The sequence below is a fragment of the Lolium perenne genome, chromosome 3 (genome assembly GCF_019359855.2).
Source record: "Lolium perenne isolate Kyuss_39 chromosome 3, Kyuss_2.0, whole genome shotgun sequence".
NCBI lineage: Eukaryota > Viridiplantae > Streptophyta > Magnoliopsida > Poales > Poaceae > Lolium > Lolium perenne.
This window is the reverse complement of record NC_067246.2, coordinates 306028212-306099927: the sequence shown is the minus strand read 5'-3', so window position 1 is coordinate 306099927 and position 71716 is coordinate 306028212. Positions and strand designations below refer to the sequence as shown.

At 43.1% G+C, this 71716-nt stretch overlaps 4 protein-coding genes across 5 annotated transcripts; 3 read left to right on the top strand and 1 right to left on the bottom strand.

The window, feature by feature from the left end:
- Window positions 1-338: 338 nt before the first annotated feature.
- Window positions 339-4059, bottom strand: LOC127345336 (selenium-binding protein 1). The gene is made up of 8 exons (XM_051371801.2): window positions 3964-4059; window positions 3692-3876; window positions 2648-2843; window positions 2322-2549; window positions 1792-2023; window positions 1600-1707; window positions 1076-1348; window positions 339-766 (listed from the first exon to the last, which is right to left on the bottom strand). Exons 2-8 carry the CDS (start codon window positions 3855-3857, stop codon window positions 482-484), a joined length of 1488 nt encoding a protein of 495 aa, XP_051227761.1. The 5' UTR covers window positions 3858-3876; window positions 3964-4059; the 3' UTR covers window positions 339-481.
- Window positions 4060-12420: 8361 nt separating this feature from the next.
- On the top strand, window positions 12421-18309 carry LOC127345335 (uncharacterized). Its single transcript, XM_051371800.1, has 14 exons — window positions 12421-12566; window positions 13131-13732; window positions 13813-13847; window positions 13930-14008; window positions 14120-14198; window positions 14509-14589; window positions 14688-14806; window positions 15195-15248; window positions 15549-15708; window positions 16209-16467; window positions 16673-16783; window positions 16930-17055; window positions 17235-17286; window positions 17658-18309. Exons 2-14 carry the CDS (start codon window positions 13199-13201, stop codon window positions 17805-17807), a joined length of 1839 nt encoding a protein of 612 aa, XP_051227760.1. The 5' UTR covers window positions 12421-12566; window positions 13131-13198; the 3' UTR covers window positions 17808-18309.
- A 9995-nt stretch (window positions 18310-28304) lies between these two features.
- Window positions 28305-36935, top strand: LOC127345334 (AP-4 complex subunit epsilon). Its single transcript, XM_051371799.2, has 11 exons — window positions 28305-29080; window positions 29200-29385; window positions 29489-29704; window positions 29803-29913; window positions 30364-30561; window positions 30666-30797; window positions 31264-31320; window positions 31402-31518; window positions 32394-32471; window positions 33756-33899; window positions 35372-36935. The coding sequence occupies exons 1-11, from the start codon at window positions 28478-28480 to the stop codon at window positions 36404-36406; spliced, it is 2877 nt and encodes a 958-aa protein (XP_051227759.1). The 5' UTR covers window positions 28305-28477; the 3' UTR covers window positions 36407-36935.
- A 7636-nt stretch (window positions 36936-44571) lies between these two features.
- LOC127345333 (uncharacterized) lies at window positions 44572-45788 on the top strand. 2 transcript variants are annotated; one of them, XM_051371796.2, is made up of 2 exons: window positions 44572-44672; window positions 44942-45788. In XM_051371796.2, the coding sequence occupies exon 2, from the start codon at window positions 44963-44965 to the stop codon at window positions 45545-45547; it is 585 nt and encodes a 194-aa protein (XP_051227756.1). In that variant the 5' UTR covers window positions 44572-44672; window positions 44942-44962; the 3' UTR covers window positions 45548-45788. The 2 variants fall into 2 exon arrangements, with proteins under 2 accessions (XP_051227756.1, XP_051227757.1); XM_051371797.1 differs by having other exon boundaries at window positions 44582-44672; window positions 44945-45788.
- Window positions 45789-71716: the final 25928 nt, after the last annotated feature.

Genomic DNA, 71716 nt, shown 5'->3' with positions numbered 1-71716 from the left:
AAAATACAAAGTTTTTCACATTGAAATTGTGCATGCTTTTAGTATACAACATTGACTATTTCCAGATAATTTTTCAATTTAATGTGATTCTCAAATTTTTGACATTAAAAAAAAAAGACTCAACGGAGCTTGGCCTGCATTTGCAATTTCGGAAAGTGCAAGTGTATGTTAATTTGGTTCCAGCTCGATCATATGTTGGGCCAAATTGCAGGATCCATAAGCATACTCTGTTCGATGAAATTCTTTCAAGCAGAGGATGTTAAAGGTCTTCAACAGTGTCAGAAAATTCAGGATCGGAGACATCTCTTATTAGGGTTCAATCTCTAATGAAGCCAATGTTAAGATGTTCTATCTGAACTTATTCCAACTGATATCACATCACAGACAACACAGCAGGGAAGAAACCATCTTAATTAATTACAGGGAACTAAACACCATGGATCTCCAGCTACATGTTTGGCTGTATGCCAAGCCCTTCATCTTAGATCCATATATCAGAAGTGCAGTCTCCGCCAGGATATCTCATCTCATGTGCCAAAGAGGGACCTTCAGGCTCAGTGCCGAAATCCACAAAGAAGTTGGGGTTGATAGCCAGCCCCCCTTTCTCTGTGTCGACATCAATCTGCAACATGTGAGAGCCCTTCCTGAGAAGATCAACACCGTAGAACTGCTCATCCCATCGGCTGAAGAGAGAATTGGTAACATAAACCCTCTTGCCATCCAAGCTCAGCTGAATCATCTGTGGCCCACCTCTAAGTCGGTTCCCCTGATTATAAGAAACAGTTGAGCGACGGGAAATAAAAAAAACGTGTTATACTTGAGCAGATATTGCAGTTTAATTGGATCAATCTTTAGTTCAGAAAAAAAGTTCATGGTTCCAATCTGGATGAAATGTGTTCAGATATGATGATGAGGTACATAATTTGCCACTTACATATCAGTTGAACTGTATGTAAACACTACAGAATTGTAACTCACAGAGGCGGTTATTTTGTGCAAGATAAACAAGGTGTTCTCGGGGTGTTAAATTAACTACTGAGCTATGAAGATTTAAGAGGAATAATACAGAACTTACCTTGACTTGGGGGACATCATACTGCTCTTCTTTATCATCATCGGTCACGAAGACGGCATCGCTGCCCTTCTGAAGAAGCCCACCTACCCATACTTGTCCAGCCAGCACAGGCTTTGCAGGGTCCTCAATATTGTATTGCCTGATATCCCCATGAAGCCAGTTCACCAAATAGAGATAGCGGTCATCAAGAGACAGAACAAAATCAGTTATCAATCCTGGCATTTCAGGCAACATCCAGTTGCGCACCTTCAATGGTTTTATGGATATAGCAACCTACAAAGTCAAGCACACTTAATTTGCATAAGATGGAAAAACTTAACTACTCCCTCCGTTTGGAAATGTAAGATGTTTTAGGTGTTTATAAAGTTGACTAGATACAACCTAAAGTGAGTGAACCTACATACTAAAAATAGACTAGATACAAACTGAAGTGGATGAACCAAATAAAGTGCTTCAACATCTTACATTTCCAAACGGAGGGAGTACATATGAAAGTAGGCATTAGCATGCAGCTGTGAACATACCTCATGACTCCATGATCCATCTGCAGTTTTGAAGAATCTCACCATGTTGCTTGTTAACGCACAGCCAACATAGCCAGTGTCCTTTGATGGGTCATGTAAAAACCTTACCTGAAAGAAGGCAAACAAAGAACTATGGTTATGTGATTTTACGGCAGTATTATTACACTCCTAATCTTAGTAATTGATACACACCTCCAATGGAAGAAGGCCTGTACTGCCTAGATCCAGTGTCTGCTTGAGCTCACCACCAGGCCAATCATACACATGCAGGTGCCTTCCATAGAGACCATCCTGGACATGCTGAAGATCAAAACCTGTCCTGAAAGCTGCCGGGGCTCCCCATGACGAACTAATCATCGTCTTGTGACGAGGCTGGTACCAGAAATCATAGCCAAACAAGGGGCTATGACCTGGCTTCTCCCAACTAAAAGTAACAAACAGTTGATTACTTAATACAACTGGGATGGCAAAAAAGAACTGTCTGTTTCTCAAAACTAAATCATCAACTATAATTTTTTTCGAAACTGAAAATAAAGTAAATCAGCATGCGCGGTGGTTTGAAACTCTTTCTGATATGTATTAGCATGAGATGGTTTTGTGGTAAATTGATAATGGATTACAGTATGTAAATTTGATCTTAGATTACAGTATGCAAATCCGATAATAGATTACAGTATGTTTAGAATGTTAATATTGCCCAGATTGTGTTGAAATAAACTTACCGTCCTTTGACGTTAAATTCTGAATCCAACAGCAGAAAGCCATTTCCAGCAGCATTTCCCTCCTTGTCTCCCAGGCAAGAAATCATAATGTCGCCAGTTGCAAGGCAATGGGATGTGTGAGGGAACCCAAGCCCAGTCTTCTCAGCGATGTCCTCTGCCTGGACAACCTTATGCAATGCAGGCGCCCTCGGATCCGTCGCCGTGTCAACTACGTACACGCGGCCTGACCTGTGAACAACCACCGGAGCAGCATTACAAACTCGATCAGGTGTGTGCTTGACACCAACTCAAATTCCACCATCTGATCACCAGCACATCACACTCACAGCAACGAAGGAAGGATCAAGAAGCGCCGGCTCGTGGACGGATCGCCATGGCACGAGCTGCAGGCGTTCCAGCCAGAGTGATGCAACTCGTCGCCGATGTGGGTGGCCGGGAGCCTGTGGATCACCTGGGAGTAGGTCGCGGAACTGGGGTTGACATCCACCGTGGCCAGGTAATCTGGCTTGTTGATTCCAGTACCTGCATTAAGTTCATACACAGTCACAAGCAATTCTTGACACGTGCAACACAGAACACCCCCACCTCATCGACACATGGTTTGTTCTGGGTACAGAAGCTCTCATGAAGAGCAGAAGAGCCGAAGAGGGCATGTGAGCCTCAGCTACAGACAGAGACTGACTAGATCAGTAGATCGTTCTGAAGCAAACTTATCCAGTTTGGACTCTTGTGTAACCGATATTGTCAGTTTCTTTCATGGAGGACACACGCATGCCCCTGCATGTTCATCAGAGGTAGTAAAAGCCGATGTGGTTATCTGCAAAGCTCCCAGGCTAACTAACTTGACACTCAAATGTTTTGGCAGAACTAGAAAACATGCACATACATAGCCCACAAGAAAAGGCTGTATTTCTCTAAAAAGAAAAGTCGTATTTAGTTGAGTTGCAAAAGCTTTGGAGATCTGAACAAAGGCTTGCTACAGGAGTTGAACTGGTAGTACTACTAGTAGTATATTCTTAATGTTTTCTTGTCCCCTGATCCAGGCTAAAACCATGAATGGTCGGTCTTTTTCCTCGTATTGAAAATAGCTTTCCTGAACTAAATTTAACTCTCCATCCATGTCCATCCAGTCCAAGACAACGCAAGGTATATTACTCTATTCCAAGCCTGGAAGCAAAACATTTAATATAATCCAGTACAATACCTCCTAATTGCTCGACCGAGACGAGATCTACTATGTCAGGTGTGCGTTCAGTGTGTATGATTTTCACTCCCCCGTGTTGGGTAGCGGGAGTGAAATTTGACATGGAATTCCTGGGGATTTCATTTTACGCAGCTACTACCAGCTAGCAATTAGCAAGAAAGCGTACCATTGTAGACGCAGGTGACGTAGAGGAGCCCCTCGCGCGGGCCCTTCTCCATGGCCTCCCTGGGCGTGGCGTACCCGGGCCCCTTGGCCGCGCAGCACCCCGCCCCGCCGCCGTTGGCCTTCGCCGGCGCTGGCGTCGCCGCCACGTCGACCGCTGCTCCGGCCATCTGTGATCCCAGGTCGCTCCTGCAGGAAGACCGCAGCTACAGGATGAGCCGGTGGGGAGTGCGGCAGGATGCGGGGAGGAAACGCCGAGCTCAGCGGGCGACTCACCGGAGCTGAGAGAAGAAGAAGAGCAGGTTGGTTTTCTTTGTGTGTCAGGCAGGGACAGTGGGAGCTGCGGGAAGGGTGGTTAATTATAGAGGGGGCGGCCACGTGTGCGGAGCGGACGCCGCGAGCCGCGCTTTGCGATTCGTGGCGGGTGAGCCTGGGCCCCGCGCGTGGGCAGGGTGTCGTCGTATCTGGACGATAATGCGGCGAGGGTGGGATCAGTCCTTCATGGAACTGGACGAAGCTTGGACCGCTAGCGATGGATGGCGACGCCCGGAACGCGACGACAGATACGGTTCGGTTGGTACGCATCGGCGTCGGCCTCGCGGTCGCCACCGTCGACTCGCCGGAGCCCGCCTACGCACGGGCTCACGTAGAACGCGCCGTTCACACACGTGCCACAGCAATGCGATATGGATACCTGGATTGACACGTACGGAGTACTTGTGTGTGATATGCACACAAGAATAAATTGCACAAAGGCATGTATTGGAGATGGTAGGGTGTGCGTGCGTGCGTGTGTTTATAGAGGATGAATGTGTGCGTGTATGTGCGATCGTCTTTGATTGTACTGTGTTTTGCAAAAAAAAATTGAAAACGGCTTTGCTAATTCTCATCTATTCTTAGTTGCAACTTTAGGTACGTCTTAAAAAAATCACGATCGCATCACTTGTTGCAACTTATTGCTAGCATGAATCACAACGGAACCTCACTTAACCTGACGAATAAATGGAAAATATTGAACTCGCTGAGCAACCAATCATAAAGTGATCATCACAATAGGTGATAATCTCTAGATCTAGGGTATCTTTATAAGCCAGGGCTCTGTAGTTGATGTTTTGTTGAAGGTCACGAGGTTTTGTCACGGAGTACTTCGAACTTGATAGGTACTCTATGCAAACGTTATAGTGTCTAGTTTCATCTCAATTTGACACTTCACGGTGCACCAAGCAAAAATGACTCGTTGCAGTACTACTTGAAAATAAGATCTGCTCCTTGTTTTTCAGAGAGTCCAGAACAAAGCTGCTGACATTTTGGTGTGTATAGCCCTAATCACGCATCTTTGGTGACACTTTATCACTACCTCTCTGACTCAGCAGTGCATGACCCTTCCTTCCTTTCCAGCCAACCCGATAAGGATCGATGACACATATACACGTCAGCCCGAGACCCCGAGAAAATCTTGGAGTCCCCCAAAGCAATCGGCAACGGGAGAAGCAATACAATGCACTTGGCACGCACTTGGTTTGAGCTGTCACACGACGGACCCATCATGTTTCTTCTGCCAAGTGCCCATGATTTTCCCAAGACTGCGAGCGTCATTGTGTGCGTGCATGCTGATCTCCACGGCCGCCCGGCCGATCAGCATCAAAGACAAATACTTCCTCCGTCTACAAAGTTTGTCTAAAGTTTGTCAAATTTTAAATGTATTTAGCACTAAACAGTATCTAGTTACGTCTGAATTTTAATAATTCTCAAACAACTTTTATGGGACAGATGGAGTATGTATAACAGTCCCACCCGCTCAAATTAGTTGTCATGGATTCTGTTAAAAAAGGTTGCCTAAATTTATCTATGGAGCAGATTAATTCAACTGTGGTACAGTAACTAACTTAGGCTGGTGCCAACGCGGGCGGTAGTGGAGGCGATACCGCCCGCGACGGGGCGAGACGAGAGCGCGGGGCGGTGGCGCGGGCGCCCGGCGGTATCGCCCGCTACCGCCAAACCGCCCGCGCCGAAGGGGCGAGAGGGAGGCGAGAGGCGGCGAGAGTGGCGGCAGCGTTGGGCGAAGCGAGAGCGCCGAAGCGAGAGGGTGGCGAGAGGCGGGCGAGAGAGAGGTGACTAGCGGGCGAGATGCGGGCGAGAGGCGGGCGAGAGCGGGCGAGAGGCGGGCGAGAGGGTGTAACGGCTAGCTGACGTGGCGCGATCTGATTCGTCCACGTCAGCTAGCCGTTGGGGTAGCCGTTGCTGGTTCAAAAAAACCCTAAAATTTCATCCCCACCCCCTATAAATACCCCCCATATGGTTTCACTCACTCCACACCCATTTCATCTCATTCATCTCCTTCACTCTCTCAAATCTTCTCCACCATGTCCGGTTGGACTCCACCAGATTTGACCACGTTCACGGATCTCTTGGGTGCCGATGGGTCACCAATACAGCTAGATGATGTCTCTCCGACACATCGTCGCACCAATGTCGGTTCTTCGCCGCTTCCTCGAGTTTTATACTCCTCCGGCACACCAGCTCCGGGGCCATATGGGCCATACGCTCCACCTCCGGCGCCATATGGTTCATACCCTCATCAAGCAGTACAGCTCTGGCGACGCGACTACGGAGGAGGAGCGTCCAACGGGCCGCGATAGGGCCAAGGCCGCGACACGTAAGGGTAGGAGGAAGGGGAAGGAAACCTCATCAAGCAGTGAGGTAGGAAGTAAATCCTTCGCGATGAGGAACATGATGAAGGGTTTAGTGAAGGCTAAGCTATTCAAGCAATGGAACAAAATGAAAGACCGATCAACCGACGACATGAACGAAGCAGAAAAGCGCAAACATGCGAAGGCCATCAAGATGGTGGAAAAAGAGCTTGATCTGGAAGATGATGAGGACGAGGAGGAGCAGCAGGAAGAAGAGGAAGAGGAAGAGGAGTAGAATTTTTATTTATTATGTAATTTTTAAAATTTATTATACAATTTTATTAATTATTATGTAATCGGTAACATTTTTAGTTGAATAAAATAATTTTCTTGCATTATTTTGAATGTCTACAAAAAATCGAGTGAAATAACTTAATCTAAAAAAGAAATGGTGATGTGGAGGAGAGAGAAGTGAGAGCTGGCACTATGGCCTGTGCACTGGCACCGTGGGGTGAGAGTGGGGTGAGAGTGAGAAAAAAAACTGACGTGGCAGGCTATAGTAGTGTGGTGCATTGGCACCAGCCTTATATCAGAGGTAGTGTAAATTGCAAGGCTCCAACGAGCATAATGTATTGGATCATCTTTCTACCTTGATTACCGACCTCTCGATCTTCGGATATGCATGGATCTAGTTTTACTATCGCCATGCGTTGAGATTATCGACGCATTATCTTCACAGACACGATAACATTGACTCGAAAAAAAAAGGATTCTCTGCAGCTGCCCAGATTATTGGAATGGAATCTGGGAAGCTGGCCAGATTTGTGAAGAGATTGAGGCAGCCAGCGAGGACAGCAGCTCTAACGAAAAACATAGAGCTTAGAGCACGTACCAAGATTCAGAATTAGGTGATGGACGAACCAACATTGACTTGGAGTTAACTGAAGATTCAAGAAGAACTGCAGTTCCAGGGTAAAGAAGAATAGCTGCGCAGATGTTCATGTTGAGACAAATATCCAAGACCCTTGAAAGATTGACAGCTGACCGCAGAAGATTCTTTACCCGTACGTGGTTGCAGATTAAAAATGTGCGTCTCGTAGTAAGTCGCATTGCAGAATTTTCACATCTCAATTTGTGAACATGACTACGATTCTTTCTGCACAAACTAGCTTCGGCTAATTCGGCGTTCGTCCTGAAAGCTAGCACGCATCTGTAAGACCTCAAATGAGAGGAGTAATGTACTGTACGAAAGTTCTTTGCCGTCGAGCGCCGCTGCAGAGAGAGCGAACAGCAGAAGTCGACGATGTTTTGCCCAAAAGAAGGATAAGCTCTCACAGGTTAGACAACTAATTAACAGGAGCAGTAGATTAGTCAGGACACATCAGCGCCACCGAAAAAGGTCTACCGCAAAATCTTCCTTATCCTGACAGCAAACAAGTCTTAGTAGCACAGGTGCACAAGCAAGGGAAACGCTAACTCCGATGAGATTATCCTAGTGCTCGTGCAAATGAGATGAGCGTGTGTGCACTTTGCAGTATGTCCTCCAGCTGTGTAGTGTCCAGTGTAATCTTTCTTTTTTTTGAAACGGAGTGTAATCTTTCAGTTAACCATGTCGGGAGTGCACGACAAAAATACATTAGCAGGGTTAGCGAGACAACGATGATACCATGCGCATGAGCTGCTGTAGAATCTCGTGAATAGCAACGCTGTCAAGAATCTTGCAGCATCGGTGGATTACATATTTACACACATGCGTAAATAAAATGAAAATGAAGCAGTTCATCGTTGGCTGCATCACATGGAGAAATATCCGGGTGGTAATAACCAATGTAAAGTGGAAATTGGAAACCAGTAAAAACTACAGAAATATCATCTGCAAAAGTTTCCTTAAAAATTATTGGGGAGGTGAAGCTCTGCATAGATCACAACATTCCAAGTTCAAACTCATTCAGATTCAGGAGCTATAAAAGAAAACCAAATCAAGCGATGAACTGTACTATTTGTGTTTTTGTTTATTACATAGTAGTTGTGAAATGAACATGATACATAGTTTTTATAAACTTTTGGGAACTTCTAAACATGGTCTCCACCAAAAAATTGTGTACGTTTTTTTTTAAAAAATGAATAAGTGGAACACCCCATTCCTTGATCCCCGCATCACCTAACCGCAGGCGGCATGGGAGGCGATCATCACGGCGTCGCAGGGCAGCCCTTACTCTCCCCCGCTCCCTCTCCCCGACGTCACCAGGGTCACCACCAAGTAAAGCCCGGGGGTGAAGGTGGTGGCGGGGCCCTCCCCTTCGTGTGATCGTGGGGGGTTTCTTAGTGGCGGCGACACATGAGCTTCGGCATGGTTGCGGAGACGAGGTGTTGTGGCTTCCCAACGGCAAGCGCGTCTAGGCGACGATGGAGGGTGTGCTCCTCTCCACACAACAGGGGCATTACTAATCTATAATATCTATAAAGTTGAACCCCACTATATGTATTTAATGTTTGCAAGCTGCCACCACAATGAGCCACATCATCTAAAATAGTCCAAACCATTTGATCAAATTTAGACGGACTAGATATTCTACTAGATCACATTTAACAATCCTGCAAAACATTGATTAGCCTGCACGACGTACGCAACGTTGTTGTGATCCCACCGAGAAACCAAAAGACAGACCCGCGTGTTCCTCTCTCCTGCAGTCCTACTTCATCATTTCCAGTTCTCCAGCAGTCCTCTCCTCCAGCATGCATGTGTGCGAAGAAATTAACTGGGCCACCCATTTTGTGGAGGCAGCCGAACGGACATATTGGTGCTGATAAAGACCTTGCTCCCCTTTAGGGCATCTCCAACCGGGCTACCCAAACGGACAAACGGACATCAGATTGGTCCGTTTGGGTAAAACCAGCTCCCAACGCGTGGACCTAAACTAATAACGGACAGCTGCCGCGTCCGGAACGACCCATAGCCGGACCAAATTTGCGTGGCTTTTGGGGCGAGCCGGACAAGCGCGTGCGTCCTTTTTTCATCCGCGCATGTCTGTTCATGGCCCATTTGTCAGTGACAAAAAAGTCCCCATATCATCTCTCTCCTCTATCTCTCTCTGTTTACTTTTTCTGCCATGGATACCTCCATTCTCCCCGTCGGACTGGAGCTCGCCTAGCTAACCTTCGTCGTCGCCCTCGCCTGGAGACTCCCGGCTCTGCCGCCTCCTCTTTTTTTCATTCCAAGTAGAAGTCGCCGGAGCCGCAATGGTGGTGGTGCCGCTGGAGCGGGCGCAGAGGTCGCCGGGGCAACCCGGGCGTCGGCAGCAGGGGGTGTAGCGGGCCGGAGCTGTCTGTGCGGTGGCGGAGCCGGCCGCGCGAGGCACAAAGCGGGGCGCCGCGGCCGCGTCGGCCACACGCGAGCACGGCGAGCCCCGGGCACGGCGGCCACGGGAGAGCCCCTTCAAGCCCGGCGGCGGCGGCCACGGGCGAGCCTCGGCGCACGGCGGCGGTCACGGCGAGCCTCCGCGCACGCTGCCCCACGCCGGCCGCTCGCTCCGTTGTCGGAGCCGTCCGCCCGCGCCGCAGCTCCGCACTGGGCCGCGCGGAAGCTACGCCCACGACGCGCGCCGCAGCTTCGTCCGGCCGCGCGGCACCTCCGCACACTCCGCCAGAGGGACGCGGGCGTCCCCGGCGTCGGCCTCCGTCGAGGCGCATCGCGCGGCGCGGCCTCGTAGCACGCCCTGCCCGTAGCAGTCCGAGGCGCGGCGCGGAGCTTCCTCGCGGCGGCGCGGGTGCGGCTTCCTCGCGGCGGCGCGGGTGCGGCTTACTCGCGGCGGCGCGGGCGGAGCTTCCTCGCTGCGGCGCGACCTGCTCTGCCGCGGTCCGAGACACGGCGTGGGCGGAGCTTCCTCGCAGCAGCGCGGGCGCGGCTTCCTCGCGGCGATGGCGCTTCCAGGCTCGCACGGCCTCCGGCGAGGCAGGCACATCACGGCATCCCTAGCCTCGGCCTCCGGCGTGGCGCAGCGCGAGCGCGGCGTGGCCCAGGCTAGCAACTAGTACTACTAGGAAGAAAGAGGAGAAAAAATTATTTGAGTCTGACACAGCGTTGGGCATACTGTACGATCCAAACGGACACCCGGACGCGAAACGCTGTCCGCCTGTCCGCGCGGCGACCCAAACGACTCGAAAGGGACGTCCGTTTGGGTCAGTGCGTTGGAGATGCCCTTAGTACCCATCATATGCATCATCCGGCCTACACGATTGGGCTTCCACGCGACCAGCGTTCATCAGGCTGCAACCCCGTTGCTGTGGAGCTCCTTGAGAGACATCGCCTCCCTCTTGCAGATTAATTTTCTCTAGCCTTTCTAGATGTCTCCAGCTCCACTGGCGTGGAGAGTGGTAATACTTCTTTTGTTCTGACTAGCAAGTAGCTTGATTTGGTGGATGGAGCCTAAATGTTTGATTGTTTCCGATGGATAATGTTGTAGTTTTACGTTTTTTCTTTGCAGATGGGAGTTCTATCAGCTCAGTTGTGGAGCCTGGCGGAGCCTATCTCTTGGATCCCACAATTGTATGCTGCTAGGCGAAGAACAAGTTGATCATATTCTCATCTTATGATTTGAACTTTATATGTGATGCTCTTTACTGTAAAATTTAATCAAATGTGTTACCGTCAATCTGAAGAAACCAAAAGCCCTATTCCTGATGCAGATCCTCTATTATGCGCAGTTGAAGACCGAGAAAAATTCGACATAAAGGATTAACAGATATTAATCATTTGTTGCCATGTTGTCTATTTATTTTTTCCTACTACCAAGGTAGGATTACCAGGCGTTTGTTCATTCTCTTTTATACGACCGAGAAAGAATGAATCAAGAACTTCAATGTTCCTAGGTAACACATTTTTGAGTTACTTATTTGGTCGGACACAAAATCGATGATATTCTAATATGCTTCCATTCAGATGTTTTTTTTGCATTAATTATTCTGCGTGTTATTTCCACAGAAAAGTATTTGTTCTATGATGCATGTTAGGGCGAAAAAGACCACAGATGATCTCTTTCTAATTTGTACAAGCAAAAGGAAGAACAATCTGACCCAGGATGTTCACAGCCTTTTATTTTAATCTTGGACAACCAAGCCTTTATGTAATGGGTATACGGTCTGAAGCTTTTTGTGGAGCATGTCCGAAAGTTTGGTTGTATCGAACACAGTTAAGTATCTCCAATTTGGGTATCAATATCTATCTATGCATGGATGAAAAATTAGATACTACAAGGCTGAAGCTTTTTTGTGGAGCTGTCCGGATGTTTGGTTGTATCGAACACACTTAAGTATCCCCAATTTAGGTATCAAAAGTCTATCTATTAGCTTTGCATGGATGAAAAAATCTACCTATAACTTAACCAAGCTATGAGGCTTCCAGCCTGCACAAACTGAACATTCGGATTTCTTGGGTAAGAAATTTTCACATGCGTCTTAAATGTTACTAATATAGAACTATATATATTAAGGTCTGGACAACCATATAGTTTGCCACAAAATTTCTCTTCTGACTGCTTTATCTTCACTTAGAAAGATCAAATAGTTAATGTCCTTTAGCGGCTATTTTGTTTAACTTTCGTAGATAATTTTCTTTGTAATGTATAAGTACCTGGGTCTAATAGAACATGGTGGTACTACTAAAATAATACTGGTGTATGGTCCTTAGGCTAAGATCATCATTAGATAATTCAAGCTCAATCAACTAACTTTTCAACACCATATATGGACCTTAATCAGTTCATGTTTACAGCCCGATGGAAGATGAGGTATATGACCGTGGAGTCTCCTTTTTGACTTTCTCGGTACAACACATTTCTTACACATTGCCCATTAATAAGAATAATTAAGTTTATTGTTTCGTTGGCGATTTTAGAGGGTCATTTGTGGAGCAAACAACTGTTATTAACATGATTTTCCGCCGCAACGCGCGGGGCGTCACCTAGTTTCCTACACGAAGGCGTTCATGTTTTTGGGTTTTAACTCTGTATGTGCGTGAACTGGCTCTGAAAGCGTATTCAAAACGGGCGTTTCACAACTTGCAACTGCCAATCAATCTTGGCCGTGAAAGGATTGGCGGCCGAGATCTGACGGCAGAGAAGACCGTACCTAGGGAACCGCCAATTAGCTCGCGGCTCGACCAACACAGACTCGTCCCCTTCCATCCCACCGCCGGCCGCCGCCTGCTCGTCGCCGGAGGCCCACGGCCGACTCGCAGTTCGCCGGAGAAAGGTACCTTCCTGCTTCCCGATTTTTCGCCCGCTGGATCCCTGTGTTTACTTGAACCTCTCCAAGATTTTGACCCGTAAGAATCGAATAGGTATGCCCTAGCTATGAGCTCGCACCACGCAAGACGCGGAACCGCCCAATAGATGCCACTTTGGGCTCTAATTGATGATTATTGCGTTTGGCATCTTCATATGGCTAGGTGTTGACACAACCCTAATAGCCCTGTTGATGCAGCGTTTTGTCTACATCGTCGCAATCTGGGTGTTAGGGTTTATGTTCGGCATGCTGCGGCGCAAATTAATAACTTAGAGGTAGTGATACTGGACGCAGTTGTTGTTTCTGTTCATAGATTCCAGTGCGCGCTGAGAAAAAAGCAAACATGTTAGGAAATTACAAAGTGAGGCAAAGCTTGAATAGACCTGACAGTGGCTAAGACATCCTAATTATATGTTCCTCATTTATACAGCATATTTAATGGATTCATGAAGACAACTGAGTTTGATTTGAAGACCAAAGAGCAATAACTGTGAAGCTGATGTTGCTACACTTGATTGCCTTATGTTGCAGATCCGTTTGCTGAGCTTAAGCTGGTGGAGATTTGGGAGTAACGTGTTGTATTTAGCTGTTGATTAATAATGGACGGCTCTCTGAATCAGCCACTGCCTCCTGGTGTTGGAGCATGGCGGCCACCACCTTCGAATCAACCCCCTGGCGTTGGAGCATGGCAGCCATCTTCAAATCAACCTCCTGGCGTTGGACCATGGCGTCCGCCACCTTCGAATCAACCTTCACAATTTCAGCCTGGTCCACGTCCACATGCTTATCCGACACCGTATGACACTAGACCCAATGGCGATAACAATCAAAATCCAGCAAACACCTTCTATGCAACCCAGCCTTTTCATCCAAATCCACATCCGCATGCTTATCCAACACCATACAACACTAGACCCAATAATGGCAACAATCTAAATACAGCAGGCCCCTTCTACGCTACGCAGCCCAACATGACTTCCACTCCCCCTCAAAGTACTCCTGGTGTTACTACGGCTGCTGGGAACGTGCATTCGGATCTCGGTGGCCATCCGACTGCTCACGAGGTTGCCAACCATAATGGTTCTGCAGCAAATATCGAATCTGCTGTCCAAGAGGCTATTCTTCACGAACAGGTAAATAACATCCTCCAGAGGATCTAGATTATACTTGCATTATTTTTCTGTTTGTTGATCAGTGGCAATGTGATAACTAGGACATTGAGACACAGCAAGTAATTCAGAATCAAAGGTTTGTTTCCCTCCCATTTCCTTCTGTGCTGCTTGTCCGCAGTTGCTTGATGCTGCTGTTTTATGTGCACCTTTTCATCCAGACATGCAGAAGCAACAAATGATCCTGCAGAATATGGGGAAGACATACTTTCGAGCCGGCGCGACCCTAATGCACTGAAGGTGAATAATCTATAATTCCTTTTCTTTTATGTCATTTTATCCTTCGCTTGTTTCTCCGTGAAATTGGAGGTTCATTAGTTAATTCAGAGTTTTTATCTTGCTTTTTTCTAGGAACACTTGTTAAAGATGACGGTTGACCATCGCGCGGAGATGGCAAATAAAAGGGGAAAGTCACTTCATCCAGATAATGGTCATTGTGTTTCCACAATATAATCTATTTTTCTTTCTTTCATTCTCCTTCTATTTTCAGTTGCACACTTCTTACGTGTGTAAGCACCTCAATTTTGGTGATTATTATTTTAAATTCTATGGTGATAGTAAGTCTCAGGAGAATTATGAAAGCAGTATTGTATGTGAAAGGAATTGTATTACACAACTTATGTTTATTTGCAGTTAACATTTTAGCTATCATTTTCTTGCATCACACACCCATTAGATGTGTTGTTGGTTCCATCTTTGAGATGCTCCTAGCTAAACCTGATGATTAAGCATGCTCACAGGCAATGTTGAAATTGGCAATGGCTATGGCGTACCAGGAGGTGGTGCTTATTATGCTGGAAATTTTTCAAGTGCTCAAATGAGTAAGCCGTCTCTTTCTAAGCTACTTCCTGCTTTGTGGTATTACATGCCACCTCTCTCTATATTACTTGCTGCTTTCTAACTAATAATTTTCCTGTAGATAAACCAAAAGATGATGCTGATGATCTACCTGAGTTCTTGAAGCAGAGGTTAAAAGCAAGGGGAATTCTTAAAGACAAGGCAGCAAATCCAATTACTAATAGCACGGATAAACAAAATGTAACTTGTACTCTTTAACTAGTGCTTTATCTTGCACTTATTCTCCCTCCTCTTTCTGTTGGAATGGATGATGGAAGTTGGAAACTGAATGCTGGTAGGTGGGAAAATCTTGAACTAGTGCTAGCACCATCTTACTATACATCTTTAGACACGAAAACAATTAATATCATGTAGGATCATGTGTGTATGGGACTTAGATGAAGAGAAGATGTTGTGACATAACTACATAAGTTAAAAAAAATCTGAGTGGTGTACTGAAAAACGTAAAAGATCACCTTCTGTGATGGTATTACTAAGTACTAGCATAGTAACATCTCTTCTGTGAACCTAAGTGCACAATTGATTTTATCTCATGCATTCACGTTGTTCTCGTGCCACTGAATTCCAGGCAGATTCTCAAGAAGGCCATAACAAATCTGCCCTAGAGTTGGCTCCTGGCTGGGTAAGTATATGCTAACATTTTCTTAGGCATGCCTGTTCTGCGAGGTTGCTAACAAATTGTCTAGCTGATGCGCATAGCTACCTTTTCCTGATTTTCTTGGTCAATTTACAAGTGCATTTTTTCTGTAAGAAACTTTTATCTGGAGTAATCTGTTTATTACTTTTAATTTGGCATCCTGGACACACTATTATATGTGGCAACTTTCAACAGCTATTATATACCATATATTTTCTGCATCTATTGATTGTGAGCTGATAGTAGCGAGAGTCCATTCCCCTGCCTTAACTTATTCTATTTTAGGTTGAGGCAAAGGATCCAACTACTGGTGCTTCTTATTTCTACAACCAAAGCACTGGAGTGACCCAATGGGATCGCCCTGGTGGTGCTGTGAATATTGTGCAACATCAAGCTGCTCCATCGTTGCCAGAGAATTGGGAGGAGGCACTTGACAAGTCAACAGGTGTTGTATTTTTTGTACTAACTCCATATTTGTAAGAGAGAAGTGCCACCATTTTGTTTCTGAACTTTTCGAACATTCAAAAACAATTTTGTGCTATTCGAATGATGGGAACAAATCAGATATTAATTTTAAGTCATACCTTAATTTTATAAATGCCATTAGTGTAGTAAAATACACAGATTAAGTGAAATTTAGTTCTCAGGAAGGACAAACAGCGTACTTTTCATCCTTATGAAAAATCTATGCATACATTTTTTTAAAACGGGAAAAATCTATGAATAACTTTCGTTTTTTCATATGAATACCTATCTTTCATGGGACGGAGGAGTATGATATTACAAATTGTTATGTTGGATAGAATTTCGTCACAAATCTACTGACACCCTTTTGAGTTTTTGACATGAACAATTTGTTTTTGTACATGCATTAGTAATTAAAGTTAGAGAAGTTTGTCTACACACTTTCTAAAATATTGATATGTTTTTTTTGCATTATTTTAGGCCAGAAATATTACTATAATACAAAGACACAGGCAACACAGTGGGAGCCACCTATTTCTGTGAACCCGGGTGATGTGCCACAAGCATCCACCAATGTTGTGAATCCGGGTGTTCTGCCACAAGGATCCACCGATGTTGCAGTTCAGCCGACCGCTCAAAATGCCGATATCTGGAACCCTCACATGCAAAGATGTTCAGGCTGCGGTGGATTTGGAGTTGGTCTTGTCCAGCCGTGGGGATATTGCAATCACTGCACAAGGTACTCGATTGATAACCTAATCTTGTAAAGTAGAGTACATGTTATGTAGTTTTTTAGGGGCTTGTCTGAAAGTATACCTACTTATGGATCAATCTATATTTTTAAACAAATGTTTATATCATTGCAGACCTCTTTATATATTATTTATAACCAAATAAACAGTTTAGGAATGTAGCTAAGGTTTGCTTGTGATTCTCCTTTGCAGGGTTCAGAATCTTCCTTTTCAACAGTATCCATCTTACTCGAACAATATTGTGCACTCAGGTGGCACCAGTGCTCCCAAAAGTCAAGGAAATAATATTGCAGCTAAGGACAGGTAAATGGGATCTGCATTTGGCATATCAACTGGTAGCCTAATCTGTTATGCTTCTCATAGTTTATGCTGCTAACATATTTACACCCATCATATGCTTGAGTATGAAAACATCATATTAGTTATTGAGTGTTGTCATATACATGCAGATCAAGCTCAAAACCCCCTTCTGGAAAAGCAAACAAAAAGGATAACCGGAAAAGAAAAGGCGCTGAGGATGATGATCTTGACCCAATGGATCCAAGCTCTTACTCAGATGCTCCACGTGGTGGCTGGTACATGATCCCCCTCTTCCTGGAGACTAATTACGACTCGGTTCAAATTGATATTCTAACTGGAAATTGTAGCTACTAGTCAGGATGTGCTTCAGTCTAGCTTGGCCAATCGAGGAAGAGTGCAGGTATATCGAGTTAATTATCCTAGAACTAACAAGTTAGTCCTCTGTTTTTTTCAGGGTTGTTGGCTTGAAGGGTGTACAGCCACGGGCAGCGGATACAACTGCATCTGTATGTTATCTGATTGGCAACTTTCCTTTATCTGGTCTTGGAATATATATTTTCCTTTTCTTTGGCTTCAGTTTAAATGATAAGTATACATCCTGGTGCCTAAACACCCGCTAGTGTGTAACATACTGTTTTTCTGGGAGCAAACCTTACTTCCTGTTCCACCTCCACATATCTTGGTTGCCTGAGCCTTGGGGAGGGCCTTTAATTACCATCAACTTGTACTTCCGGTCCCATTTTCTTGATCTCTACAAGGAACTTAGAATTATATAGAAAAAATACAGTACTTGTGATTTCAAATAATGTATAGACTAAAACCTAACAGTATACCCTACCGAGAATAATGATTCCTCTTTTTACGATTTAATTAACAGGGACCTTTGTTCCAACAAAGACCATATCCCTCACCTGGGGCCGTCTTAAGGAAAAATGCGGAGGCGGCATCCGGTGGCAAGAAACGTGGTGGTATGGCTGCGATCAGTAAAAGAGGGGACGGCAGTGATGGCCTTGGGGAGGCAGATTAAGCTTCTTGGTGAACTTCCTTTGCAACAAGTAAACAATGGTGTTTGTGGTTTTGGACGTTGGTAGCTGAAACATCGGCGCTCTGGTGGCTAGAAAGAAGCAAATTATCAGCTGCCAGGAGCAAGTCCAGTGCAGGAGAGGCTAGTGCATTGTGAGCTCGCTGATGTTTATTTTGCCTTGTGAGCTGATTATTTTTTATCAGGAGGGAGTTCAGTGCTGGAGAGGTTGCTGCACTGTAACCTGACTTAGGTTTTCTGCCTACAGAAAGTGTCTCCTGTCCATGGTATGACATGCTTGTAATATATGAGTGTTACTGGAAAGGGGTGGTACTCGGCAAACTTTTTTTTTTTTTGGTTAAGCAATGTGCATGTAAAATTTGATCTTGTAGACTGACAAGGTTGAGCGAGGCACGAACAGGATAGTGATGTATGCTAATTCGTGTCTGTACACAATTCTTTACTGAAATTATCTTGTTGATGAAATTAGGTGTTTGTTCTTGGATAATACAGTGCCCAGATCTGTCTGCTGCAACTTGCTGGCTTGCGTGAGCTTCTCTCGACAATCCTTTGTTTTTCTGGCACGCTCCCTTTATTCCAAACTAGCTAAATACATGTGTGTTGCTACGGAATATAATGATAGGTGCACGTCTTTCTGACGATAGTGTCTTCCTGCTACCGCTTTTTTGCCAGCAAACACCATGCGACCCTGTGCGCTCCGGTCTGTCTTCTCAAGCATTGCTCTTACGACGCGGGAAGTGATATTTGGATGCAGTTGACCATATAAAAGTAGTTTCATATATGATTTTGAATCTGCTGGGTCTCCATCCTAGCCCTTCTTCCCTTCCTCCGTATCGCGTCTTGGCTACAAGGGTGCAAGCCAAAAGATAAAGCACCATCCATCTTTCTCCTCTCAAAGCGTGTGAATAGAAGTGTCAAGGTGAATCTTCATAACAATGATTGGACACCCGAACAGAAATTGCCAACGGGGTCATGACCAACCATTTGCAAGATTCTTCAACCTCTGGGCTATGCTCCAAGATGTTATCTTTCATGAAGACGTCGCCGAAGACACCCAATGAAAGTTCACTTCCAATAGATCCTACTCAACCTCCTCCGCGTAGAAGATGCAATTTGGGCTCCATCTCCACGAAATGCAAATCGACGATTGGAAGATATTTGCAACAGTATAACATTGGTGGACTTCATTGGTTTCAGCCTCTAACACAATAAAAATGTCTTCATCCCGGTACTCATGATTGTGTCATGGGAGCTTTGGAACGAAAGAAACACAAGAGTTTTCCTAAAAGAAAAGCTCTATGTCGTCAACCCACATGGCAAAGATCAAAGAAAAAGCAAAACATTGAACCCTTGCATGGGCAAAATATTTTATAGATTTAATGCCGGGAGAGTAATCCCCCCCTTTTTTTGTAATAGTATCGAGTCCCTTTTAGCCCTCGAATTTTTTAAACCTTGCCAACACTCCTTCTTAATTAATGATATACGAGGCAAAACTTTTGCCTTTCAAAACCAAAGAATATGTAGTCTACTAACATAATTATGGTTTCATATACTTGTTGATTATCGCTTGAACAACTAAACAAATGGTCGGACATGGTAGTTCTTCTATGCATGGAATATATTACATTCTTATTTTTACTCTATCATCCAATCCTTAAAAAGCAATCCACTATATGCTATCGATTAGTGCCATGTGCCACTTAAATGTAGTTATCTAATTTATTTAGTTCATATATAATATTTTATTGCTAAAGCTATCAGATATTCGTATCCTCGTCGATTGAGTAAACATCCGGTCTACACATGGATATTTGGAATTAATTTGACAACATCCGTATTTGCATCACGTCCCATTATGGGATTTACTGTTCATAGGTATAAATATATTGGTTTCTTATTCTGTGTAAATACATGTATTTCATTTCTCATCCTTGAAATTATATTCACGTTTTAACTTTTATTGTTTATGAAAATGGCAAAGCTTGACCAAAATCACAGAAGGGGCCAAAGAAGATTAAATGAGAGCTAACTAAACTTTGATATGGGCGCCATTGCCCTCTTTGGCCCTAACTCACCTTCCCTAGCGAAGGTATAGACTACAATAATGTACTTTGCGCGGGGAGGGAGCATTTCCCCTTGGCCCCGAATTTTCAAGCCACACAACTTACATGGTTCTACATATTCATGAGAATGATATAGCCATGCTCGTCCAACTTGCTTCCCCAGGAGTTCTTGGCAATCCAGTAGACTTCACCCTCTTCCAGTAGAAAGTTATGGTCCAGAGCCATACCATAGGGACCTTCGAAGACATTGCCATTGTACTACTCAAATATGTTTGAGTTGGTGCCAGCGTAGACAATCACCGAATGAGAAGCTCCAACAAGCACAAGTGTCGGCTCGTTGTAGCTCTCCACTAGCTCGTATCCGGTGATAGTGGCTCCGTAATGATGGACCTTATCAACAGTGGCGGAGCTTGGGCCGTTTCCATGGAGGGAAAATGGGCTTATAGAACAAAATTTCAACGTTTTGGGCCAAAGTTAGGGGAGGCAAATGGGCCAAATTTCCCAGGATCCTTCAAGAAATGTCCATGGGCTGGGGGGCGGTGGCCCCCCTGACTCCTTCATAGCTACGCCGTTGCTTATCAGAGTTTGTAGAATCATGTTTTCATAATTACAATAAATAGGATATGTTCATTAGCGTGAATTTAACTGCAAATTAGTATTAGGTTTAGATGTGATTTTTTCTTGGTGCGCCCTTTCTCTCTTGTGATGCCATCCTCCTCCACGTTTCCTCTACCCCTTCCTCTTCTCTTTTTACCCCGAAAGTGCAAAGGACATATTCACTTCTATTATGTGAACAAGGGTATACAAAGTACAAACATGAGAGGCACAACTTTACCTAGAATTTGGCGCGCACGATGGATAAAAGTGGTACGTAAATGCCTCTTCTAATTTATATTATCATTAAGATTAAATCAATGGTAGTTGATGCGTGTGGTTGGCACGTCCGTTGGGAACCCCAAGAGGAAGGTGTGATGCGCACAGCGGCAAGTTTCCCTCAGTAAGAAACCAAGGTTTAATCGGACCAGTAGGAGTCAAGAAGCACGTTGAAGGTTGATGGCGGCGAGATGTAGTGCGGCGCAACACCAGTGATTCCGGCGCCAACGTGGAACCTGCACAACACAACCAAAGTACTTTGCCCCAACGAAACAGTGAGGTTGTCAATCTCACCGGCTTGCTGTAACAAAGAGTTAACCGTATTGTGTGGAAGATGATTGTTTGCAGAAAACAGTAGAACAAGTATTGCAGTAGATTGTATTTCAGTAAAGAGAATTGGACCGGGGTCCACAGTTCACTAGAGGTGTCTCTCCCATAAGACGAACAGCATGTTGGGTGAACAAATTACAGTTGGGCAATTGACAAATAAAGAGAGCATGACCATGCACATACATATCATGATGAGTATAGTGAGATTTAATTGGGCATTACGACAAAGTACATAGACCGTCATCCAACTGCATCTATGCCTAAAAAGTCCACCTTCAGGTTATCATCCGAACCCCCTCCAGTATTAAGTTGCTAACAACAGACAATTGCATTAAGTATGGTGCGTAATGTAACTAGTGACTACATCCTTGAACATAGCACTAATGTTTTATCCCTAGTGGCAACAGCACAACACAACCTTAGAACTTTCTGTCATCCTTTGTCCCTGTGTCAATGCAGCATGAACCCACTATCGAGCATAAGTACTCCCTCTTGGAGTTACAAGCATCTACTTGGCCAGAGCATCTACTAGTAACGGAGAGCATGCAAGATCATAAACAACACATAGCATAACTTTGATAATCAACATAACAAGTATTCTCTATTCATCGGATCCCAACAAACGCAACATATAGAATTACAGATAGATGATCTTGATCATGTTAGGCAGCTCACAAGATCCGACAATGATAGCACAATGGGGAGAAGACAACCATCTAGCTACTGCTATGGACCCATAGTCCAGGGGTAGACTACTCACACATCACACCGGAGGCGACCATGGCGGCGTAGAGTCCTCCGGGAGATGATTCCCCTCTCGGCAGGGTGCGGAGGCGATCTCCTGGATCCCCCGAGATGGGATCGGCGTTGGCGGCGTCTCTGGAAGGTTTGCCGTCTCGTGGCTCTCGGTAGTGGGGGTTTGGTCAGGGAGACTTTTTATAGGCGGAAGGGCAGGTCAAGAGGCGGCACGGGGCCCCACACCACGGCCGCGCGGCCAAGGGGGCCGCGCCGCCCTAGGGTGTGGCCCCTCCGTGGCCCCTCTTCGTCTCTCCTTCGGACTTCGGAAGCTTCGTGAGAAAATAGGCCCCCTGGGCTTTGATTTCGTCCAATTCCGAGAATATTTCCTTACTAGGATTTCTGAAACCAAAAACAGCAGAAAAAGAATCGGCACTTCGGCATCTTGTTAATAGGTTAGTTCCAGAAAATGCACGAATATGACATAAAGTGTGCATAAAACATGTAGATAACATCAATAATGTGGCATGGAACATAAGAAATTATCGATACGTCGGAGACGTATCAGCATCCCCAAGCTTAGTTCTGCTCGTCCCGAGCAGTAAAAGCGATAACACGAGATAATTTCTGGAGTGACATGCCATCATAATCTTGATCATACTATTTGTAAAGCATATGTAGTGAATGCGGCGATCGAAACAATGTATATGACATGAGTAAACAAGTGAATCATATAGCAAAGACTTTTCATGAATAGCACTTCAAGACAAGCATCAATAAGTCTTGCATAAGAGTTAACTCATAAAGCAATAATTCAAAGTAGAGATATTGAAGCAACACAAAAGAAGATTAAGTTTCAGCGGTTGCTTTCAACTTGTAACATGTATATCTCATGGATATTATCAACATAGAGTAATATAATAGATGCAATAAGCAAGTATGTAGGAATCAATGCACAGTTCACACAAGTGTTTGCTTCTTGAGGTGGAGAGAAATAGGTGAACTGACTCAACATTGAAAGTAAAAGAATGGTCCTCCATAGAGGAAAAGCATCGATTGCTATATTTGTGCTAGAGCTTTGATTTTGAAAACATGAAACAATTTTGTCAACGGTAGTAATAAAGCATATGCATCATGTAAATTATATCTTATAAGTTGCAAGCCTCATGCATAGCGTACTAATAGTGCCCGCACCTTGTCCTAATTAGCTTGGACTACCGGATCATCACAATGCATTGTTTTTACCAAGTGTCACAAAGGGGTACCTCTATGCCGCCTGTACAAAGGTCTAAGGAGAAAGCTCGCATTGGATTTCTCGCTATTGATTATTCTTCAACTTAGACATCCATACCGGGACAACATAGACAACAGATAATGGACTCCTCTTTTATGCATAAGCATGTAACAACAATTAATAATTTTCTCATTTGAGATTTGAGGATTGTTGTCCAAAACTGAAACTTCCACCATGGAGCATGGCTTTAGTTAGCGGCCCGATGTTCTTCTCTAACATATGCATGCTTAACCATATGGTGGTAGATCTCTCTTACTTCAGACAAGACGGACATGCATAGCAACTCACATGAAATTCAACAATGAAAAGTTGATGGCGTCCCCAGTGAACATGGTTATCGCACAACAAGCAACTTAATAAGAGATAAAGTGCATAATTACATATTCAATACCACAATAGTTTTTAAGCTATTTGTCCCATGAGCTATATATTGCAAAGGTGAATGATGGAATTTTAAAGGTAGCACTCAAGCAATATACTTTGGAATGGCAGAAAATACCATGTAGTATAGGTAGGTATGGTGGACACAAATGGCATAGTGGTTGGCTCAAGTATTTGGATGCATGAGAAGTATTCCCTCTCGATACAAGGTTTAGGCTAGCAAGGCTTATTTGAAACAAACACAAGGATGAACCGGTGCAGCAAAACTCACATAAAAGACATATTGAAAACATTATAAGACTCTACACCATCTTCCTTGTTGTTCAAACTCAATACTAGAAATTATCTAGACCTTAGAGAAACCAAATATGCAAACCAAATTTTAGCATGCTCTATGTATTTCTTCATTAATGGGTGCAAAGCATATGATGCAAGAGCTTAATCATGAGCACAACAATTGCCAAGTATCACATTACCCAAGACATTAATAGCAATTACTACATGTATCATTTTCCAATTCCAACCATATAACAATTTAACGAAGGAGAAACTTCGCCATGAATACTATGAGTAGAAACCAAGGACATACTTGTCCATATGCTACAGCGGAGCGTGTCTCTCTCCCATAAAGTGAATGCTAGGATCCATTTTATTCAAACAAAACAAAAACAAAAACAAACCGACGCTCCAAGAAAAAGCACATAAGATGTGATGGAATAAAAATATAGTTTCAGGGGAGGAACCTGATAATGTTGTCGATGAAGAAGGGGATGCCTTGGGCATCCCCAAGCTTAGACGCTTGAGTCTTCTTGATATATGCAGGGGTGAACCACCGGGTGCATCCCCAAGCTTAGAGCTTTCACTCTCCTTGATCATGTTGCATCATACTCCTCTCTTGATCCTTGAAAACTTCCTCCACACCAAACTCGAAACAACTCATTAGAGGGTTAGTGCACAATATAAATTGACATATTCAGAGGTGACACAATTATTCTTAACACTTCTGGACATTGCATAATGCTACTGGACATTAATGGATCAAAGAAATTCATCCAACATAGCGAAAGAGGCAATGCGAAATAAAAGGCAGAATCTGTCAAAACAGAACAGTTCGTATTGACGAATTTTAAAATGGCACCAGACTTGCTCAAATGAAAATGCTCAAATTGAATGAAAGTTGCGTACATATCTGAGGATCATGCACGTAAATTGGCTTAATTTTCTGAGCTACCTACAGGGAGGTGGACTCAGATTCGTGACAGCAAAGAAATCTGGAACTGTGCAGTAATCCAAATCTAGTACTTACTTTTCTATCAACGGCTTAACTTGGCACAACAAAACACAAAACTAAGATAAGGAGAGGTTGCTACAGTAGTAAACAACTTCCAAGACACAAAATAAAAACAAAGTACTGTAGGTAAAAAAAAACATGGGTTGTCTCCCAAGAAGTTCTTTCTTTATAGCCATTAAGATGGGCTCAGCAGTTTTAATGATGCACTCGCAAGAAATATTATTTGAAGCAAAAGAGAGCATCAAGAGGCAAATTCAAAACAAATTTAAGCCTAACATGCTTCCTATGAAAAGGAATCTTGTACACAAATAAATTCATGAAAAGCAAAGTGACAAGATCAGGAAGATAAAACAAGTGTAGCTTCAAAAATTTCAGCATATAGAGTGGCATTTTAGTAACATGAAAATTTCTACAACCATATTTTCCTCTCTCATAATAACTTTCAGTAGTATCATGAGCAAACTCAACAATATAACTATCACATAAAGCATTCTTATCATGAGTCTCATGCATAAAATTATTACTCTCCACATAGGCATAATCAATTTTATTAGTTGTAGTGGGAGCAAATTCAACAAAGTAGCTATCATTATTATTCTCATCATCAAATATAGGAGGCATATTGTAATCATAATCAAATTTATCCTCCATAACAGACGGTACTAAAAGTCCAATATCATTATCATAAATAGGAGGCAAAGTTTCATCAAAGTAAATTTTCTCCTCAATGCTTGGGGGAATAAAAAGATCATGAAAACCAGCTTCCCCAAGCTTAGAATTTTCCATAGCATTAGCAACAATGGTGTTCAAAGCATCCATAGTAATAACATTCCCATTAGCATGCATATAAAGTTCCATGGGTTTTTTAATTCTCTCTTCAAACACATCATGTCCTAATTCAAGATAAAGTTCATAAAGATCTCTCATATTTTTGTTGTTTTCCATTATGCTTAACTAGTGAAATAAAAACATGCATGATATTAAGTAAAGTAAAACAAGTAACTAATTTTTTTGTGTTTTTGATATAGCAAACAAGATAGCAAATAAAGTAAAACTAGCAACTAATTTTTTTGTGTTTTGATTTAGTGCAGCAAACAAAGTAGTAAATAAAACTAAGCAAGACAAAAACAAAGTAAAGAGATTGAGAAGTGGAGACTCCCCTTGCAGCGTGTCTTGATCTCCCCGGCAACGGCGCCAGAAATTTACTTGATGCGTGTGGTTGGCACGTCCGTTGGGAACCCCAAGAGGAAGGTGTGATGCGCACGGCAAGTTTCCTCGATAAGAAACCAAGGTTTAATCGGACCAGTAGGAGTCAAGAAGCACGTTGAAGGTTGATGGCGGCGAGATGTAGTGCGGCGCAACACCGGTGATTCCGGCGCCAACGTGGAACCCGCACAACACAACCAAAGTACTTTGCCCCAACGAAAGCAGTGAGGTTGTCAATCTCACCGGCTTTTGTAACAAAGAGTTAACCGTATTGTGTGGAAGATGATTGTTTGCGAAAACGATAGAACAAGTATTGCGATGGGTGTATTTCAAGAAAGAGAATTGGACCGGGGTCCACAGTTCACTAGAGGTGTCTCTCCCATAAGACGAACAGCATGTTGGGTGAACAAATTACAGTTGGGCAATTGACAAATAAAGAGAGCATGACCATGCACATACATATCATGATGAGTATAGTGAGATTTAATTGGGCATTACGACAAAGTACATAGACCGTCATCCAACTGCATCTATGCCTAAAAAGTCCACCTTCAAAGTTATCATCCGAACCCTCCAGTATTAAGTTGCTAACAACAGACAATTGCATTAAGTATGGTGCGTAATGTAACTAGTGACTACATCCTTGAACATAGCACTAATGTTTTATCCCTAGTGGCAACAAAGACAACACAACCTTAGAACTTTCATCACCGTCCCGGTGTCAATGCAAGGCATGAACCCACTATCGAGCATAAGTACTCCCTCTTGGAGTTACAAGCATCTACTTGGCCAGAGCATCTACTAGTAACGGAGAGCATGCAAGATCATAAACAACACATAGCATAACTTTGATAATCAACATAACAAGTATTCTCTATTCATCGGATCCCAACAAACGCAACATATAGAATTACAGATAGATGATCTTGATCATGTTAGGCAGCTCACAAGATCCGACAATGATAGCACAATGGGGAGAAGACAACCATCTAGCTACTGCTATGGACCCATAGTCCAGGGGTAGACTACTCACACATCACACCGGAGGCGACCATGGCGGCGTAGAGTCCTCCGGGAGATGATCCCCCTCTCCGGCAGGGTGCCGGAGGCGATCTCCTGGATCCCCCGAGATGGGATCGGCGTTGGCGGCGTCTCTGGAAGGTTTTCCGTATCGTGGCTCTCGGTACTGGGGGTTTCGTCACGGAGACTTTTTATAGGCGGAAGGGCAGGTCAAGAGGCGGCACGGGGGCCCCACACCACAGGGCCGCGCGGCCAGGGGGCCGCGCCGCCCTAGGGTGTGGCCCTCCGTGGCCCCTCTTCGTCTCTCCTTCGGACTTCGGGAAGCTTCGTGAGAAAATAGGCCCCCGGGCTTTGATTTCGTCCAATTCCGAGAATATTTCCTTACTAGGATTTACGAAACCAAAAATGCAGACAAGAATCGGCACTTCGGCATCTTGTTAATAGGTTAGTTCCAGAAAATGCACGAATATGACATAAAGTGTGCATAAAACATGTAGATAACATCAATAATGTGGCATGGAACATAAGAAATTATCGATACGTCGGAGACGTATCAGTAGTCTATTGTGATCTACCATATCTATAGACTGAGCCTCTCTTGGGACTACTTAAGGGTTTCGAAAAGCTTTCTCCTCTGCTAGAGCCTTGGGGTTATGTAGGGGTACATCACTGTTATCTCTCAATGGCCAAGATTTAGAATTGTTTTGTAAGTAGGATTCGTCCGCATACTCCTATACAAGTATGTCACCATACATATATACTATTTCTCTTCATTGCCACCCTCCTTGTTCCGTCAACCGCATTGTCATGACCCTTCTACACCCTGACTTGGCCATCCTTCAAGCTCGGCGGAAGCTCATTACTCGTGTGCCCCTTCGCGTGACACCTTTCCCATCACCTTGTCGTTTTTTTTTGAGATCACCTTGCCGGTTGTTGGATTTAAGGCCAGTCCTCCAGTCCTTCCTTCCTCTTCTTCGCCCTCCTCCTCTATCTCGCACATTTTTCTCCTTCAGTCCAACACATGGACACGAGGGGTTGGATCTAAAGTCTTCTTAACGAACGTCGGAAATGAATAACTTTCCTCAAATTACACATCAACATATTTCAAGTTTTGAACTCACTCATTAATGTGCAAAATGAAATCTTATGGATACCAAATTCTCCATCCAAGATTTTTTTTTGCCACAAATGATGCACTAGAAAAAAAAAACTTTGAAGTTTATGTTCATTTTTTTTTGGAGTTTGGACAAAGCAAAACAAGCCAAGTAAAACAAGAAAAAAAAGAGGGAAAACAAGGCTGATCCCCGATCTCCCCCTTCTACCCGACGAAGAAACCCACCTTCCCACTCGCCCGATCCAGATCTCCACCTCCTCACTTCCCCGCCCCTCACCGCCACCACCGTCGCCGTCGCCGGCGGCGACCTACCATCCTCCATCCACCCCGCGCCCCCAGCCCAACGCAATGGAGCAGCTCCGGACGATCGGGCGGGAGCTGGCGATGGGGTCGCAGGGCGGGTGGGGGCAGTCGAAGGAGTTCCTGGACCTGGTCAAGTCCATCGGCGAGGCCCGCTCCAAGGCGGAGGAGGACCGCATCATCGTCCGCGAGCTCGAGTACCTCAAGCGCCGCCTCGCCGACCCCGACGTGCCGCGCCGCAAGATGAAGGAGCTCCTCCTCCGCCTCGTCTACGCCGAGATGCTCGGCCACGACGCCTCCTTCGGCCACATCCACGCCGTCAAGATGACCCACGACGAGTCCCTCCCGCTCAAGCGCACCGGCTACCTCGCCGTCGCGCTCTTCATCGACGAGCGCCACGACCTCGTCATCCTCGTCGTCAACACCATCCAGAAGGACCTCAGGTCCGACAACTACCTCGTCGTCTGCGCCGCGCTCACCGCCGCCAGCAGGCTCATCGGCGAGGAGGCCATCCCCGCCGTGCTGCCCCAGGTCGTCGATCTCCTCGCGCACCCCAAGGAGGCCGTAAGGAAGAAGGCTGTCATGGCGCTCCACCGGTTCTACCAGCGATCCCCCTCATCCGTCTCCCACCTAGTCTCCAACTTCCGCAAGGTCCAAAAACATTAATTTTTGCCTTTCCTTCGCCTCTTTACTCTAATTCGGCTTCTCCCCAACTAGAGTAGAAGTAGCAGAACTCGTCCTTCTCAACAGCGGTGCTTATTGTTCTGCAGAAACTCTGTGATAATGATCCTGGGGTGATGGGTGCAACTCTATGCCCACTCTACGACCTGGTTTTGGAAGATCCAAATGCGTACAAGGATCTAGTTGTTAGCTTTGTTAACATTCTCAAACAAGTTGCAGAGAGGAGGCTTCCAACTTCCTACGACTACCACCAAATGCCAGCACCATTTATTCAGGTCCGTGAGTTATACTTTTAAATTAGTTGGTTCAAGGATGCTATGTTAGGCGTGTAATTGGCATCATCTTATTTCCTTAGATGTTCTCTGTTGCTATTTGCAGATAAAATTATTGAAAATACTTGCTGTACTGGGTAGCGGTGACAAGCAAGCGAGTGGTCATATGTACACTGTCTTGGGTGACATATTCAGGAAGGGTGATAGTGCGAGCAACATTGGCAATGCAATATTGTATGAGTGCATATGTTGTATCTCGTGCATTTTCCCAAACTCTAAGATGCTAGATGCTGCAGCTGAAACAACATCAAAGTTTCTGAAGGTTTGGCACTTTTATAGGGCGAAATAAATGACTTTCATGATTTTTGTGCTTGTTACTTAACTGGAAGCTAACCCTTACCTGCCGTTTGCTGTTTGCAGAGTGATAGCCATAATCTTAAGTATATGGGCATTGATGCTCTTGGACGACTAATAAAAATAAATCCTGATATTGCAGAAGAGCACCAGCTGGCTGTTATCGATTGCTTAGAGGTGAGGAATGTGACAAGCTAACATCTCCAGAATCCATGTCAAACAATAGACTATCTATTGTGCTGCAGCCATCCATATCAATATATCATATGTACTTATAGCATGCTGCGATAAAATGAATCTAAGACGCTTTATCAATAGCATGTCCCAGCCACAGAACTTAATTTTGTTAAAAATTGTGATATGTTGTTGACACTACATTTTCATGTTACATCCTATCAAATCAAATCATGTTACCTGAAAAGGTGATTCTAATGAGCTGAAGGGCATATCAATCTGTTATATTCAATATGTTCTATTACTCTACCTAGTTTTTTTTTGCTACTGGCATGTCCATTTTCATGTTATTATCTGTGAGCTTGGTAGATGCATGCGATTGTATCAGCATTCTCGTTGTATTATTTAACTAGTACTTTTGATTCCTGACCCATTAGACGTTCTTACGAGTAGGACCCTGATGACACTTTGAAGCGCAAGACCTTTGAGCTTCTTTATAAGATGACAAAATCAACTAATATCGAAGTGATTGTTGATCGGATGATTGAGTACATGATCAGCATAACTGATCACCATTATAAGGCAGAAATTGCATCACGTTGTGTTGAGCTAGCTGAACAGTTTGCGCCCAGCAATCAGTGGTTCATCCAGGTAATCCATGAGTATTGTGTTTTTCTTGTCAACCACTTGATGTAATTTTCAACTGTTGGTTGCTTTTGACAGAAAATCCTTTGACTCCTTTAATTCTTTTCCAGACCATGAACAAAGTCTTTGAGCATGCTGGAGACCTTGTCAACATTAGAGTGGCGCACAATCTAATGCGTCTTATTGCTGAAGGATTTGGAGAGGAGGATGAAGGTGCTGATAGTCAATTGAGATCATCAGCTGTATGTACTCTCAACTTCCTGTAATCCCTTGTTGCTGAGTTTTTTAATGGTAAACATGATTGTTGCCAATATGGAATTGTCGTTAATCTGCTACGGAACAATGTCACGAAAAAGATATTCCCTCCAATCCATATTAATTGTCTCTAATATGGATCTATCTAGACACATTTTAGTTCTAGATACATCTATACTACTGACAAGTAATATGAATCGGAGGGAGTAAAAAGAATACTAGCTCTGAACTGGCCATACTTATTACTTTTTTAACTTTATAATGGACAAAAGAGGGTAATTTAGGAGTATTCATGCTTCAGTTGTTGCTATATTGTTCGGCTTGATTGGGCGGAGTACCTTTTTTTAGCGTTAACAAGACTTTAGCAGCCTCTTCAACTGGATGCATGATTCTCCGTTTTAAGATTCTCTAACTATGTGATCAGTTATATAACTCTTCCTTTTTCTTAAACAGGTCGATTCGTACCTCCGGATTCTGGGGGAGCCAAAGCTTCCGTCCTCATTTTTGCAGGTAGTTATGTATTCTGTATTTCTTTTGTACCCTGAAGTGAGTTTTAGGGGTAATTTATACTGTTTCATTTTTTACTTTCAGATCATATGCTGGGTTTTGGGGGAATACGGAACATCAGATGGGAAGCATCCTGCTTCTTATATTATCGGGAAGTTGTGTGATGTGGCAGAGGCCCACCCAACGGATGACACTGTCAGGGTATGCCTTTTTAACCTGGCTTGTCTATCACTGATCCACCGCCTGGGCCTTTTTCTAGCTTGCATGTTCTAAGTGTAATATGAGAAGATATATTCTAGCTGTGGCGATACTCTGTAACTATAGTTTTGGGAACATTATAAACTTGGAGTTACTTTGGTCAAGCTAAAACAGTGCCCGTTATCAGTTTACCATTTAGGATCAGTTTTGGAAGTACTTCATGTTCTACATACCTACTGGATAATCAATTTATATATGGTTCCCTCTGTCTTAAAATGTAAGGCGCCCTTGATTTTCGCTGGTCAACAACTTACAACTTTTACTTTGATTTGTACATATAATACATCCACAAAATTAGTATAATAAAGATATATCAAATGAAAGATTTTGCAAGAAAAATGCAACAATACCATTTATACATTCCAAATTCATATAAGTATATACTAGTGGTCAAAGTTGTGCATCGAAGGCTGTGCAAAATAAAGTGCGCCTTACATTTTGGGACGCAGTCACGCAGGGAGTATAGTTATTCAGTATTACATACATTATCGATTTCTCACAATTACCAAGTCGGCACTGTATTACCTTTGAGTTCCACAAATTTGTATAAAATATTTTTTACATACAGACATTCATTAGTGCAAACCTCCTGGTTTTCCCTTGAGGCAGTTTATTGTGGATATGACCGTCAATTTTCATTCCATGATTTCATTGAATCATCCTGGAATTCAAATTTATCTAGTCTAGACCGTATTTGTGGCATGCATTAAGCTTAAGCTATTTTTTGCACTTACATTATTGTACAAGTCTATGTTGTGTTGCTAATATATGTATCCTTTTTGTACTATTTGGCATGTGCCTTTTACCGTTTCTTTAAGGGTTACGCAGTCTCAGCAATTTTGAAGATTTTTGCATTTGAAATTGCTGTTGGAAGGAAGACTGCTATGTTGCCCGAGGTAAATGAAATCATGCTTCTTTTCTGCATCTCCTTGTCAGTTTTGACCTTTAGTTGTCATATGTTTCAATTCAAACTATGATTCTTACATGCAGCTTTGCATGTGCATTGAAATAGATAAGTACTCGCTTCTTTCCATAATTCTTGCTGTGGCTTTAGTTCAAATCTGAACTAAATGAGTTTGCATGTGTTGTTTTCACAAGTATAACAGTCATGGGTAAGTTAGAATAACTAAAACTGTGTTGCCTAGAGTTCTGTTATATTACATTGGCATGTGTATTATTATCCTTTCATTTTGGTGGTTTTGCCTCAACGGGCAAGCAGCTGTTGTGCTTTTAATTTATGAACTTGAGCATATAGGACAAGCACCGCCAACTAAAGAAAATTAAGTACGGTCAGTTTGTCCTGTATGTTTTCACAGTATCATGTCTGTATTGCTTAACTGTACGGCATGTTTGTACTGCGTAGCTCTAAGACAACCTTCTGCCTGAACTCATTTTCATGATGGCATGCTTTGTACTGCGTAGCTCTAAGAAGCAAACCCACTGCTTGGTCCGGTACATGATTCGATACTGAATGATGTGAAGCAAAACATTTGAAGCGAGAGGAAAACACTAGAAATAGAATGCATGATGTAAATATTGTCTACCTGGTGGAGGCGAGTGTACAGAAAAGAAATACTCCCTCTGGTCCGTAAAAAGTGTCGGACGATCCTTTTTCCCAAAAGAACCCTGTACTTATATATTCCTTAACCCGCACTCCTCTGCATAATAAAGTCTGGTCGCATTAATTCATTGGCACGCATTAATGTGGGGAAGGAGACGGGGCCAATACCACGCTCGGGCACGAGAAACCGTTCCAGGTCATGCCATAAATGCTAATTTTGAAGGGTTTAACTGCAAAACATAATTAGACTAACAGCCGGACACTTTTTCCGGACCAGAGGGAGTATATGAATTTGCTTCAGACAAAACTGCTTAATAGTAAGAAACTCTTTATGTATAGGTTTGGTTATTACGTTTTCTTGTTTGTATTTCTAATATTTGTAAATCTGCCCCTCTTGTTACTTCAGACAAAACTGCTTCATTTAGTTAGAAACTCTTTATGTATAGGTTTGGTTATTACTTTTTCTTGTTTGTATTTCTAATATTTGTAAATCTGCCCCCTCTTGTTACTTCAGACAAAACTGCTTCATTTAGTTAGAAACTCTTTGTGTATAGGTTTGGTTATTACTTTTTCTTGTTTGTTTATCTAATATTTGTAAATCTGCCCCTCTTGTTTGCAGTTTCAGTCATTGGTAGATGAATTATCAGCTTCGCATTCAACAGACTTGCAGCAGCGTGCATACGAGGTACAGGCTTTACTAGGCTTGGACAAACAGGCTGTTGGAAGTGTAATGCCCTTGGATGCCAGTTGTGAAGATATTGAGGTATGTTATGCCTTTCCTTTACCGGAAAACCAAAATGTAGACCGAGCTACACAGCTCTTTTTTGAAAAAATTAAAAATGCCGTTTCAAAGTTTCAGAAAAAATTGAAAATAAATCTAGACGTAGACAATGTTGTTTTCTACCAATGTGCCAAGTTGCAATGCGAAATACCTTATTATCGAAGCTGTGCAAAAATGAAGAAATCTAACATCTACAATAGTGAACAGTGCAAACTCTCACAATCTTAAAATCTGTCAGATTTTGTCATTTTTATGCAGCCTCAAATATATGGTATCTCAATTTCAATTTTAGCAAAATTATAGAAATCAACATCGTCTACATCTAGATTTTTTTTCAGATTGTTTTTTGAAATTTCAGAATGCCATTTTCGATTTTTTCAAAAAAAGGTTATGTGTAGCCTGTCCTCCAAAAATCCGCACCCTTTCCTTTACTGAGTATGTTACTTTGATTTTTCAGTTTGCTTCATTAGGAAATGTTCTACATTTAATAGTACAAAATGCAACCTTGATTAGATCTATCCGTCCCTTATAATACAATGGTTTTGGGTCATATGAAGTTTGGGTGGATCTCTGGTAACCGAGTATAATCAGGATCAGCAACATAATTTGGGATATGTTGTGGCATGTATTGCATGTTTTCTACACCGGCAAAGCCTAAATAAGTTAAATAAGCTTTTTAAAGCTGTGTGAGAGAAGAAATTTTGAAATCTCTATTCTTTGACTAATCAATCTGAAGTTCATAAATTACGTCATCCAATGGTTTTCACATTTATCTGATCTTTTTGAGTTAATTAAATAATTTTACAGCTTTCCATGCAGCAAAATTTCTACATGGTTCAAGACGAAATTTACCATGATTTTGCTTTAGTCAAAAGATGAAGCAAGCATATAACATTCATAAGAGCTGATATAATTACTACCAAATACTCCCTCCTTGCCATAATATAGTGCTCATAAATTTCTGCAAAAGTCAAACTGCACCAACTTTGACCAAGTTAATTGAGAAAATTATCTACATCTATAATACTCCCTCCGTCCATTAATAGATGTCTGATGGTTCGTCTAAATTCGGATGTATCTATGCACTAAAGCGTGTCTAGATACATTTGAATTTAGACAAATTTTTGACATCAAAAAATGGACAGAGGTAGTATCTAATTATACCATATTAAAATATACCTCATGACAAATCTAGTGGTATTGATTTTATATTCTAGATGTTGATACTCTTGTGTACAAACTTGGTCAAAATTTACATTATTTGACTTTGCAAAAACCTAATACGCACTATACTTTGGCATAGTGGGAGTATAAATGAACCCAAATGCGCTCTTTTTACCTAGGCATTATGCGAACAAGAATATTGACATGCTGTGAATTTGTTTACCTCTCAGTGTCAAAGGCATTATGTATCCAATAGGTCTAACACCTAAGAATATCAATTTATGTTGCAGGTCGACAGAAACCTCTCATTTTTAAACAGTTATGTGCAGCAAGCCTTGGAAAACGGTGCGGCACCTTACATTCCTGAAAGTGAACGCTCAGGTGCTGTAAGTGCTGGCACCTACAGAACACAGGACCAACATGATACATCTACCCATGCTCTTAGATTTGAGGCCTATGAGCTACCTAAACCTTCAGTACCTACAGCAACCTCACAAAGCAGTGTTTACCTACCGACTACTGACCTTGTTCCAGTTCCAGAACCAAGTTACTATAAGGAAGACCATCAGATAGGAAGATCCCAGCCATCAGGCAATGCACCTTCTGGTGAATTTGGTGCCAAACTTCGTCTTGATGGGGTTCAGAAGAAATGGGGAAGGGAATCCTATACCTCCTCTTCTACACCTTCAAGCTCGACCTCTAGCCAACAAGCAGCCAATGGGGCCTCTAACTCTGACGGGGGAGGTCCTATAAGTTCACAGGCACGGGAATCCTCATATGGTTCTAAGAAACAGCAGGTAGCAGAAGTTTCAGCAGAAAAACAACGGCTGGCTGCTTCACTTTTTGGTTCGGCTGCAAAAGCTGATCGGAAGGCACATGCTGGTAGGAGGGCAGCAAAAGAGAGTTCCTCCACTGAGAAAGTAACTGTTGCTAATGCAGCACCTCAGCCTGCCAAGGAGCAAGTAGTCCCAGCTGTCCCACCACCAGATCTGATGGATCTGGGTGAGCCAGTTCCATCAAGTGCTCCATCAGCTGACCCCTTCTCACAGTTAGATGGGCTCCTTGGACCAACATCGGCCTCTCCGGTTGTTTCTGCAACCTCAGCTCCCATCGCTTCAAACACACCAGACCTCATGTCCATCTTCCAGGATGACACCGGAACCACTAGTGTATCCGCAGAACCTGCAGTTGGTGCCCAAAAAGCAGGAACTGCAAAGAAGGGCCATAGTCTTCAAGATGCCTTGCAGAAGGATGCCACCGCACGGCAAGTTGGTGTGACACCAACAGGGAACAATCCTAATCTCTTCAAGGACTTGCTAGGCTAGAATACACCAGATGTTCATTGTGCACAAGTTGGGTCGAAGCCGTCAAAGCCCCAAGATGGTTTGATGGGTGAACCGGTGATGATCAAGCTGTTTGATCAGCACAGGAACGAGAGTTATACTTGGTTGAGTCACAAGGCACGACCTTTACCCTCCCGATTGGGAGGGGGTTTGCGGTGTTGACGGGTGGATGTTTGCGGGTAACTTTCCTGTTGCGTTTTTTCGCATGACAATTTTCTTGTTGAGACTAGTGTACATGTGTTTATTACATGATGTGTAATTTGTACATGAGGAGGTTGGTGTCCAGAGGCGTGCGCCTGCGCTGTTTTGTTCAGCTGCGAAGGGGCCTGTTGTGTCGTTGTTTGATATTTACCCATATTGGATATACAGTAGATGGACTCTGGGAACTAGAATACTTTGTGTCATTAGATAGCTTTTGGAACTGAATGGGATAAAAATGTAAGTTATCATGGAACAAACATGTCGTTGTAGCCTTTCGATGCAATTTTTTTCATTTCTTTTGTTTGGTTCATGCCAAAGTACTGCCATTTCGTCATCCTTATCAACATTGAGTCAAATCTGTTTAGTTTCTGTAAAGTAGGGGCGTGGACTGTTGTTTATTCAAATCTGTAGATTCTGCTTCCCATATCCGACCTTTTTTTTGTCCCGTTAGGAAGAACATGATCTGCAAGGCACAATATTGAAGTTAGGTAATTAATTCGCACAGATGGCAGGGTCGATATCAAATCTGTGTTATGACAGTTTTCGCCATATGCTCTCAAATAAAGAAAAAACGTTGATCAACCATACAACTGCAAGGGTCTGAGAGCAATACGCCAAAGAATAACTATGAGAGAGCGAGCGGGAGCCCTTTCGGGGCTTTTTCTTTCCCTTTTGACGACGTTAGCACGTTGGAAAATTGGCGCTCTCGCTTACCAGCTTGCTGCAATTATGGGTGGATTGTGCATGCAATTAAGTAACTGTAACTGTGCCAATCGCTCTTCACTGGTTGCTGTCGATCGATCGCTCCAACTCATCTCATCATATCCGACCTGCCGGCCCCAAACAATCCAGTAGATCCTGTTAGGTTCTGGCCTATCTTGCTATCTGCTCCACCAAAGATAATTGGTGCTTGACTTCGAGTCAACTAAGATTAATCTACAACTGGTACATTCAGCTACACCTACACGCAATAAAGGACTAAGGACCATGCTAACTGAGTAGCTGCATGTAAGTTAATCTGGAAATGTCGCCATATTTTCAACTATGTGTACAGGCGTAGCTAGTGGAGGTGAGATCGGTTAAGTGATGAGGCTGAGTCGGATGATGGCGCTTTTTAAGTTCTTTTGGGCGAAATTCTTGTCAAAGTTTTCACGATCTTCTCTCTGATCGGGGTAACGCGGCAGTGAGCGCATGTAGTGAATAGGGATTGGTTGGTTAGTCGTCGTTTTTCATGCATACGCATATGCCTCAGTGCCTCTACACGTCTTTGCTTGCGTATAGACAGTTGCTAGTTGCTGTTAAATTAAGCTGTTACCAGCAGGTCTATGAATTATACTGTGCGTGTGAGATAGATCTGGTCATTTGTGTGATTTGGTTGGACAAAATGGCGAGCTGCACCAATCATGCAGGTTCCTAATTTTACATACTTAGTGATAGATTCAGCCGCCAGGCTGAGTCGGATGATGGCTCTCTTTTGAGTTTTCTCTTTTTTTTTTTGACATAAGAACACATATATTATAAGATGCAGCAGGCCGCCTCATTAAAAACCTTCCAGTCCCCTCAGGTACCCTGGTAAGGAAAAGAGTGCGAAAGAAAACCTGCTGCCCAAGGATTACAGAGTGTTCTTACAATCTAGAAAAACCAGGTTCCGAACGCAGTCGGGGACAGAGTCACATAAAATAGCACTAACACCTGATTTTCCTACTTGCGCCAAGACATGAGCAACGCCATTGCACACACGGTCCACCTTTGAGACGACGATGTCTCGAAAGATCTTCAGAAGTTCCCGTGCCTCTAGAATTAGTGCCCAGCTTGGAGATTGTTCCACGGACTCAGACGATATCGACATCACAGCACGGAGACAATCAGACTCCAAGATCGCTGGCCACCTCTGTAGATTGATCAAATGCCGAATTCCTTCAAGACAAGCCAGCACTTCCGCTTCCTCAGCGCTATTGCAAAAAGGAATAAATTTCCATTCCGTTAATATCACTTGCCCCAGCTGATCACGAATGATGATCCCAAGTCCAGCGTGCTTCGACACTGAGTCCCAACCAGCATCAACATTGGCCTTTATTTTGCCGTCGCCCGGAGGAGTCCAAGAGGAGCATACATCCAAGGTGGCATTGTTCCCATTAGTCACTGCCGCATAGGATTGTTGATAGTTCACCAAGAATTGAACCGAGGACGAAATCGAAGCCTTCCCGTCACCATGGACTACATTGTTGCGGTGATGCCAGGATCTCCATAACAAATAAATAACCTTCGCTTGTACCTCCAAAGTGGTCGAGCCTAGAAGCTGAAAAAACCAGTCCTTGCAATTGTTCATGAAAATAGATTCTGTAGGGAGGGACCAGTGTGCACGCAGCTCATCTCGCAAAGCACGCGCCAGGGTACAGCGGACAAGGGCATGGTGTGCATCCTCCTCCTCTTGCCCACATATAGAGCAGACTGGGCTAACCGAACTTATTCTACGGTGAAGTCCCGTGAGTACACCTAGAGAGTCTGTCGCAGTCCGCCAAGCAAAGACACGCATCTTCTGTGGGACCTTTGCCTTCCACACGAGATCCCAAATTCTCCGATCGCCGTCTGGTTCTGAACTAGATTGGCCCTGATTCAGTCGCTGCCACGAATCTTGCATGCCGATTCTATACGCTGAACGGACGCTAAAAGCTCCGTTACTTTCGCCACTCCAGGCAATAAAATCCTCCGTTGCACGAGATGGCAATTTAATATTTAAGATGGTATTTGCATCATGGGGCCACACACACTCACGAACAATAGCTTCATTCCACGTTCTGGATTCATGATCAATAAGATCAGCTACCCACTTCTTCCGCGAATGTCCTCTCCTTCCATCAACTTTCAGAGCACCGGGTCTAGGAAGCCAATTGTCACGGAAGATCTTCACATTATAGCCTGTACCAATCCTCCATATAATTCCTCTTTTCAGTAAATCCAGACCATGAACTATACCCTGCCACGTCTGAGACTGATTCTGGATAAAAGCTGTGTCAATAAGATGGCCCGAAGGATAGTAGCGAGCTTTCAGGAGTCGAGCACACAAACTATCAGGAAATTGTAAAAGTCGCCAGGCTTGACGTGCCAGAAGGGCCTGGTTAAAGACGCGTAGATCTCGGAATCCTGTGCCTCCCTTCGCTTTAGGACGTGTGATTTTATCCCAAGCTAGCCAATGGAGCTTCTTTTTATTCTGTTCATCTCCCCACCAGAAGTTGCGTATGATTTGCTCAAGATCATCGACGAGTCCCAATGGGAATTTGAATACACCCATAGCATATGTCGAGATAGACTGAAGTATAGCCTTGATTAAGATTTCTTTTGCCCCCGAGGACATATATTTCTCAGACCAATCGCTCGCGTGTTTGGCAAATTTTCCTTTGGTTGAGACAAACTTCCCCTTCTTCAGTCTTCCTTCAGGTACCGGTAGGCCCAAGTACTTTTCCTCAAAACAATTAGTATCATATTGCAAGATATTCTTTAGTTCAGCTTGTACAGCCGCTGTACATTGATCGCCAAACATAATCGAACACTTCCCCAAGCTTACAAGTTGGCCAGTACCTTGCTCATAACGGTCCAATATGGATTTGATCACTGTAGCTTGTTCTACAGAACCCTCAAAGAAGAGGAGACTGTCATCCGCAAATAACAGGTGGGATATTCCGGGTGCCCTCCGACAAATATGCAACTCCCGAAGAGAATTGCTCTCAATCTCCTTCCGAATGAGACAGGATAAACCATCAGCAACAAATAAGAAAAGGTACGGTGAAAGAGGATCACCTTGACGTATACCACGAGTTGGGGTGAAGGAGTCCAACATATGTCCGTTAAAGCGAATAGTGTATCGCACGGTGGTAACACACTCCATTACCCACCGTATCCATTGACTATGAAAGCCCAATTTCGCTAAAACCCCTTCCAAAAACCTCCAGTCCACGCGATCATACGCTTTGGCCATATCCAATTTGTACGCACAGAAATTCCTACGGGCTGCTGAACCCGTCTGTATAGAGTGGATGCACTCAAACGCCATTAATGCATTGTCCGTAATAAGGCGCCCAGGGATAAAAGCACTCTGAGTTGGCGAGATAATATCTTGGAGTAGTGGCCTAAGCCGGTTAACAAGACACTTCGAAACTACCTTGAAAATGACGTTGCACAGACTAATAGGTCTAAAATCTCTTAGGGCCTCCGGGTCATTTTTCTTCGGAATTAGAACAATAACAGTATCATTTACTCCTTCGGGCATAGTTCCAGTTGCAAAGAAGCATTGAACCGCTAGTACAACCTCATTCTTAGGTACAGACTTAAAATGAGTTCGTTTCCACCTATGTAGATTGTCCATGACAGAGCGAAGAGCGGCAGCCACATCACCCAGATCCTGTCCCGGTATTCTCCGAGACCACGCTTCCTCGACCGCAGCGGAAAGAGATGGCTCCCGTTCCCAGACTACTTCATATCTCCGACATGGAACACTCGGCAGGCAATTGGTGGAAGCATCAACGGCAAGAAGAATCGGGCAATGGTCTGACCGGGAGGACGTTAGGTGTCGAAGCCGGTGTTCCGGGAATAGGGAGGACCACGCCGGTGAGGCCACAGCTCGGTCTAGCCGGACTTTTACATTACGTTCCCCCCGCTGCTTATTGTCGAAAGTCCAAGGCGTACCAATGAAGCCAATGTCATGGAGATCACAGTGTGATAAAACCTCCCTAAAGTCCATCATAAGCCTCTCCGATCGTGTTGTTTGGGAGAAATGCTCCTCCTGCCACATTGCTTCATTAAAATCACCCAACATAAGCCAAGGTTTGTCGGAGCGATCCTTTATTTGCCGCAGCTTTGTCCACATATGATGGCGATCACTAGCCTTCGGCTCTCCATAAATAAAAGTCCCTCTCCACATGTGATCATAGGGGCCACCACTAATATGGACATCAATATGATGGTTACTAAAAGAAAGGAGATCAACAATAACGTCCTCCGTCCAGTAAAGTGCTATGCCGCCTCCTTTCCCAGTCCCCTTCACCTGAAAACATTCTTTCATTCCGATTCTGAAACGTAAATTCTCCACTCGCTCCTTACTTTGTCTGGTCTCGCAGAGAAAGACTAGACATGGCTTGTACGTCTGTACGAGACAGACGAGTTCTTGAACGGTCGCAGGTTGCCCCACTCCGCGACCGTTCCAGCATAATGTCGTCATTGGGCCCGGCGGTCCTCCTCCACGGAGGCCGCCGATGTTGCCAAATTATTTGTGAGTTCTCCCGTCTTCCTCATCTTCGCTCGATCACGAGGGTCGACATATACAGGGGGTGGTGGAGGCGCTGTCTCGGACTGTAGCGTGTCTGTATTTCGCATACCAGACTCCTTAGTTCCATCTTCCATAGTGATTTCAACTGAATTCATATCCAGCTTCCTACTAATACCGGCAGTGGCTTCCTTCCCTACTGTCTTTTCCTCGGTTTCCAAATCAGAAGGTATGGTCTTCATAGGGCTGGAACCTGTATCAGTCAGATCAGTAGTATCATCAAGAGAGGCCTCTTCAGAAGACCGTTTCCTGGCAAAGCCAGTAGTCGCTCCTCCCCTACCAGAAAAACCTCCACGAGATGGAGCGTTCGGTGTAAAACGACGAGGATCTGGGTTCGGCTGGTTTGCACGTCGAGTAGCCAACATCCAAGAGCCCCACTGCAGCTGTTTTTCTTCCCATACGCCATCACCACACTCCTCATGATCATGCCCAAGGAGTCCACACCGTTTGCAGAAAAATGGTAGCTTCTCGTATTTCACCATTAGCCTCTTCTTTCCCTCCGGGATTGTAAGAGAGACAAACCTCATCAGAGCCTTTTCAATGTTAATTCGAACCCGAACACGCACATAGTTGCCTTCAAAGAACAGTTTTGGGGCTAGCTGAACTTCCTTTACCTTCCCAATTTTGCGGGCAAGATCATCAACGATTTCAAGCTTCCGGTATAGCTCCGGTATACCGTGAATCTGAGCCCAAACGTACATGCCGTTGAGTTTTCTCGAGCGGCGAAATTCCTGGAAAAGCTTTCCCTCTGGTCGGTATCTCGCGGCACTGAGCGCATGTAGTGTGCGGGGATTGGTTGGTTAGTCGTCGTCTTTGCATATGCATACAGCATACGCGCACATGCCTCATTTCACCTCTACAAATCTTTGCTTGCGTATAGGCAGTTTCAAGCTTGTTGCTGAAGCTGTTACCGGCACGTCTATACCGATCGATCTATATATACTTCATCCGTCCATAAAGTGTGTTGGAGATTTATATAAATTCGGACGTATTAATTTAGACACTTGTAAAGTTTGTTGTGGTGTAATATGTACATTTGAATTCGATATCGGATGAGGCATCGGTGCGAGTGACAGCACATATTGCACATGTTCGATGTGGTTTCATGTAGGTTCCCATGCGTGTTTAATCAAGTCGGTTCAGCTAATCATAAGCCCCTTTGTGATTTTCTTATGTTTGAGGCCATTGCCAATTCAGTGAATATTGTAAGTATTTTTTTAAAAAAAAAGGTGCAACTATGGTGAAGAAGTGTAAGTTGGAGTTTCCTTAAAGGGACATACGTACACCCAATCTTAATCCATTTAGATATAGACGGACCTTGATGTCAGTGGTTCTTAAATCCTGGCTCTAGATAGTGAGAAGGTATATATAGTTTACTACTCCCTGATTACGCACTCTAGCTAGTTAACACGTCCGGCAGGTAATATGGCCTTAATGGGATAAAGATGAGTAGTGTACATAATAAGACAGTTCAGTGACGACTGATTGCAACAAGTCGCAATACTTAAGACAATCACCATGCTGGCACACTAAGATACTATATCCAGTACTCCCAAGTGTGCATCCTAAATAAGCTAGAAAAAACTCACCATTGTATGAGTCACGCATCTTTTCTAGAAAATCATGACACCAACGAAACATGTATTTATCTTGTCGTAAAAAAATAGATATGATTTCATTACCTGATTCGGAAATAAGCAAGACGGATCTAGTGCTGACAAAGCTAACGATCGAGCCAAATTCATATATCACTATATTTTCCTTTCCGAGTTTCGAGCTATAATCTGTGTATGAATTTGAAAATTTCGCAAGATAGTTTCAATGATGTAATTATATTTATAAAATTTAACGATCTATACCCATAAGAGAACACTCAAGAATACGAGTAGTTCCACCCGCCTGATGTAGGAGTATGTGTAGTACATCCTTTAGCACTAGCCTCATATACATTGGCGTGTAAGAAACATATATGGTCAAGTAAAATCTTTTGAAAGTATGATAAGTACAAATATGCACCACCCGTTCGTGGTCCTCACTGCAATGTCCTTGATGCATCGGCAGGTCCTTGATGCAACCGCTTGGACATAGTACCCACATGTTGTATTCAACCAATCTTGGTGGGAATACAATAAGAAAAAAATGTGATGCATTTGTGTGATATGCTATTTGTATTAAGACTTTCTTGGATTCGGTTTCTTCTAATACTTTATAATATGAAATAGTACTCCGTATGTTGAAATTAAGATTGCGGTGTACATCAACCAAGGCCGAAGTCATTTTTTTAGTATGAACTACTCCAACTGATTCATATTAGTTGTCGTTAATTTAGTATAAAGTTATACAAAGTTAGAGATAACTAATATAAAACAGAGGGAGTAAGTACAACATTAGAAACATCGTGCATAATATGTGCATGATGCTCTTTAGCTAGCTGCATACGTATCCATCAGGATGTCATTAGCTCCGTCGGATCCCTGCTTGTATGCGCAAGCAGACATGTGCCTACCTGTAGAAAAATCAATCGACATACTGCATGCTTCAAGGTTATCCGAGAAAATAACTCACTTCATTTTCTATTGAACAGCGATGACCTCTGCTGGGTTTGACCCAGTGACTTCGCCTCTATATATGAACCGTGCCTGCGGCCTCAAGAAGACAAGAACACATACCGGGCAGCAGAAGTGCAAGGCTAACTAGCTGTCTAGCATCCTCTTATCTGACACCGTGGTATATGCTCCAAAAAGACACCCTCTTTTTATATTTTTATTATTATCGTTTCACCTTTTGTCACTTTTTACTGTACCGATCTTGCTAAATATCTAGACACGAATGAATATCTAAATTTTCTTCAGCTAGTTATCTTGGTATAGAACTTACATTTTCTTCATCTTCTTAGTGTACTGATGTTACTCGATCAATTTCCGTTTTCTGCATATGTATCGACCTCCATGGATGCTAGATTCCTGGATCTTATAGAATTCTGGGCATATCAAAAGCAGGAAAAAGAGCCAAAGAAGATGTCGTGGTGGAAGAGCAGGTCACACTTGTCGGACTCCGACGAGGCGTACGGCGAAGCGACGCCCGGCGCCGGCGTGAACCGCTCCACATCTCCTCCGAAGAAATCGCGCGGCAAGAAGGCCGCCGACGAGGACTATCCAGGCTACGGCGACGGCAATAGAGGCGGCGGCTACAACGGCGGCGGTTACGGCGGGGGCGGCGGCGGGTATAACAACGGCTTCGGCGGAAGCACCCCATACAGAAGCGGCAACAGCGTGAGGGGTACTGTTACACCCTACGGCGGCGGCGGCTACAACAGCAACTCTCCATACGGCAACGGAGGTTATAACAGCTCTCCCTACGGCAACAGCGGCGGCGGCGGCGGGTATAACAATTCTTCCTACGGCCACGGCGGCGAAGGGTACGACGCCGGGCGGACGCCGATGTACATAAACACGAGGGAGGTCCACGTGTACGGAGCGCCAACGAACAACGACGGCGATGACCAGAGGCGGGGCGGCGGCAGCGGCGGGTTCTTTGGTCCGGCTTTACACGCCGTCGGCCATTTCGTCGACCGCAGGTTCGGCCTCGACAGCAGGAACTGATCACGCGTATGCATATACGGCTGCGTTGGACATGCGCGCGTGTTGGCGCGGTCGATCGATCGAGTAGTAACTACTACCAGTGACGCGTCTTCGTTTGTTTCATCGTGTTCGAGAGATCGATCAAGTACGTAGTTTCTATGTGTGACAGTCAGCCAGTGATGTGTTTCCGTATGCAGCTATGTGTGTGGCTTGTACACTGCATCGTGTACAACAGGATTTTAATGCATATGTTGTATATGTACATCTGTATATTACACGAACGTGTTTTGTGTTTTGTGACTTTATTTTATCACATATTGCTCATCTCTTCAATCGTTTGGATTTGGGAAAAGTCCCAGCGAGGGCCCCCTTATCTTCAGGGCATCTCCAGCGGCGCGATGCATTTCGGACGCCCAAAAGTGATCGCGAGCGTCCGTTTGCGTCGCCCCGCGGACATATTTTGTCCGCTCGTCCGTTTGCGTCTGAGTGTGCTCCCACCGGGGCGACCCATTTTTTAAATTGCAACATAGTAGTAGTACATAAAAATGCATAAAAACTATACAAAGTAGATCTATAGGTCTAGACTACTTGCTTCCTGACGGGCCGGCTCCGTCGTTGCGCCCTGCTTCTCCGCCGCCTCCCGCACGGCCGCTATGGCTCGGTGCGCCGCCGCGTCCTCTTGCAGGCACTGCTCCAGCCTCGCGTTGGCGGCATCGTCCTTGAGCGTCTCGAAAGACTCGGCGATGGCCCTCTGCTCCGCCGCCTTCTCCTCCGGCGTCGGCGCATCAGGGTCATCGGAGGACCAAGATATCTCCGAGTCGGAGTCCTCGGCTGCAGCGGCGGCCGCCAGCCTGCGCTGTTCCAGCTCGGCGTCCAACACCGCGTGGCCCGCCAGCTCCTCCTCTGCTTCCTGCGCCACGAGTGCCAGGGCCGCGGCGTCCCTGACCGGGTGGAGGAGGTCGGTGCTGTCTTCGGAGTCGAACTCGTCGTCGGAGCTCGACGCCGGAGGAGGTGGAGTGGGAGGTGAAGGTGGAGGTGGAGGCGCGGCAGCCTGGCCACGTCTGGCGCTGCTCATGGTGGATATGCTTGAGAGGAAGCGGCGCTACGGCAGCGGCGGCTAGGGTTTGTGGGGAGGAGATGAGATGCTCGCGCCCCTGTATATATAGCGCGGAGGCAGGGCGACGGCCGCGCCACGCGTGGCATCGCCATTACTACGTGCGCAGAGGTAGGCGACGGCCGTGAGCCACGCGAGGCATCGCCATTAACGCGGCCGCAGACTGCCGAAGCGACGCCTCGGTGCCAGTACTGGCGGAGAAGACGCATCGACGCTGCGCACGCTCGCGGAAGCCGAGGCACGCCATTAACGCGACCCTGCAAAGGTTGCAGCGCGCCGCCCGGAAGTAATGCCGCGGAAGACGAAGCAGTTGTGCCGCTGCCAGGCGGGCCCGCGCGAGGACCGAGCGGACACTCGGAGCGACCGCCGAGCGTTCGCGGAGACACAAACCTGGCGCATATTTGGGCCAGGTTTGCGTCTCTGCGGACGGCCCGTCACTTTGCGTCGCCCCGCTGGAACAGGTCCCAGACGCATTTCCGATCACGGCGGACACAAACGGTCGCTCAGCGTTCGTTTGCGTCACGCCGCTGGAGATGCCCTCAAGCCTTTTTTTTTTTTTTCCTTCTGCTAGTTCTAGGTCAAAATTAGTTATAGATCGACTCTAAGACTATTAGATTTCGTCCTTTAGTTTTATATAGTTATGCCTTAAAATTTCAGCGTATGAAGCTGCCTGTGTACTCGATTGCATCTAAATGTTGCATGGGACACAAGAAAGTTTGAATTAATTCGAAAATTCAGAAGATTTGTGCGGGAAGAGGGTAGGAAAACGCTTCCTTCATTGCATAACTCATATTAAAATGGGAGCGTCTAGAGATCAATCACCTGAGACTTAATAAGTCTAAGTCACTGACATCAGTAGCTTATTAAGCCATGTACTACTTTAATTTTAGTGTCCAGTTTTGTGCGTTCGTATTTTTCACTAGAAAAAATAATCTGTGCAACTATTTAAGGCATAAGAAAAATCTTAGTAGCAATTGACGTGTAACTGGCAATCCACATGTAAGTGGAAATTCTTAGTTGCGACGCTAGAAAAATCTCAATTGCAACCCACATGTACGTGGAAATACTTAGTTGCAATATATGTGCAACTGGAAAAATCTCAGTTGTAACACTCATGCAATTGGAAGAAAAATATCAGTTGCAACCCACAGTAAGTGATAATTCTTAGTTACGACGCGGGCGTAGCTGGAAAAGCTCTCTGTTGCAACCCACATGTATGTGGAAATTTTTAGTTGCAACATATGCACAACTAGAAAAATCTGAGTTGCAATGCTCATGCAATTGGAAAAGTAAAATCAGTTGCAACTCACGTGTAACCAAAATCTCAGTTGCAACTCACATGCAACTGGAAATATATTGTTTGCAACACACGCGCAACTGAAATGCGCGGTAAGCTGTTCCATGGGAGAGAGAAAGACGCCTTGTAGATAAGAACCGTCACCACAAGCTCACTTCACAAAGCCCGCAAAAAACAAGTCAGCCCGCTTACGCGTCGGGCCAACAACAACACAAACACACACAAACAGCACAAAAGTCAGAGCACGAATCTACAAGCACAAAATACGAATCTCCAAGCGCTCGACTTAAACTTATTAAGTATAAGGCGCCTGATTTCCCACTACGTCAGGTGCTAGAATTGCCGGCACTTTCTTGCCGGCACTTCTCAAATGTGCCTGCATTTGTAATCTTTGCCGGCATTTTTTGGGTCTGTGCCAGTAATTGTCATAGATTTCTCGGCATTTTTCAAAATGTGCCGGTAATACCTATTTTTACCGGCACTTTATCGAGTGCCTCTAGTTGTTTTCGTGACAAATCTTCAAAAGTGCCGGCAATGCTCAGTATTACCGGCACTTTATCGATATGCCTCCAGATGTTTTCGTGGCAAATCTTCAAAAGTGCCGGCAATGCTCAGTATTACCGGCACTTTATCGATATGCCTCCAGTTGTTTTCGTGGCAAATGTTCAAAAGTGCCGGCAATGCTCATTACAGGCATACAGGTAAGTGCCAGCAATTTCTTTCGCTGGCATTCCTTAAAAAGTGCCGGCAATGCATCACAGACATACAAAAGCATCACAGGCATCACATATATAGATATAGCAGTAAGATGCATCACAGGCATAGCAGTAAGATGCATCACAGGCATCACAGATATAGCAGTAAGATGCATCACAGGCATAGCAGTAAGATGCATCACAGGCATCACAGATATAGCATGTCATGTCAGGCATTACAGACAAAAGCATGTCAGGCATTACATACAAAAGCATCACAGGCATTATAATGCCCACTGGTAGGCATCAAAAGTAGTTCAGCAGTTCAGCACTTACTTCAGCAACTTATACAACTAACAGTCCATAGCAACTAAGACAACTAATAGTCCATAACTAACTGGATGACTCAGGGAAGTTGAGCACTTACTCTGATGACTCAGATGAATCAGAGTCATCAGAGTCATCAGGTACACTGTGGATCATCAGAGCAAGCTTACCTTTCGTGTCAACGTAGAATTCAAAGATGCAGATGGCTCCTTCTTTGATCTCATAAGTATTCATAGCCTTTGACCAACCAGTTGCTATGATTGCATTCTTGGCCTTTCCCTTTGCCATCTTCATGGTCACTTTAAAGCGTGCATCGCTGTCGGTGTACTCTAGAGCAAGAGTAACAGCATTGCCTGGAGCATGGTCAATGAACCTTCTCAGGTACTTGGCAGTGAACTTCTTTCCAATATCCTGTCAACCATACAATGTATACAATCAGTTCCAATCAGCAACAGTAATAGCATTCTTATAGTACTCAACAGTAATGAAGGTTAGGTTTTGTATTTTTACCAGCTTGCATTTATTTTCTATCACTGCTGACTTGGTCATCCTGTAGACATAGTACTCAAATTCCTCTGTTGGAAAGTGGTTGCAGTGCTCATTAAGGAAATTGACTTGACCTTTTGTCAAGTACATGTCATTTCCAAACATGCAGTGCTCATCAAAATCATGGCTCCCACTTACCAGTGGCCCTAGTTGTAACAAAGAGATATGTCATTGTTAAGTAATGGAAGCCTACATTAGTAAAAATAAATAAATAACCACATTGATGTTGACCAACATTGATGTTAACCCACATTAGACTAGAGATGATGTTAACCAACAGGAAGAAGAAGGAATCAATTGCAATTTCATACCTCTGAAGACCCCAAAGGATTGACAGTCACAGTCAGACTTGTCACATTCAGACATGGCAGCGTCTGAGCTTGAAGAACCGGAGTACAAGCTTGGATCACTGTCAATTTCAATTGGATTGTCTTTTGTGGATCCCATCTAGAAGGTTGAAGTTATAATATTAATAGACAACTCAAATTAATATCAAAACAATATGAAGACAGACAGACAGTAATGCATATTAACTGAAGACAGTAGAGCAACTAGATGGTTGGGCTTCATTTGCATGTACTATTTTCTAAGGCTAGGAGCTAAACCAACAAGATAATAGGAGGAACTGATCAAGACATAATTAAACCACTTCAAACAGTTGCATATGCTTTTATACTTATTGTCCTATGCTACTGCTTATGTATCTGCATATCTGTATAAAACCATAACCAGACATTATCACCAGACAATTGGTAAACAGAGACAGTTTCTATTGCCTTGTAACTCATCCAACAAAAGCAAATGCCATGTTAAACAAGTCATTATCACCAAGCACAAAACAAATTTATCTCTTGCGTTTCATTTGTCTGAATAGCCAAAAAGACTTGGCAGTTGACAATAGCCAAAAAGACTTGACAGTTCCATCTACCACCAGCACCACTGGATGCACAAGCCAGTACATGCAATCAAAGACCACCCAATGAAACCCTAGATAATTAAACCATCAGAAATCCTAGAAATTCTTCATAAGCAAGCATAATGGCTTTCATATGAACTATGATTCCCTATTATGCAAGCAGAGATAGGCAGCCAACAAGATTAAGCCAAGTGTGTGAGCAACCAGTTAGTAGCAAGGCTACTAAGGTAATGGATTTACCAACAACAGAAAACCATCACTATCAGTATGCATCAAAACTTAATCATCTGAACCTCACTATCGAGTAATGGATTCAGACTTTATTTATTTCCAAAGTATCCATGGAAACATCAAATCATGCAAAGCAAAACACTTAAGCATCACTGCATATGCAGTTCATCAGTAATCCATTCATCCAGGATGGATTACATAACAAATCCATGCATGAATTATGCCAAGGTATCACTGTAAAGCAACAGGAACACATATTCAGATGCGTAAGTAGCATCAGTAGCATGCATCAGTGAAGACAACAGCTAGCAATTCATCCATATAAGCGTAGGATCAAGCCAAGAAGTATAGGATAGCATCAATAAGCTAGTACATGCAATCCAGGATGGAGTAGCATGGCATGCACAAGCCAGTACATGCAATCAATGCAAAATGACAGAAATGCTCCTCATCAACCACTAAGACTAGTATATGCACAGCCCAACAAAACTTAATCATCTGAACCTCAATTGTTCATCTTTATAGAAGATTTACACACATGATTAAACGACAGACCATCCCTGATTTTGGACACCAACAACAGAAGCCTAAACGATTACTGGTTTCATAGGCGGATCTACACGAGGAATGGTTGACAAGATTTTGGGGATGGGGATCAAGGATCAAGATCTTGGAATGGGGATCAAGGATCAAGATTTGGAATGGAGAGTCCAAGATTTGGTTGTACCTTTCCTCGCCGGCGTTGCCTTGGACGTGTTCACCGGCGTTGCCTCCGACATGTTCGCCGGCATGGTCTCCTCCTTCCGGCTCCTCAGCTCCTTCTCCTCTGGAGTGTCTAAGTGGAAAACCCTAGCGGAGTGGGGGAAATGAAACCTAGATCTTGTCCGGGCGGAGAGGAAGAGGCAATATATGCACTTCTTATTTTGCGAAAAAAAAACCTGCGTGCTTTCTCACTTACACACTTTCGTCCTCCCACGTCGACGTTAATTTTGCAAAAAATCCATTCGTGCTTTCCACTTAAACACTTTCGTCCTCCCACCGTGGCGTTCCACTTAAATACCGCTCTCCTCCCTTCGTGCCTCCTCTTTCGACCAAAAAAACCCTAGCTTTCTTCCTCCTCCTGCCACCGCCGTTCTTCCTCGCCGACCACCATGGATCCTTCTTATCCGCAATGGCCGTTCTCCTCTGGTCTTTCTCTCCGTCGCAAGTATGGAGAGCCATCGCCACCGATGCAGCCACCAGCATCACGCCGCAAGATCAGCAATCTTGGGCCGCCGTCTCCGTCGCTGCCACCTGTGCAGCCACCGCAAGCTCATCGGCGCAGGAACCCCGGAGCAGGATCTACCGGAGCAGGATCTACCGGAGCAGGTCCCCATCGCAGGCCCTTCCATGCCCCATCTCCTTCACCATCTCGTTCGCAGGACCAAGACAAGGAGATGAGAGACAAGGTACTGACATCAATTCTCACTCTCGATTAGGAAGCTCTGTTTATGTCCTTAGTTGGTGAATGTTTGAAACAAGGTACTGACTCTGTTCATCATCTCCGGCGCAGGCACCACAGGCTCCCCTCTTCAGGACCTTCACCATTCCGCTCTCACCAACTTCCTCAACATTTCCCTCTCTGGAGTCCCTGCCACCGGGACAGATTCACAACATCTCCGTTTTACGATCTGCAACCACCGGACACTCCTTCGCCAGCAGCAGCACCCTCGCCAGCAGGTTTGTTTCATTCTTAATTCATCTTATGTGATGTTTAATTCATCATTTGATAGCTTGTAATGCACCTGTCCGAACATAACTGCACATTCTTTGGATGCCTGCATACAACAATTCATCTCTGTTCAGCCACATCACATGTGTTTGATTGCCATTTTGGGCACCCTGGCAACGGTTTCTCCTCACCACATTCAAATATGGTGACTTTACCATCACATAATGGCACACAAACATGATCATAAGAACAACAGACAGTTCTATACACAGGAACAGAGTACTTAGCTCCTAATCTAGCATCAGAGTTGTAATTTATCATTCTTAATTCATCTTGTTTGTCCATCATGAAATTTATGTACTGGTCCATTATGGGAAGCTTAATTTATACTGTTTGCCATCACAGTGAGAAGACCAAGAAGGAGCCAGACTATGAGACTGAAGAGGATGATTATTACAGTGAAGACGACGATCATTACAGTGAAGACGATGATCATTACAGTGAAGATGATGATTACTTCAGTGCTGACGAGGATGATTGGAACACATGGACCATTCTTCGAGGTTTGTTTCTTAATCAAAGTTATGTTTCAAAGATGACAAGTGCTGCATTACCTTACTATTATTTTAACACCGCAATATTTTGTCAAATAGGGCCAGGTTTCGGTGGTGATGAATCATTTGACAAGTGCTGCATTTTTGGAAATGAAGTGCAGCTGACTTGCAATCAAAGGAATCAGCTATGTACCATTGTGGAGGAGCCGCCAATGCCAGAAATGAAGCATTATGTCTGCACATTGATGAAAAACAATGTAATACCAGGAGAAGGTAAAATGGTAAGTGATACTGCTTTCTTTGCATTATTTTAAATAGCAACTGATGAAGTCACTGTCTTTTGAATGTTGTTGCTTTCCATCTATTTTTATATATTTGCACAAGAATAGCTTCTAAATAGTATCTGTATCTAGTTGCTCACATTCTGCCAGCAACTCTTGGTCAAACCAAGTGATGTTACCTAAATGGTCATGTTTGATTGTTGTTTTGATTTACTTGCCCTTATCCTTCTTGCTCCTGGATGATCTTGCTTTAGTTCCTATGTCTCTGGCTTGATTTACTTGCCCTTATCCTTCTTGCTCCTGGATGATCTTGCTTTAGTTCCTATGTCTCTGGCTTGATTTACTTGCCCTTATCCTTCTTGCTCCTGGATGATCTTGCTTTAGTTCCTATGTCTCTGGTTTGATTTACTTGCCCTTATCCTTATTGCTCCTGGATGATCTTGCTTTAGTTCCTATGTCTCTGGTTTGATTGACTTTGGTTGGTTTGGAGGATGATGCATGGTTCCATAACATTGTAAATTCTTGTAGGAATTTCACTGATTTCGAATTTGTTCCATCAATTTCAGGATTTTTCACAAGAGTACACCAGTGCATACCTTGTTAAATTTCTCATGTCACAACAGCACATTAAGTATGGCATTTCTGGTGGAGCTCATGATGTCGCTGTAGTTGTCAACTGTAGTACAAGCTCTCTAAGCAAGTACTGCAGGATGAGGTATGATGGTGATCGAAAGGCCAAGATCAGTGTTGGATGGACAAAAACTGTTGAATCATTCAAACACAAGGAAGGAGAGGTTTGCAAGATAACCTTCAAGGATGCGAGGGATATTCCGTGGGCTAGGAGGGATCAGTTTGCCTGGCTAAGGATGGTTATCACAAAACTTGAAGATGGTTCAGTGTAGAAGTCCAGTGTTAGATGGTTCAGTAGTTATAAGTTAAGTGTTATTGGTTCTTGCTGTAATACTGGTCAAGACTATTATAAGTTATGCATGGATCTTATGAATTAAGTCTCATAGTCTTGCTGTAATACTGGTCAAGACTATTATAAGTTATGCATGGATCTTTTGACGTCTGATTATCCTGCCTGTATTGTTCTGCAATGCATGGATCTTTTGAATTTGCCTGCCTGTATTGATGATGATTTTTTTTCCTTTTGAACAAAATGACTATCCTGACATCAATGTTCTGAATTAATCTATATTCAGAACAAGGCAGGTAGCCAACATTTGGCAATTTTAAAAATGTCCATTCAATGTATTTCTGTTCCATTGGGCCTACACTTGAATTAGTTATTTGCATAATGGGCCTGTGGGCCTTTTTTGGAAACGACATGAGGGTGTTGCCCTTCCTATCGTGGGAACGTGGGTAAGTGGTAGTTCCGTTTATATAAGAAGGCCAACCGTCCAAGAGAATACACAGAAGCAGTTCCTGGTGAGTTCCTCTATTTTTCACTTCTCATTTTTCTTCATTGCTTCTTCATTGATCATGACTTTGTACCTCTTGTTTCTTCATTGATGATTCATGCAGCGCCAGAACCCTAGGGAGGATCAGTTTGGACAATTTGTTTTCCTTCTTCTGCGTTGCACTTTCGGTAGGTACACATACTTCCTTGCTTCTGCATCGATTTTCATGTCCATTTCTTCTATGGTCATAATCATGTTCTTATCAGGGATGGATGTGGTTGGTTGTCATTTTTGTCGTCAACCACTGGAAATTTGTGGTCGCTGTTCTAACAGGCGTGCAGTTTCTTTTGAAGTTCAGATGATGCAGGGATTTGAAAATGGAATGGTTAGTATGTGCCTCCCTGCTCTAATAAGTTGCATTTTTCCCTTGCATTAATAATTCTTGATGTGCCTCCCTGCTCTACCAAATTATTTCTTGATGTGCCTTGCAATGCTAATTTATTTCAGATTGTGCCTTGCAAATTCCTCCTTTCACAAGTGTCCTGCAGTTTTTCATTCCTCCCTGCTCTTCTAATTTATTTCAGATTGTGCCTTGCAAATTCAAGGAGCAAGTTAGTAAGCTTGCATGTTCAGAGAACTGGATGGTGGCAAAATTCCCAATGAGGGTTTATGACATGTACCTTGTGAAAGATGGTACCAATACAACTATTTGTGGTCCATACTGGAGGTCCCTTGTCAGGTTATATAATATCCAACTTGGTGATGTACTTTCTTTCACCTACATGGAAGAAGAGAACAGATTCCATGTCAATGTGTACCAAATTGTGAACAGTGTCAAGGAAGAAAAACCTTATGTTGGACAACAAGGTATGATACATTATTCATGTGTTCATGTATTTTTTGCCTGACATGAGGTTATCATTACAGCTTCTAAATAATAATCTGTACTGACTTGTTTCTTTGTTCTGCATCAGTTGTTTATGATGTCATCCCAAGAATCAGAGTGCAACTCCACAAGACAATATTTACAAACATCAGAGCCATCACTGAGGAGCATATGGCTGCCATTACCTTTGGCCTGACCAAAGTTGTGTTGGCTGCACCAAACCAGGAACTTGATGAAAATGAGTTCTATGAGAGTACAAAGGAGTTGCAGTTCTTTGCTCACATTTATAATGAGGAAAATGTGCACTTTGATGCCCTGGTAAGTTGTACATCTAATAAGACATGTGCAGGACACTTGTGGAACTGTAAATACAAGTCTGTACTAACAAGAGTTTTTTTCTCTCTTTCAGTACCTGAATCCAAAACCATTTAACCATGTCGGCTCCCCTGTCAATGGATTTGCACACTTGTGGAAGAGGGACCTTGAAGAGCCTGTTGTAGCCTTTTACCACATTGAAGGAGATGATCACATTGCATTTACCATTGGGTGGGATCTTTTTAGGGAGCAGGCACATATTGTTGAAGGAACTCTCCTTCTAATGATTGCAACACCAAGGGCTGAAGCAATTGATCTGGACTTTGTGGAGATCATCAACCCATGAAGTATAGGGTCTAGTTGTTAAGTGGTCATGTGTGACTTGCTGTTTAATCTCTGTGATTATTATTTGAATGGATGAAGTGTGTAATGTTTAAAACTCTGTGTTTTGTAATCTACTGTGATTTGCTTCATAGTATTAAATGTGTTTTGGATTTGCTAAGATTCAATTATAAGACTACTGTAATCAACTGTGATTACTACTATATATGTGAAAGCAAGAATTCCTAAGGCACTTGTGTTTTTATCACATTTGCTTGGATTTTTTCTTGCAACAGCTGATGTTCTTTTTGCCATTTCTAAAGGAGAATTCCAAAAAATCCAGGATTTTTAAGTTTTACGATGCAAGAATTCCTAAGGCACTTGTGTTTTTACCACATTTGCATGGATTTTTTCTTGCAACAGTAGTTGATTTTTTCTTGCAACAGTATTTGATTTTTACCACATTTGCATGGATTTTTTCTTCCAACAGTAGTTGATTTTTTCTTGCATGGGCCTTCATTTTCTTTTTGGGCCGGTCGCCAGCCCATATATAATTCATCCTGGGCTGGGTTGTTGGAAGTCATACCGCCCCCTACTATATTAACCAGTTCATCTCTCTCTCCGTCACTTCATCTCCTCTGTCGCTCCACTTCTTCCACTTCTCCTGTAGCAGTTCCTCGACGGTGATGACTGGAAGCGGTTATCTCCTGCAAGGTGAGTTCGTCGATGGTTCTTCTTCAAGTTCATCAAGATCCTGCAGTCGCTTCTTCTGCAAGGTGAGTTCGAAACAAAAAAAAACCCCTCTCTTCTGCAAGTTTAGTTGGAAACAAAAAAACCCTTCTCCTTGCTTCCAGTTCTTGTCGTCTTTTCTATAAGGTGATTTTTTTGTGCCACTTCTTCTTGATTGATGTCTCTGCATGGTTTCAATCTATTGAACATTCTTCATTCCCTCTATCTAATCTTCTTAGATCTGTTCGCATTAGTCCAATCTGTTTATCCTTTTTCGTCCTTGCATGCGTTTGTTTGCTTGATTTTACTGTACTGGTTCATCCTTTTCATCTTTGCATGCGTTTGTTTGCTTGATTTGACTGCATTAGTCCAATCTATTTATCCTTTTTCATCCTTGCATGCGTTTGTTTGCTTGATTAGATATGTTTCCACCACTGTAAATACTTTTGTAGGGCTCATATCGTCTTCTATTTTCTGATAGGTTCAAATGGATCAAGGCAACTGTCAGTTCTGCCATCAGCCTATGGACAACTGCAAGTATTCTAAGAGGCGTGCTACATCATTCAAGATCATCATGCAAAAGGACTATGATCACTTTGCGGTATGCAATTCCTTGTACAGACTGTTTAATTTCTATTTATCTGCAAGACTAATCTCACATTGCGTTTCATGCTTGAATAGACTGTTCCTTGTTACTTCAAGGAAAAACTGAACAAGTACAGTGACAAGTGGTTGCATCCTCTTGCTGCTGGCCACAGGCTCGATTTATACTTAGAGAAGACAACAAACTCCACAACCATGTGTGGCCCCTAGTGGTCTTTTCTCCTGATGGCACACCTTGTTGATGTCAATGATGTTGTCACCTTCAAGTTACCTACTGAAGATGACAGTGAAGATGCATCTTCTGATGAAGATGCAGAAGGCATGGAGTATGAAGAAGAGGCTGGTGATGGCATCTTCCAAGTAACTGTTGCAGATTCTGATGGAAACCAGAAACCCTTCTATCTTATGAATGGTATGTACATGACTCCTTTGGAAACTTGTTCAGACAATTAGTTTGTGTATTAATTTGTGTTCACTGTTTTATAAATTTTTGCAGGACCAATTTATGTACCTGAAGTGATCAGAGGCACACTTTACAAGACAGCTTTCTCAAACATGCATGCTGTTGGTGAAGCGGACATGACTGAGATAGTCTGGGAAATGTACAAGGATGCATCAAAAGATGTGGACTCAATTGATGAGCTTCAGTACATTGTTCACAAAGTTGATGCAGTTGATGCTACAGCAAAGCAATTGGTAATCTCCCTGCTCAAAAACCTTGTTCATACAGTTCCTGCAGTTCATACAGTTCATACATTTCACATTCAGTATTGCTTAATGCTCTATTCATGTGGTTTCTATTGCAGGCACTGCCAGAGAACCTTGTCCATGGTTACAATTACCCAAAGAGGGGAATTGCAAGGTTTTCTAGCAGGACTATGAGTGAAGACATTGCTGGGCATTACTTCATTCAAACTGGGGTCTTGGGCAGGCTGGTCGTCTGGCTGAATGGAGAAGACATGGACAATTTCTGTGAGGCCAACTCCATAGTTCAAGGCTCTCTTCTTCTGATCAGGCTTGATATGATGCAAGACTACATTGGTGTCTCTGTCCACAAGATAGAAGACATCTAATGCTATGCTGATTGAAGATGGTTGCTGACTGAAGATGCTTTAGTTTATGTTGGTGCTTTTGACTGTAGTTTGTGCAATATGTAATTACTGTTAGTTTGTGGAAGACATATTGTTGGTGGTTACTTTTGTTGATGTGCTGCTATGGCACACATCCTGTTGTTGCCTAATGTTGATGTGCTGCTATGGAACACATCTTGTTGGTGTTTACTTTTGTTGATGTGCTGCTTATGTAAGACCTGATGATGGCATGATCAAATATGTGTGTTATTACTATGTGTTAGGAAGTTAACTGAATTTGTATTACTATGTATGTCAATGCAAGAATTCCTAATGCACTTGTGCTTTCATCACATTTGCATTGAATTTTTCTTGCAACAATAGCTGTTGCATTTTTTGAAAATTCTGTTGTTCTTTTTGCACAAGATGTACAATTGATCTTGTACTTGTTGCTTCTACTGCTAGCTTGGTTTACTTGGTCCTAGCAGTAGAAGCAAGTCATTTTTTACATTGTCTATTTGGTTAAAAAAAATCATAGATAGGTAACTGCTCACCATGTGTTTTGGTCAGATAAATGGATGAACTGCTTATGCAGTAGTGATTCCCTTGATATGTTTATAAGCATGGATTTAAGCATGGATTCCAATGAGTTTAAATGAAGCATTGCTTTTAAACATGAATTTAAGCATGTTTAAAAGCAGCATTGCTTTTACCAAATGATTATTTTGTTTAAAAGCAGCATTGCTTTTACCAAAACGATTAGGGTTCCTTCCACCGAACTCATTTTTACCAAATGGTCCTTCCACCGAACTAATTTTTACCAAATGGTCCTTCCACTCTCTCGTTTAGGTTTTCCTTCGTTTTCCTTCGTTGTTTTTCCTCTCTCGTTCTCCTTCCTTCGCCGCCGCCTTCCTTCGCCACTGATCTCGCCCTCCTTCGCCGCCGCCCTCCTTCGCCGCCGCCCTCCTTCGCCGCCGCCCTTCTCCGCCACCTCCGCCCTCCTCCACCTTCTCCCTCCTCCACCGATCTAGATCTCCTCCACCTCGGCCTTCCTCCTTCGCCGCCACCCTCCTCCGCCGCCGCCCTCCTTCGCCGCCGCCCTCCTCCACCGATCTAGATCTCCTCCACCTCGGCCCTCCTCCACTCATCTAGATCTCCTCCACCTCGGCCCTCCTCCACCGATTTTGCTGACGGCGACCCTCCAGAAGCCATGGTGGATCCTAGTGGAGTTGAAGCCATGGTGGATCCTAGTGGAGTTCAAGCCATGCTGAATCCTACTGGAGTTCAAGCCATGGTGAATCCAAGTGGATACCAAGCTAAGGTTGATCCGCGGCGATCGTTTCTCCGTCGATTCAAGAGCTCAAACAACACGGAGGCGAGTTCGTCTGGTACGTGGTGAATCGAACCTCCAACTCCAAATTCCTGTATCACTGGTTTGCTATAAATTGACTATGATTTGCTGGTTTGCTTGAATACTTGGATTGCTCTAGTACTGGATTGTAGTTGCTGTATTGCATGCTAACCTTCCTGTATTACTTGGTTAATATTGACTGCATGCTAACATTCTTGTATTACTTGGTTAATTGTTTGCATGCTAACCTTCCTGTATTACTTGGTTAATTGATTGCTTGCTAACCTTCCTGTATTACTTGGTTAATTGATTGCTTGCTTGATTACTGGATCACTGCAATGTATCAATTAATATAAGATGGCTTAGTTCATTACTGGATTCTATTTAAACTCTAAGTTTTACTAAAAAACAGTAAAAATGGATAAGAATTGGATGGAAGCTTCAAGGTCTTCAGATGAGTATGCAGCTGGAGTCTCCTTATTCTTGAAATTTGCTCTAAGAAATGAAGAGAAAGACAGGTAAGATCTTTGTGTCCATGTAAAAACTGTGGGAACAGGTTCTGGTATGATGTAGAAACTGTAAATGATCATCTAATCTGTACTGGTTTTATGCCTGGATATAAAACTTGGTTGTTTCATGGGGAACAAGCTGTTAACAATGATCTTGACACACAATCTAGCTCTCCAGAAGATACTAGTAATGCTAGAGATGAGATTGACCAGCTACTGTTAGATGGGTTTGACATGTTCAATAGAAGTTCATTGCATTCAGAAAAAGAAGAAGGGAGTGAAGATGATAGTGAAGATGAAGATGTCGAATCATACAGGAGGTTAGTCAATGATGGTGGCCAGCAGTTGTACCCAGGATGCAAGAAGTTTTCTAAACTGCAGTTTCTAGTAAGATTGCTCAATATTAAAAATGTCAGGGGAATGACAAATGCTGCATTTGAAGATATGCTGACACTGTTCAGGGAAGCACTACCTGAAGGACATTCTCTGCCTAAGAAATTTCATGAAGCAAAGCAGTACATCAGAGGAGTTGGTCTTGCATATGATACTTATGATGCCTGTTTGAATGACTGCATAATTTTCAGAGGCATCCATGCCAAGGCCAATGTCTGCCCAGTTTGCAAAACAAGCAGGTGGAAGACTGTAAGAAGTGTAGTAGGTGAGAAGAGAATCAGTAGGGTGGCAATGAAAGTTATCAGGCATTTCCCACTGAACAAAAGAGTCAGGAGGTTGTGTATATCTAACAAAACAGCATCTCTGATGAGTTGGCACAATGATGGGAGAACCAAAGATGAAGTAATGAGGCATCCAGCTGATTCACCTGCTTGGAAGAACTTTGACAGCAGGTACAGGTCGTTCAGCAAAGAACCAAGGAACATCCGATTTAGATTGGCTACAGATGGTTCAACCCTGTCAGGAATAGGAACTTGTCTTACGACATCGGCCTATAATTCTGATCCCATACAACTTCCCTCCTTGGATTTGCATGAAGGAGACCAACTTTATCTTGTCTGTCATTGTACCAGGAAGGAGATCACCAGGGAAAGACATTGATGTATACCTGCAACTAGTAATTGATGAGCTACAGGAGTTGTGGCACCATGGAGTTCTGGTATATGATTCTCATTTTGGTAAAAAGTTTAGAGTCTATGCTGCACTGCTCTGGACCATCAGTGATTGGCTAGGCCGTGGAATATTGAGTGGTGAAAGCATTGTTGCCTGTTCTCCTTGCCTCTTAGGAACTTGTTCTAGAAGGTTGAAGCATGGACACAAAGCATGTTTTCTAGGTCACAGAAGGTTCTTGTCAATGAATCATCCATTCAGAAGTGATGAGGAATCTTTTGATGGGACAACTGATTTCAGGGAACCTCCAGTGCAGCCTACAGGTGAAGAAATTTCTGCTATGACAATGGATATCCAAACTGCATATGGAAAACTACAGAAGCAAAAGAGGATTGGAAGGAAGAAAAGGAATAGAGGTGAAGTGGATGAGGATTTGGAGAATATGGAGGAAGTACATACTATTGAATCAACCTTTAAGAAGAGAAGCATTTTTTTTCAACTAGAGTTTTGCTTGTGAGGCACAACTTGGATTCAATGCACATTGAGAAGAATGTGTTTGACAATGTAGTCAACACTTTGCTTGATGTGGATAAAAGGTCAAAAGATAATGCAAAAGCTAGGATGGATATGAAGAGAATGAAGATTAGAGAACATTTGCATATTGATGAAACACAAGAAAAACCTGACTTGCCAGAGGCAGTGTACTACATGGAGTCATCAAAGAAGAAGATGTTCTGTGGACTGGTGAAAAATGTGAGATTTCCAGACAACCATGCTTCCTCCATGTACAACAAGGTAAGGTTAGAGGAAAACAAGTTTGTTGGGCTGAAAACTCATGATTGCCACATTTTGTTTGAAGAAATCTTACCTCTGGCTGTAATGAAGACATTGCCTGAAGAAGTTGCATTGCCCTTAGTGAAGCTTGCCAAGTGCTTCAAAGTCATTACTTCGAAGATCGTCAGTAATAAAGAGATAGCAATTGTTGAAGAACAGTTGCCAGAGATATCATGTCAACTTGAGAAGATTTTTCCTCCAACATTCTTCGACATAATGGAGCACCTAGTTATACATCTCCCAGCTGAAGTGAGACTTGCTGGGCCTGTTCAATTCAGGAACATGTGGTCCACCGAGATGTTTATTGGCAACATGAAAAATTGGGTACACAATAGAAGCCACCCTGAAGGATCTATTGCAGATTCATATTTGTTCGATGAGTGTTTGACATTCTGCTCTAGATATGTGGATGATTGTAACACCAAGTTCAACAAAGCTCCAAGACATGATGATAACATGACAAGTAGTGCAAACAAAAATTGCAGCAAGTACCTGAAGATTTTTGGAAGACCATTATCAGCTTGCAGTACTTCTGAACTAGATCACCTGTCATGGACACAAGCACAGAAGTATGTACTCTTCAATTATGAGCACATCAATTACTACACAGAGAAGCATATGAAAGCTTTAGGCTTTGGGAAAAAGAAAAAAAATAAAAGACAGGTAGAAGCAGAACATCACAGAACATTCCATCTTTGGTTCATTGACCATGTGCAGTCTTTGCTTCTTAAAGGCACTAAATTGCCAGCAGAAATTGTTTTGCTAGCAAACAAGCCTTACATGATGGTGAAGAAGTACAACAGCTACAGCATTAATGGTTGTGTATTCCACACAAAGGAGTTTGCAGCAGGCAAAAGCACCCAATGTGATGGAGTGTCAAACTCAGCTATGACTTCCAGTTGTTCTAGTTCTAAAGATAAGAACCCAGTGAAAGGAGAAGTAGAATACTATGGTAGAATAGTAGAGATTGTTGAGTTAAATTATTCCAACCAAGGAAGTGTTGTACTGTTCAAATGTGAATGGTCAAAACCTGCTGGAGTTAAAAACATTACCAACTTTGGCGTAACACAAGTAAACCTGAAGCAGTTAGAATTTGGATCAGAACCATTTATATTTACAAGTCAAGCTAAGCAGATATACTATGTGAAAGATGTTGTAGATGATGATTGGTACTCTGTTGTCTGTCCTTCAATTAGAGATTACTTTGACATGGAGCCTAGAATAGACACTTAGTTTGGGTATGACAGTCATGTTTGACATGTTCTTCCTTTTCTTTGAAGTTACTATATGTGCAGGAACAAATAATTCAGTTAATATATGTGCAGGAACAAATAAGTCAGATACTCAAGATTGGAAGGAAAAGATGATCCAATTAGGTGGAGCTGTAACAGCTGAAAGTAATGGTGCTAATATTTATGAAAGGTTCATACACATAGCAAAAGCTACTGGATACTTGCCAGGGAACCAGCAAGTAAGTAATGAATTCTACATCTCAACACCTTTGTACACAACCAGTTTTGCAGGATTCCAATATATTTGTCTAACTATTACTTTTAAATTTCCTTTGTTCAGATTGTTGAGAATGAAACTATATATGAACAACTAGAGGAAGATGAAGAAGATGACAGTGATGAAGAGGATGATGAGGAAGAAGATGGTGCTGAGGATGGGCAGAGAGTAAATGATGGTGAAGACTATGACAGTACTGATCCTGGTGATGAATATGAAGATGGATCAATTAAAATTAACAACACTCCAGGCTAGATTCTTGATCTATAATGTTCTATCTTGTCAATGGAAAGAAATATAGTATATCTAATCTGTGATAACAATTATGGTTTTAGGCACAGAAGAAGAGAAATCCCATAGAGGTCCAACAATAATGAAGGGGTTCTGGAAACATGTTAATCCAAACTGTAAAATAGATGTGGAATTCAATGACAATGGACAGCCTTGTGGTCCAAACACCAGCTAGTTCACCAATTTTATTGGAAGTTTAGTTAAAGGAAAAGAAATTTCAATGGCAGCAACAAGCTGGAGCAAAGTACCCAGATGTAACAAAATGCACTTGTGGGAAACTGTTAAGGTATTTAAAATGCATTATATTTATTTCAATGGCAGCAACAGTGGAAAGGTTTTTTTTGTCTAACTGTTGCTACTTATGTATTGCAGGCATTCTTTAATGTTGAAGAAAGACATAGGTACTGGGTACTAAAGTCTGCAGGTAAAAAATGGAAAGATTTCAAGTGCTACTTAAAGAAGAAACATTACAAGTCGAAGTTATCAATAGAAGAGAACGTTCCGAACGGGTGTGGCCAAAGACTTCCTGAAGCTCAATGAAATTGGCTGGTGAGGCGTTGGAAGCAAAAAAAGTCAAAGGTGCATCATTAAATTTTCTAACTTTCAATTTGAAAATGTATGCTTCCTGAACTTACCATGAACTGAATTATTATACTTAAATTGCAGAGATTGTCAAGGAAGAACAAAACTGCAAGGAAAAACCAGCCAAATAGTACACACACCACTGGGTCAAGGAGCTTCGCAGTTGTACAAGATCAAACAGTAATAATCCAAACTAATCAATTCAGACTTAAATTTTCTGCATTTTACTTTGTGTACAACCTTACCATTTGAAATATTTTTACAAGTTCATGAGGGCATAATCCATGTGATTTGCAGGAGATCCAAGAAGGTAAAAAAATTGGGAGGGCTGAGCTGTACAGGATAACTCACACTAATAGCAAAGGACTGCCAGTTGACGATTTTGCTGCTGGAAAAATTGTAAGTTTCACCTTCAAGTCACTACTGCCAGCACACATACTTGTTCTTGCAACAATACCTGCCATGACACTGATTTCCTTGTAGAATGAAATTAATGCCAAACTTAATGCCAATCCTGAACTGCATGGGGAGGAACCAAATCCCAATGACATGTATTCAACATTGTTTCCGAAAGCAAAGAAATCAACAAGGTATGGTCTAGGCATGGTAGTTGGTGGCAAAGGATCAGAAAATCTAGCTGAAGCACTAGCAGCTCTTGAAGAGAGTAGGAAAGAGACCAGAGACCTCAAGCGTGTGGTCGAGAACATGGCGCGAAAGACTGATATCATAGAAAGTCAATTGAGTCAACTAATGCTAGTGTACCAAGCTAGCCAGAAAATACAAGACAACCAGCAACAACAACAGCAGACAAGTGAAGAGGGAATGGAAGGTATTCCTACAATCCAGGTAGACTACAACTTCTTCATTCAAGAGTAATTACATGGTCAACAGTATCTTCCTACATACTAGGCATATCTAAATTTGTGATATGATTGGCCTAATGTAGGTTACCAAGCCAAATGTTGAGAAAGTCACTAGCAGTGAGGTTACAGGTTGCAAAGCAAATGTAAGACGCAGCTTCTTCTTGCACGATCTGTATTGTAATCATACTATCCACATGGTGCAGCTAAGTATTTGATAATTTTATTTAAATGCAGGAAACTAGATCAACTGAAGAAACACTTGTGAGAAGAAGCCAAAAACCTAGTCATACATCAGAAGTTGGAGGATCTCAAGCTAAGGTAAAGTATCGACACTTTCATGTCCACTTGGCTACTAGATGGTCATGTTAATTGTGTGCACTGATTGTTGAAATGTAGGAAACTAGATCAACTGAAGAAACACTTGTGAGAAGAAGCCAAAAACCTAGTCATACCTCAGAAGTTGGAGGATCTCAAGCTAAGGTAAAGTATCGACACTTTCATGTCCACTTGGCTACTAGATGGTCATGTTAATTGTGTGTACTGATTGTTTAAATGTAGGCCACCACAACTCATGAAGATAGAAGAGCCAGAAAAATAAAGGAGAGAAAGAGTGTGAAGGAACCTAATAGTTATGTACCAAAGGTATGAGCTGGTAACATTGGTATATTTTTAACTGGTGATAGTTGACATAGGCATCCCAAATGGGCCTGCCGAAGATAGTACCCGGGGTTTACTGAAGGCTCAAATACCCGAAGAATAAGAAGATTCGGGAGCCCAAGATATATTAAGGAAAGTTAGAGTTGTAATAGGAAGTGTTATTTGTAAATCTGGCGGGATGAGTTGGAAACCGTCCCGAACTCTGTAACTTGTACAAAACGAAACCCTCGGCTCCGCCTCCTATATAAAGGGGGAGTCGAGGAACGAAGAGGCAATCGAATCATTGTTACAAACCCTAGTTTTCATAATCGTCGAGTACTTTTCGGCTGAAACCTTCGAGATCTACTTGCCCTCTACTTCTAACTAAACCCTAGCCTACAATCCATAGGCATTGACAAGTTGATACCTTGTCAATTGGCGCCGTCTGTGGGAACTAGAGGCGTAAGGATCTGATCTCGATGGCACGTTCAAGATCTTCGACATCGTCAACCGCAAGCAACACAATGGATCGAGGTAAACAGATCGCTGCTGGTCTTGTCGATTTTGGGAAACCCTCGGGGGCTACTCCCATCGGGAGCGCTGTTCGCGCACCCGAGAGATGAAAAGAAGATCATATTGGGAAATAATGACAATATGGCGACAAGGTGGACTAAAATGTTGAGCCTACAATCAAGCACAAGTCCTTGGCTGTAGCCTCGGGGGCTACTCCCATCGGGAACGCTGTTCGCGTGCCCGATGAAATTAAAAAAGAAAAGATAGAAAAGCAAGAGAGTATATTTCGAGTTATAATTAACTCTACATATACTCCCATCGGGAGAGCAATGTAAGTCATATTTGACTCGATAAAATGTGCCATTCCAACAGCCGGAAAAGCACTCGACAATATATTCTCAGAACGCCAAAGTTGCGATCAATTTCTGAATGCCGCAAATTTGCGAAGGTAAGACCCCAGATCCGTTCTGCTGGGCGTGGCATCGCTGAAGACTGCGCTCTGCTACTTTTATCCGTATCAACAGATACGAAGAAAAATCCTAACGGACGCGTTAGGTACTCGATAAATTTGACTGGGACTCGACAGAATGGTAAGACCTTAAGCGGCACCTGTCGAAGTTTACACCAGTATCCCGAGATCATGTCCAGGGACGTGATCTTGAAGTAGGTTTTTGCGGATTGCCACTAGAGCAGTTAACTAGTACCTGATCCGTCAGATGAACTAGCCCCAACTACCATTATCCCTGTACAATATAGAATTTTATGTGAAGAAATATAAAAAAGTTAAAGCTCTCGAATAAAAATAAACAGTGGAGATTTTCCCTGACTCTACGATTCAAGCAAAATCTCGGGGGCTACTGACATAGGCATCCCAAATGGGCCTGCCGAAGATAGTACCCGGGGTTTACTGAAGGCTCAAATACCCGAAGAATAAGAAGATTCGGGAGCCCAACATATATTAAGGAAAGTTAGAGTTGTAATAGGAAGTGTTATTTGTAAATCTGGCGGGATGAGTTGGAAACCGTCCCGAACTCTGTAACTTGTACAAAACGAAACCCTCGGCTCCGCCTCCTATATAAAGGGGGAGTCGAGGGATGAAGAGGCAATCGAATCATTGTTACAAACCCTAGTTTTCATAATCGTCGAGTACTTTTCGGCTGAAACCTTCGAGATCTACTTGCCCTCTACTTCTAACTAAACCCTAGCCTACAATCCATAGGCATTGACAAGTTGATACCTTGTCAATAGTAGAAATGGTTATAATAATGTTATCATATTATTGGTAATTGAAGGTACCAAGATAGGAAGCAATTTATACCCAGGAAGTAATTTATAGCCAGGAAGATGTATACAGCCAGGAAACAATGTATAACCAGGAAGTAGAAGGGAATCACTCAAAGACTACTTACAAGCAACTAGAGGCAAAGGTTAGAAATTACTCCAGCAGTTATACTTACTAAATGATTGATGCAATAACTGAGGCTTATAGGGTGATGTAATAAAATGTGCAGACAGCAAGTGTGAACAAAATCATTAAAACTGTTAAAATGGAGAAGGCACAGGAGAATAGGATGAAAAACAGTGAGGTGAAGAAGAGAAAGAACAAAGGGCCAGTCAAGGTGACAAAAGGGATGGATGTAGCATTGACTTCACCATACAATGAAGCAGTGGTTGCTCTTGGGACAGTTCAGAATGCAGACACAGATGAATTCATCGAAGTTATGATCAACATGGTCTTGAAGAGAACCACAAGGTTACCACAAGCAAAGGGGAGAATGACACTACTAGGTCATGCTGAGGCACGCTCAGTCCAGTGGCCAAGAAAAAATGTAAGTTCCACTTGCCTCTTGCCTCTTGAGAATGTCAATTATCACTTGTACTCCACATGATCAATACTTTACTGTCATGAATCAACCATGTGACACAAAACATGCTTGCAGATCAGCACTGAAGAAGTGGACATGGACATGACTCATGCATCAATTATGAGCTGCATGGACAAGAACTTGCGCATTCATTCCGGATCAGATGGTAAGGTGATGACATTGGAGGAACAAGCAGCAAATCGGGAAATGAGGAGGAGGGCAGAAAACCCTGACAGCCAGACAACTAAGAGGAGGAGAACCTTCACCTTCAAATCAAAAGCCTCCATAGGTGATGGAAACAAGGCTGATGATGTGTGACCAGGCCTATGCTTGCTTGCTTGTAAGTTATACAATGTGTTGCTTGCTTGTAACCCTGCCAAGCGGATGCTGGATGCTTGTAAGCTATGACTGGATGCTTGCTTGAAACTATATGACTGAATGCTTGCTTGTAAGTTATGACTGAATGCGTTTTATGACTGGATGTTTCAAAATGTTGACTGAATGCTTGCTTGTAAGTTATGACTGAATGATACTGATGAATTGTTTGATGTCTGCTGGCAGTCCAGCTATGAAATGCCGGCAAAAACTATTAACAGCATCTCTGTCGCGTGCTAGAAATGGTTTCCGCGACGTTTCCAGCTTGTGCCAGGAAAAGATTCCGCGGCATCTCCAGATTGTGCCGGCAAAAACCTTCCACGACACAGATGAAAAGTGCCGCCAAAACTTTGAACAGGCACAAACAGATCTGCCTGAAATAGCTATTACTGGCACCAGTTCATGTGCCTTGACATATATACCGCGGCATTTCACGAAAAGTGCCGGCAAAGACCAACAACGACTGGAATAAACGCAACACTTTTTTTTTGTGCCACAAAAAATCTTTGCCGGCACTTTTGGTACCTTTGCCGGCACTTTTTTGTGCCGGCAATATGGGTACGTGACGCAGTGTCCACTAAATCCGTATTAAAATACATAGAATTAAAGGTTACAACATAGTACGCAAGAGCCTTGATAAAAGAATAATGCTATGGCTAGTCACCTACTAAGAATTTTGACAGAGATCTCATACAGACTCACAGGGGTGGAAATATAGAATGTGTCCCTTTCTATAGCGAAGGATCAAAATGCAACCCACCAATTCGGTACGCAATTCTCCCGTAAAGTTTTCGCATTCTAATCAATCATGTCTCGGATTATTACTAGTCAAACCATAAGATTGTAACCGTTTCATGTCACGGTTGTACAAGGTTTGCTTCCGTTTCTTGGTCTGTATGTAGTGTCAAATACAATGACTAGAACCGTATTTAAGTCCATACGGGTTGCGTGTTATATATGAGGCACAAAGGCCGATTCGTACAAGAAAGGTATCCGTATACAACACTATAAATACTTCCTACTCCTGGGTGTAACTACACCCACGTCTCATATACTACCATACGGAAGTACATAGCATACTTTATTGGTTTGAGTATGTCCGTACACTATATATAAGATACTCCATACCAACTTTGGTGAAAAAAAATTAAATACACCCATAGTTTGCACTATATATACAAAATACATGCATATTTATACGTAAGTAAATAGTGTACGTAAAAAAATGTACATACTACCTACAAAGTAGTATATATACTACCAAAATATTTTTATATACTTCATACTACATGTATATACTCTTCGGTATGATAGATACTATCTAGATTGTGTGAAACACACGTGGGAGTAACTACACCCGGGTGTAGCATGAATATGTCATATATATATATATATATAACTATTACATTTAACAGCTTCTTAATCCAAACCTTGGATTACGCTTAAACTCATCTAATTGTTTTACTAGAAGTGCCTTTGTGAAACCATCTGCAACTTGATATTTGCTTAAAACAAATCTGATGTCCAAAAGATTGTAACAACTCTTTCTTTAACAAAGTGAAAATCTATCTCAAGATGTTTAGTACGGGCATGAAACATTGGGTTTATAGACAGGTAAGTAGCACCCAGATTGTCATACCAGAGACATGGTTTTTCCTTTAATTTAACATCAAGTACACCAAGGAGAGCTTCAACCCAAATTAACTCTGTTGTAGCATTTCCCAAAGCTTTGTATTTAGCCTCAGTACTGGACGTGGACACTATGGCTTGTTTTCTGGCACTCCAAGAGACCAGGTTTGATCCAACAAATATAGCAAAGCCACCGGTGCTGCATCAAAGAAAGCACTGAGGAGTGTAGATGAAGATTTAACAAATGTAATTCCAATCTTTGAGGTGTCTTGTATATATCTAAGAATACGCTTCACAACTGACTCATGTTCTGTAGTAGGAGCATGAAGAAACTGACAGAGTTTGTTCACAGATTAAGACAAGTCTAGACGTGTCAATGTCAAATAATGTAATCCTCCAACAATACTGCGATACTGAGTACTGTCTTCAGAACCCAAAGGTACGCCATTAGTAAGAGACAACTATTCTGTAGAGGATAAGGGTGTAGGTGCAGCTTTACAGCCATGCATGCCAACTCTTGCAAGTAAGTCTGTAGCCTGTGTTGGAATCAATCCATTTTGCACCTTCTTGACCTGAATACCAAGAAGTAATGTAGATCACATAGATCTTTGATGGCAAAATTTTCATTGAGATCTCGAAGCAGAATATTAATGGCATCATCAGAAGAACTTGTTACTATAATATCATCAACATAGATCAACACATAAATGGTGATAGTTAATCTGTAACCGAGAAACAGTGATGTATCAGCCTTGGAGGGAATGCAACCAAGATCACTTAATTTGGAGCTGAGCCTGGAGTACCATGCTCAAGGTGCTTGTTTCGGTTCATACAAATCCTTGTCAAGTCTGTAAATATGGTACAGAGCGTGAGGACTTTCAAAATCTGGAGGTTGTTTCATATATACCCCCTCTTCTATAACACCATGTAGAAACGCGTTCTTGACATCTAGCTGCCGTAAACTTCATCCACGAGACATAGAATGAGATAAGACAATTCCGATAGTATAAATCTTAACCACATGACTAAATGTGTCCTCATAATCAATGCCATACCTCTGCTTAAACCCTTTGGCAACTAGCCTTGCAGTCAATTAAATTTCTACTGATGTAAACTCCATCCACGAGACACAAAAAGAGACAAGACAATTCTGTCAATGGAGCCATCTGCTT

Bases quoted from the DNA above. Each gene is read 5' to 3' on its own strand.
- LOC127345334 (XM_051371799.2), top strand. From the start codon at position 28,478: ATGGAGCAGCTCCGGACGATCGGGCGGGAGCTGGCGATGGGGTCGCAG. The intron at 29,705-29,802 runs GTTTGGCACTTT...TGCTGTTTGCAG, and splicing joins CAACATCAAAGTTTCTGAAG to AGTGATAGCCATAATCTTAA. The intron at 31,519-32,393 runs GTATGCCTTTTT...CGTTTCTTTAAG, and splicing joins CAACGGATGACACTGTCAGG to GGTTACGCAGTCTCAGCAAT.
- LOC127345335 (XM_051371800.1), top strand. From the start codon at position 13,199: ATGGACGGCTCTCTGAATCAGCCACTGCCTCCTGGTGTTGGAGCATGG. The intron at 14,009-14,119 runs GTGAATAATCTA...GCTTTTTTCTAG, and splicing joins GCGACCCTAATGCACTGAAG to GAACACTTGTTAAAGATGAC. The intron at 15,249-15,548 runs GTAAGTATATGC...ATTCTATTTTAG, and splicing joins TAGAGTTGGCTCCTGGCTGG to GTTGAGGCAAAGGATCCAAC.
- LOC127345336 (XM_051371801.2), bottom strand. From the start codon at position 3,857: ATGGCCGGAGCAGCGGTCGACGTGGCGGCGACGCCAGCGCCGGCGAAG. The intron at 2,844-3,691 runs GTACGCTTTCTT...AACTTAATGCAG, and splicing joins CGTCACCTGCGTCTACAATG to GTACTGGAATCAACAAGCCA. The intron at 2,024-2,321 runs GTAAGTTTATTT...TGTTACTTTTAG, and splicing joins GAATTTAACGTCAAAGGACG to TTGGGAGAAGCCAGGTCATA.
- LOC127345333 (XM_051371796.2), top strand. From the start codon at position 44,963: ATGTCGTGGTGGAAGAGCAGGTCACACTTGTCGGACTCCGACGAGGCG.